The sequence below is a fragment of the Mustelus asterias genome, chromosome 31 (assembly GCF_964213995.1).
Source record: "Mustelus asterias chromosome 31, sMusAst1.hap1.1, whole genome shotgun sequence".
NCBI lineage: Eukaryota > Metazoa > Chordata > Chondrichthyes > Carcharhiniformes > Triakidae > Mustelus > Mustelus asterias.
In genome coordinates, this window is record NC_135831.1 from 6,998,693 (window position 1) to 7,070,781 (window position 72,089).

At 47.5% G+C, this 72,089-nt stretch overlaps 2 protein-coding genes across 4 annotated transcripts in view; one reads left to right on the top strand and one right to left on the bottom strand.

Moving 5' to 3' along the window:
• Positions 1-30,132: 30,132 nt before the first annotated feature.
• Positions 30,133-42,622, bottom strand: LOC144481651 (monocarboxylate transporter 13-like). Its single transcript, XM_078200783.1, has 4 exons — positions 42,418-42,622; positions 38,495-38,638; positions 35,879-36,658; positions 30,133-30,410 (listed from the first exon to the last, which is right to left on the bottom strand). The coding sequence occupies exons 1-4, from the start codon at positions 42,620-42,622 to the stop codon at positions 30,133-30,135; spliced, it is 1,407 nt and encodes a 468-aa protein (XP_078056909.1).
• Positions 42,623-61,378: 18,756 nt separating this feature from the next.
• The window catches only part of LOC144481679 (monocarboxylate transporter 13-like), a 15,439-nt gene continuing 4,728 nt past the window's right edge, over positions 61,379-72,089 (top strand). Inside the window, exons 1-4 of one of the 3 annotated variants that reach the window (XM_078200812.1) lie at positions 61,379-61,779; positions 63,776-63,986; positions 68,036-68,179; positions 69,252-70,025. In XM_078200812.1, coding sequence (XP_078056938.1) covers positions 63,782-63,986; positions 68,036-68,179; positions 69,252-70,025 — 1,123 coding nt within the window. In that variant the 5' untranslated portion in view covers positions 61,379-61,779; positions 63,776-63,781. Of the gene's footprint in view, positions 61,780-61,958; positions 61,998-63,775; positions 63,991-68,035; positions 68,180-69,251; positions 70,026-72,089 lie in introns of those variants that run through there. The other 2 variants (XM_078200813.1, XM_078200814.1) reach the window with 2 other exon arrangements.

Here is a 72,089-nt window from a genome sequence, read left to right on the forward strand (position 1 = left end):
CGTGGGACATGGTCATTGCTGGCTGGCCAGCATTTTCTGCCCATCCCGAGTTGCCCTTGAGACCATAAGACCATAAGACCATAAGACATAGGAGCGGAAGTAAGGCCATTCGGCCCATCGAGTCCACTCCACCATTCAATCATGGTTGATTTCAACTCCATTTACCCGCTCTCTCCCCATAGCCCTTAATTCCTCGAGAAATCAAGAATTTATCAATTTCTGTCTTGAAGACGCTCAACGTCTCGGCCTCCACAGCCCTCTGTGGCAATGAATTCCACAGACCTACCACTCTCTGGCTGAAGAAATTTCTCCTCATCTCTGTTCTAAAGTGACTCCCTTTTATTCTAAGGCTGTGCCCCCGCGTCCTAGTCTCCCCTGCTAATGGAAACAACTTCCCTACGTCCATCCTATCTAAGCCGTTAATTATCTTGTAAGTTTCTATTAGATCTCCCCTCAACCTCCTAAACTCCAATGAATATAATCCCACGATCCTCAGACGTTCACCGTATGTCAGGCCTACCATTCCTGGGATCATCCGTGTGAATCTCCGCTGGACCTGCTCCAGTGCCAGTATGTCCTTCCTGAGGTGTGGGGCCCAAAATTGCTCACAGTACTCCAAATGGGGCCTAACCAGTGCTTTATAAAGCCTCAGGAGTACATCCCTGCTTTTGTATTCCAAGGCTCTTGAGATAAATGACAACATTACATTTGCTTTCTTAATTACGGACTCAACCTGCAAGTTTACCTTTAGAGAATCCTGGACTAGGACTCCCAAGTCCCTTTGCACTTTAGCATTATGAATTTTGTCACCGTTTAGAAAATAGTCCATGCCTCTATTCTTTTTTCCAAAGTGCAAGACCTCGCACTTGCCCACGTTGAATTTCATCAGCCACTTCTTGGACCACTCTCCTAAACTGTCTAAATCTTTCTGCAGCCTCCCCACCTCCTCAATACTACCTGCCCCTCCACCTATCTTTGTATCATCGGCAAACTTGGCCAGAATGCCCCCAGTCCCGTCATCTAGATCGTTAATATATAAAGAGAACAGCTGTGGCCCCAACACTGAACCCTGCGGGACACCACTTGTCACCAGTTGCCATTCTGAGAAAGAACCTTTTATCCCAACTCTCTGCCTTCTGTCTGACAGCCAATCGTCAATCCATGTTAGTACCTTGCCTCGAATACCATGGGCCCTTATTTTACTCAGCAGTCTCCCGTGAGGCACCTTGTCAAAGGCCTTTTAGAAGTCAAGATAGATAACATCCATTGGCTCTCCTTGGTCTAACCTATTTGTTATCTCTTCAAAGAACTCTAACAGGTTTGTCAGGCACGACCTCCCCTTACTAAATCCATGCTGACTTGTCCTAATCCGACCCTGCACTTCCAAGAATTTAGAAATCTCATCCTTAACGATGGATTCTAGAATTTTGCCAACAACTGAGGTTAGGCTAATTGGCCTATACTTTTCCATCTTTTTTCTTGTTCCCTTCTTGAACAGTGGGGTTACAACAGCGATTTTCCAATCCTCTGGGACTTTCCCTGACTCCAGTGACTTTTGAAAGATCGTAACTAACGCCTCCACTATTTCTTCAGACTGTGGTGATGAGCTGCCTTCTTGAATCGCTGCAGTCCATATTCTGTGGGTTGACCCACAATGCTGTGAGGGAGGGAATTCCAGGATTTTGATGCAGCAACTGCGAAGGAAAGGCGATATATTTCCAAGTCAGGATGGTGAGTGGCTTGGAGGGGAACTTGCATCTGGTGGTGTTTTCATTTATCTGCTGGCTTTGTTCGTCTAGATGGAAGTGGTAGTGAGTTTGGAAGGTGCTGTCAAAGGATCTTTGGTGAATTGCTGCAGTGCGTCTTGTAGACAGTACGTACTGCTGCTACTGAGTGTCAGTGTGGAGGGATTGAATGTTTGTAGATGTGGTGCCAATCAAGTGGGTTGCTTTGTCCTGGATGGTGTCAAACTTCTTGAATGTTATTGCAGCTGCACCCATCCAGGCAAGTGGGGAGTATTCCCTCACAAACCCCTGGCTTGTGCCTTGTAGATGGTGGACAGGCTTTGGGGAGTCAGGAGGTGAGTTCCTCACTGCAGTATTCCTCACCTCTGTCCTGCTCTTGTCGCCACTGTGTTTATGTGCTGAGTCCAGTTGAGTTTCTGGGCAAAGATGTTGACAATGGGGAATTCAGTGAACACCATTGAATGTCAAAGGGCGGTGGTTAGAGTGTCTCGTATTGGTGATGGTCATTGCCTGGCATTGGTGATGGTCATTGACTGGCATTTGTGTGGAATGTTACTTGCCACTTGTCAGCCCAAGCCTGGATATTGTCCAGATCTTATTGCATTTGAACATGGACTGCTTCAGTTTCTCAGGAGTGACAAATGATGCTTAGCATTGCGTAATCATCGGCGAACATCCCCACTTCTGACCTTAGGATGGAGGGAAGGTCATTGATGAAGCAGCTGAAGATTGTTGGGCCTAGGACACTACCCTGTGGGACTCCTGCAGAGATGTCCTGGAGTTGAGGTGACTGACCCTGCACAACCACAACAAAGAACAAAGAACAAAGAACAGTACAGCACAGGAAACAGGCCCTTCGGCCCTCTAAGCCTGTGCCGCTCCTTGGTCCAACGAGACCAATCGTTTGTATCCCTCCATTCCCAGGCTGCTCATGTGACTATCCAGGTAAGTCTTAAACGATGTCAGCGTGCCTGCCTCCACCACCCTACTTGGCAGCGCATTCCAGGCCCCCACCACCCTCTGTGTATAAAACGTACCTCTGATGTCTGAGTTATACTTCGCCCCTCTCAGCTTGAGCCCGTGACCCCTCGTGATCGTCACCTCCGACCTGGGAAAAAGCTTCCCACTGTTCACCCTATCTATACCCTTCATAATCTTGTATACCTCTATTAGATCTCCCCTCATTCTCCGTCTTTCCAAGGAGAACAACCCCAGTCTACCCAATCTCTCCTCATAGCTAAGACCCTCCATACCAGGCAACATCCTGGTAAACCTTCTCTGCACTCTCTCCAATGCCTCCACGTCCTTCTGGTAGTGCGGCGACCAGAACTGGATGCAGTACTCCAAATGTGGCCTAACCAGCGTTCTATACAGCTGCATCATCAGACTCCAGCTTTTATACTTTTATAACCATCATCCTATGTACCAGGTATGACTCCAACCAGCGGAGAGGTTGCCCCCTGATTCCCATTCACTCCAGTTTCGCCAAGGTTCCTTGATGCCACACTCAGTGGAATGTGGCCTTGATGTCAAGGGCTGTTATTCTCACCTCACCTCTGCAATTCAGCTCTTTTGTCCATGTTTGAACCAAGGTTGTAATGAGGTCAGGAGCTGAGTGACCCTGGCGAAACCCAAACTGGGCGTCACTGAGCAGGTTATTGCTCAGGTGCTGCTTGATAGCACTGTTGATGATTCCTTCCATCACCTTATTGACCTGCTCAGTAAGGAGAACTCAGGAGATGTAATTAATGGAGGTATTAGAATTCAAAAAGGTACAACAATGAGCATAAGGGCACTTTATCTGAATGCTCGTAGCATTCGAAACAATGTAAACGAATTGACGGCACAAATCATTGTGAACGAGCATGATTTGGTGGCCATTACAGAGACATGGTTGCAGGATGGTCACGACTGGGAGTTAAATATCAAGGGGTGTCAAAATGTTCGGAGCGACCGACAGGAAGGTAAGGGAGGTGGTGTAGCTCTGATATTTAAGGATGACACCAGGGCGGTAGTGAGAGATGATATAGGTTCTACGGAAAAAATGGTTGAATCCATTTGGGTGGAAATTAGAAATAGTAAGGAGAAAATGTCACTGATAGGCGTGGTCTATAGACCACCAAATAATAACACCACGGTGGGGCGAGAAGTAAACAAAGAAATAACTGATGCATGTAAAACTGGTCCAGCAATTATCATGGGGGATTTTAATCTACATGTCAATTGGTCAAACCAGGTCGGTCAAGGTAGCCTTGAGGATGAGTTCATAGAATGTATTTGTGATAGCTTCCTTGAACAATGTGTAATGGAACCTATGAGGGAGCAAGCTATCCTAGATCTGGTCCTGTGCAATGAGACAGGAATAATTAATGATCTTACAGTTAGGGATCCTCTCGGAAGAAGCGATCACAGTATGGTTGAATTTAAAATACAGATGGAGCGTGAGAAGGTAAAATCCAATACCAATGCCTTGTCCTGAAACAAAGGAGACTACAATAGGATGAGGGAGGTGTTGGCTTATGTAGACTGGGGGCAAAAACTTTATGGTGGGACAACTGAGGCACAGTGGAGGACTTTCAAAGCAATTTTTCACAGTGCTCAGCAAAAGTATATACCAGTGATAAGGAAGGACTGCAGAAAAGGAGATAATCAGCCATGGATATCTGAGGAAATTGAGGAGGGTCTCAAAGTGGCAAAGATTAGTGGAAAACTAGAGTATTGGGAATTCTTAAAAGGTCGACAAGAAGTCACGAAAAAAGCTACAAGAAAAGTAAGATGGATTATGAGTAAACTAGCTCAGAATATAAAAACAGATAGCAAAAGTTTCTAGAAATATATAAAACGAAAAAGAGAGGCTAAAGTAAACATTGGTCCTTTGGAAGATGAAATGCAGGATTTAATAACTGGAAATGAGAAAATGGCTGAGGCATTGAACAGGTATTTTGTGTCGGTCTTCACAGTGGAAGACACAAATAACATGCCAAAAATTAATGACAAGAAGGCTATGGCAGGTGATGAGCTAGAAACTATCATTATCACGAAAGAGGTAGTGTTGGGCAAGCTAATGGGGCTAAAGGTAGACAAGTTTCCTGGCCCTGATGGAGTGCATCCCAGGGGACTAAAAGAGCTGGCAGGAGGAATAGCAAATGCACTCGTGGTAATTTACCAAAATTTGCTGGACTCTGGGGTGCTTCCCACAGATTGGAAAACAGCACATGTGATGCCACTGTTTAAAAAAGGAGGTAGACAAAAGGCGGGTAACTATAGGTCGGTTAGCTTAACTTCTGTAACAGGGAATCTGTGGAATTCCCTGCCCAGTGAATCAGTCGAGGCTACCTCATTGATTGTTTTTAAGGCAAGGATAGACAAATTTTTGAACAGTAAAGGAATTGAGGAATTGTACAAAGAACCTGAAGCAGGAATTGTACGAAGAACAAAGAACAGTACAGCACAGGAACAGGCACTTCGGCCCTCCAAGCCTGTGCCAATCACGTTGTCCTATCTAGGCCAACCACCTCTATCCCTCTATGCCCCGCCTGTTCATATGTTTCTCCAGATAAGTTTTAAACATTGCTAACCTGTCTGCCTCATCCACCTCACTTGGCAATGCATTCCAGGCCCCCACTACCCTCTGTGTAAAAACCTTCCCCCGCACATCTCCACTGAACCTTTCCCCCCTTATCTTGATCTTGTGCCCCCTTGTAATTGTCATTGCTGCCCTGCAAAAAAAGCTTCCAACTGTTCACCCTATCAATACCCCTCATAATTTTATAAACATCTATCTGGTCATCACTCAGCCTCTGTCTTTCCAGGGAGAGCAATCCCAGTTTATCCAATCCCTCCTCATGGCTAATACCCTCCATATCAGGCAACATCCTGGTAAACCTTCTCTGCACTCTCTCCAAAGCGTCCACGTCCTTCTGGTAGTGTGGTGACCAGAACTGGACACAGTATTCCAAATGTGGCCAAACAAATGTTTTTTATATCTAACATAATTTGCCAATTTTTATACTTGATGCCCCGTCTGATGAAGACAAGCATGCCATATACTTTCTTCACCACCTTTTCCACCTGTGCTGCCACTTTTAAGGGTCTGTGGACCTGTACGCCCAGATCTCTCTGTGTGTCTGTGCTCCTGATGGTTCTGCCATTTATTTTATAGCTCCCACCTGAATTGGACCGACCAAAATGCATCACCTCACATTTGTCCGGATTAAATTCCATTTGCTATTTCTCCCCCAATTTTCCAGCCTATCTATATCCTGCTGTATTCTCTGACAATCTTCATCACTATCCGCAACTCCAGCAATCTTAGTATCATCCACAAACCTTCTAATCAGACCAGCTACGTTTACTTCCAAGTCATTTATATATATTACAAACAGCAGAGGTCCCAGCAATGATCCCTGCGGAACACCACTAGTTACAGACCTCCATTCAGAAAAGCAACCTTCCACCGCTATCCTCTGGCTTCTATGGCTAAGCCAGTTCTGAGGCCATCCAGCTAGTTCACCCCTGATCCCGTGTGATTTGATCTTTTGCACCAGCCAGCCATGAGGGGACTTGTCAATTGCTTTACTAAAGTCCATGTAGACAACATCCACAGTCCTTCCCTCGTCAATCATTTTTGTCACCTCCTCAAAAAACTTAATTAACTTAATGAGGCCTCGTTCAAAATGCTAATATGCATAGAAAGAGTCAATGGATGGAAGATTGATATGCATCATGGACTGGACTATATCAACAGCCCATTGTAATTTCTTGCGGGCTTGGATAGAGCAGGAGTCATACCAAACTGTGATACATCCAGAAAGGATGCTTTCTGTGGTGCATCTGTAAACATGGCTCATAGTTGTAGTGGACATGCCGAATTTCTGTCGCTTTCTGAGAAAGGAGAGGTGTTAGTGGGTTTTCTTAACTATAACATCGGTATAGAGGACCCAGGACAGATTGTTGGTGATCTGGACACCTGGAAACTGGAAGCTGTCGACAATTTCCACTTCATCCCATTGATGTAGATGGGACATGTCCTCCACTACGCTTCCTGAAGTCAATGGCTATTTCCTTCATTTTACTGACATTAAGGGAGACATTATTGTCATCGCAGCAAGAAACATGGCGAGAATCCTTCAGGTTTCCAATGTTTTCAGCCACCATCCTATGGACTGTAAGGAAGTGACCTCTATAACTTTTAACCTCTAATAATCTCGGTGCAAGTCGATTCTCTGGAAATCATCTTTTCTTATATGTGTCTTCGAGGAGTGAATGTTTGTTGTGATTTACATTTTGGGTTTTGCAGTGAATGAATGTTTATCCTTTTTTCAATACAACTCACAGCACTGGAGGGGTTAAAACACTCCTTCTCCAGAATATGCATTCTTGGAGTCAGGAGAGAAGTGGGAAAAGGAAAACCTATCCCAGAATCCCTCCCCTGCCTATAAGACTCTCATCATCACTGGAATCCGCTCGGTCAACTCTGTGTCCATTCCCTCCTTGCCTTCAGTTGTTGTTATTTAATCTAACCTGCCCTCCATGAGGGGAGGCGATTGGCCTTGTGGTATTGTCACTAGACTATTAATCCAGAAACTCAGCTAACGTTCTGGAGGACACAGGTTCGAATCCCGCCACAGCAGCTGGTGGAATTTGAATTCAATAAAATATGTCTGATGATAAGAATCTACTGATGATTATGAAACCATTGGCAACTATCAGAAAAACCCATCTGGTTCACTGATGCACTTTTGGGAAGGATATTTGCCGTCCTCATCTGGTCGGGTCTACATGTGACTCCAGAACCACAGCAAAGAACAAAGAGATAAAAGGAAATCACAGCACAGGAATAGGCCCTTCGGCCCTCCAAGCATGCACCGATCATGCTGCCTGTCTAAACTAAAATCCCATCCACTTCTGGGGACCATATCCCTCTAGCCCCATTCTATAAATATATTTGTCCAGATCGCCCTGAAAAGTCAGTGATATCTGCTTCCACTACGTAAAAAACTTACCTCGTACATCTCCTTTAAACCTTGCACTTTGTGCCTTAAACCTACGCCCCCTGACTCTTCCACCCTGGGAAAAAGCTTCTGAATATCCACATGGTGGACTCTCAACACTCCAATGGTAACGAGGGATGGCCAGTAAATGGTGGCCAGCCAGCGACGCCCATGTCTCATGATTGAATAATTTTAAAAATTGTTCATAGCCCTTCCCATCAGTTCTTTCAGGTCAATTTGTTTGAATACATCTCTCTACACTGCAACATGTTAGAGATCACAACTGCTTCTCATTCTCAATCAAGGAGTGAGACCTGTATTTTTCTGTCAGTCTGATGCGTCTTTTCATAGTTTAATTTCTATCCTTACAGTGAACCCGGTCACAATCATCATCCTGGCTCACAGACAATGTGGTCTCTCCAAATGTGTCACAACTTACCTGGTGTCCATGGCAACAGCAGACCTACTCGTCATTATCCTCGATCTGATATTGAGACACATTCCAATTGTTTATCAGGAGCGGATTTATTTCCTGCGGTCAATCCCCGTGTGTAATATCCACGCCATCCTGCTTTATGCAGCCACTGACTGTTCCGTCTGGTTCACCGTCACCTTCACTATTGATCGATTTGTGGCCATTTGTAGACCAAAGCTGAAAAGCAAATACTGCACCGAGGAAACCGCACGTGTGGTTCTGGGAACAGTGACTGCACTCAGCTGTTCAAAGAACATGATCTGGTATTTTATATACCGACCTCATTACTGGATGATGAACCAACCTGCATTTTGCATTCTGGACCACTATGTTTTTGAATCAGTGGCCTGGGTATCAATAGAGTTCCTCCATTACATTCTAACCCCATGTGTCCCATTTGTCCTCATTCTGCTGCTCAATGCACTCACGGTCCAACACATTTTAGTGAGCAGCAGAGCACGCAGGCGACTCTGGGCTCATAGCAGTGGGGAGAGTCCCAAAGACCCAGAGATGGAGAGTCGAAAGAAATCCATCATTTTACTGTTTATTATCTCAGCCAATTTCATCCTGTTATGGTCACTGTTAATGCTGTTTTCTATATGGAAACGAATGTATGAGTTGGGGTATGAATCTATATTTCTCGATGATATTGTGCAGGAAATTGCCTTCATGCTGCAGCTCCTGAGCTGCTGCACAAACACTGCTATTTACGCCATTACCCAGACCAAGTTCAGAGAGCAGCTCAAGAAGGTGCTCAAATATCCCTTTACTAGAATTCTTCAATTCATTAAAAGATGAGAAGAGATGAATCACTGAGAGTTTCCACAATTGTCTCATTGAATTGAAAATTTCCAGTGGCGGGAGGGGCTTGTCACTGAGGGAATAGAACTAATTTGACATCTCTCCCCTCTGAATGGCTTGGTCATCTGTCCACCTTCATTGTTCCTCACACTGGAAACCCAGCCTACAATTGCCAGAGTGCACATGTGGTGCAGTCAGAGAGAGTGAGGTCACAGTGCAGGTCGAGTCCCTCAGCACCCGCCCGTTGTTTGGATGCAGGGGTTAAGTAGTTGTGGGGTCAATAGACATCATGCAGAGGGGGGTTTAAAGTGGAGGATCTACTAGTTGTTAACTTTGACCAGATATTGACACACAATTCAATTGTTTATCAGGAGAAGTTTCATGTTGTGGATTACACGCACTGGTTAGCACTGCTGCCTCAAGCATCAGGGACCTGGTTCCTTTCCAGGCTTGGCTTAGGCCATGGTCTGTTCGGTGGCTGCACCTCCCCCCCCCCCACCCCCCTCCGCCATGTCTGCATTGACTTCATCCTGGTGTTCCAGTCTCATCCTTCAGTCCAAAAGACGTGCTGATTAGATGCATTGACCATGCTAAATTCTCCCTCAGTGTGCCCCAACAGGCGCCGGAGTGTAGCAGTTAAAGGATTTTCAGAGTAACGTCGTTTGTTGGCACTTCTGCCTCACAGCACCAGGGATCTGGGTTCGATTCCCAGCTTGGGTCACTGAATTTGCGGAGTCTGCATGTTCTCCCTGTTTCCGTGTGGGTTTCCTCTGGGTGCTCCAGTTTCCTCCCACAGTCTGAAAGACGTGCTGGTGAGGTGCAATTGCCATGCTACATCATCCCTCAGTGTACCTGAACAGGCGGCAGAGTGTGGCCACGAGAGGATTTTCACAGGAACTGCCTGCACAGACAGTGATCGGACCCAGGTCCCTGGCACTGTGAGGCAGCAGTGCTAACTGCTGTGCCACTGTGCTGCCCTATCTCTTTCACTGGACGTCAGGCGAATGAGGTCAAGACAATCAGGACTAGACAGGGTAGAGCAGAACGATGTTCCCAATGGCGATGGAATCCAGAACCGGGGGCCACATTCTGAGGATTCATAATAAACCATTTAGGACTGAGATCAGGAGAAATGTCTTCTCCCAGAGAGTGGTGAGCCTGTGGAATTCGCTACCACAGAAAGCAGTTGAGGCCAAAATGTTTTCAAGAAGGAGTCGGATGTACCTCTTGGAGCTAAACGAATCTCAAAGGATATAGGGGGGAGGTGGGATTAGGCTGTTGAGTTGAATGATCAGCAATGATTACAATGAATGGCGCAGCAAGCTCGAAAGGCAGAATGGCCTCCTCCTGCTGCTGGTTTCTATGTCTCTATGTCTCTTCTCCTTCACCATCTGTAACCTTGTGGTTATCCAAAACTCTGCTGCCTGTGTCCTAACTCACACTTAGTCCTCTCCACCCATCACTCCTGTGCTCACTCACCAACGTTGGGCCCCACCGTGGCAACACCTCAATCTGAAAACTCTCTTCCTCATATTCAGACCCAACTCATTCACTGGTGCCCAATAAAGAAACCTCATCCCCAAAATGCCAAACCTTACTTTGTTTGTTTTTTGATCATTGCTCTTCACATCGACATTGACAGTTGGATTCCTACAATTGGCACCAATTTGTCGGGGGACACAGGGGACGGAATAGAATTCAACTTTGTCTCCAGTACAAAATGTCATCACCTCAATGTTCCCCTCCTCCAAGCCACACGCCATCCAGACTTGGATATATCTCAACATTCCTTCATCATCATGGGGTCAAAATGCTGTAACTGTATTGTCCACCATTTTCTCTTGGTAACTAGGGATGAACAAGGAACGCCAGCCTTCTCAGTGTTATCCACATCCCGAGAGCAAATATGTGTGGAATAGGAATGCAATCCATAGTTTATCATTGATTGATTGAAACCAGGTCCGCTTTGTGATCAGACCAATGCCTAATGCTCCAATAAAGACATTCTTTGTCTCATCAGTGTCCTGTGTTTGCTTTTCCACTCTCGCCTTTAGTAGAGAACAATTAAATCATCCTCTGGGTTGAAAAGCTGCTGAACGTCAATTGTCTACATGAGATACAGATTCAATGGTTTCTGTTATCAGAGACACATAGAATCAGCTAACAGAAAGGAAGACCATTTGGCCAATCGTACGTGCGCTGGCTCTTTGAAGGAGCTTTACAATTAGTCCCTCCCTCCTCTTCCCATTAACTCTGCAAATGCCCCCTGCCGGTATTGCTGCAATTCAGTGTTGAAAGTCACTATTGAATCTGTCCTTGCTCCAGCAAGACCAGAAATTCCCGCTCAACGACAATGGGGATTTCTGTTTTACGCCCCTCGCCCACTTCGATCCCATGATGGGCGAGGCAGTGGAATTCCAGCGCACCAGTCTTTTGGGCAGTGCAGATCCTAACAACTTGTTGTGTAAACAAACTATCTCCTCATCTTCTCTCCAGTTCAATGTCAATCCCATTCAAACTATTTTTATACTGACCTGGATTACAGTGGAGCCTGTAATAACCTTGGTTACTCCATCAAAACCAACCCCAATTTTAACTGTCTCTGTTAAGTCTTCCCTTTACCTGATCTGCTCCAAGGAAAACAATCCCAGCTTCTCCAGTCTCTCCACCTGATTGAAGTCCCTCATCCCTGTTCCCATTCTAATAAATCTCCTCTGTATCTCCTCCAAGGCTCTGACAAGCCCACGGAAATGTGGTGTCCAGAATTAGAGCAAATACCCCAGCTGAGGGCTAACCCCAGTGATTTATCAGATTTTAGTTGGAATTTGTTAAAAAGTTGGTCTTGAGTCTCGCTTCGGACAATCACACCAGTGCGGATTTATTCTGAGAAGGCGTGGACTGATCTATATTCTGCTGTATCCTCTGTTAATCCTCATCGCCATCCGCAAATCCACCAACCTTTGTGTCGTCCGCAAACTTACTCATCAAACCAGTTACATTTTCCTCCAAATCATTTATATATATTACAAACAGCAAAGGTCCCAGCACTGAACCCTGAGGAACACCACTTGTCACAACCCTCCATTCAGAAACACACCCTTCCACTCCTACCCTCTGTCTTCTTTGACTGAGCCAGTTTTGTATCCACCTTGTCAGCTCACCCCTGATCACATGCGACTTCACCTTCTGCACCAGTCTGCCATGATGGATCTTGTCAAAGGCCTTACTGAAGTCCATGTCGACAACATCCACTGCCCTATCATCATCAATCATTTTCATCACTTCCTCGAAAAACTCGATCAACTTTGTGAGACACGACCTCCCCTTCACAAAACCATGTTGCCTCTCACGAATACATGCACTTATTTCCACGTGGGAATAAATCCTGTCTCGAAGAATCCTCTCCAATAATTTCCCTACCACTGATGTAAGGCTCACCGGCCTGTAATTACCTGGATTATTCTTGCCACCCTTCTTAAACAAAGGAACAACATTGGCTATTCTCCAATCCTCTGGGACCTCCCCTGCTCCCCTCCGAAAGCTTATGGTATTTGCTACCAAATAAACCTGTTGGACTTTAACCTGGTGTTGTGAGACTTCTTACTGTGCTTACCCCAGTCCAACGCCGGCATCTCCACATCATGACCTCCCCTGCAGCCAGTGAGGATACAAAGATTTCTCTCAAGGCCCCAGCAATTTCCTCCCTGGCCTCTCTCAGTATTCTGGGGTATATCCCATCAGGCCCTGGGGACTTGTCTACCTTAATGTTTCTCAAGAACCCCAATATCTCCTCCTTTTTGATCTCAACATGACCCAAACTAACTACACATCCTTTCCCAGATTCATCATCCAGCAAGTCCTTCTCTTTGGTGAACACTGATGCAAAGTACTCAATTAATACCTCGCCCATTTCCTCTGGCTCCATGCATAGGTTCCCTCCCTTGTCCTTGAGTGGGCCAAAACTCTCCCTGGCTATCCTCTTGCTCTTTATATTTGCATCAAAGTTCTTGGGATTTTCCTTAATCCTGCTGGCCAATGCTTTTTCGTGACCCCTTTAAGCCCCCCTTACTCCTGTCTCTGGAAGCCACTGTGGAGGAATCCCTGGCTCTGAGGCTGCAGTGCCGACTAACTGGCATTTGTAACTGGCATTGGCCAAATCAAACAATCACAGTAAAATACTTGAAATACATTTAGAATGTTACATAGAAACATAGAACCATAGAAAAACTACAGCACAAAACAGGCCCTTCGGCCCCACAAGTTGTGCCGAACATATCCCTACCTTTTAGGCCTACCTATAACCCTCCATCCTATTAAGTCCCATGTACTCATCCAGGAGTCTCTTAAAAGACCCTATTGAGTTTGCCTCCACCACCACTGATGGCAGCCGATTCCACTCGCCCACCACCCTCTGTGTGAAAAACATCCCCCTAACATCTCCCCTGTACCTACCCCCCAGCACCTTAAACCTGCGTCCTCTCGTCGCAGCCATTTCCACCCTGGGAAAAAGCCTCTGAGAGTCCACCCGATCTATGCCTCTCAACATCTTATACACCTCTATTAGGTCTCCTCTCATCCTTCGTCTCCCCAAGGAGAAAAGACCGAGCTCCCTCAGCCTATCCTCATAAGGCATGCCACTCAATCCAGACAACATCCTTGTAAATCTCCTCTGCACCCTTTCAATCTTTTCCACATCCTTCCTATAGTTAGGCGACCAGAACTGAGCACAGTACTCCAAGTGGGGTCTGATGAGGGTCTTATATAGCTGCATCATTATCCCCGGACCCCTAAACTCAATCCCTTGATTGATAAAGGCCAGCACACCATACCGCTTCTTAACCACCTCCTCCACCTGCGGGGCCGATTTTAGAGTCCTATGGACCCAAACCCCAAGGTCCTTCTGATCCACTACACTACTAAGAGTCTTTCCCTTTATATTGGACTCCTTCATCCCATTTGACCTACCAAAATGGACCATGACGCATTTATCTGGGTTGAAGTCCATCTGCCACTTCTGCGCCCAGTCTTGCATCCTATCTATGTCCCTCTGTAACTTCTGACATCCCTCCAGACTATCCACAACCCCACCAACCTTCGTGTCGTCGGCAAACTTACCAACCCACCCCGCCACTTCCTCATCCAGGTCATTTATGAAAATGACAAACAGCAAGGGTCCCAGAACAGATCCCTGGGGCACACCACTGGTGACCGACCTCCATTTAGAAAAAGACCCATCTATACCCACTCTCTGCCTCCTTTGGGCAAGCCAGTTCTGGATCCACCGGGCAGCAGCCCCTTGGATCCCATGCCCTCTCACTTTTTCCAGAAGCCTTGCATGGGGGACCTTATCGAACGCCTTGCTAAAATCCATATAAACCACATCTACCGCCTTCCCTTCATCAATGTGTTTAGTCACATTTTCGAAGAACTCCACCAGGCTCGTAAGGCACGATCTGCCCTTGACAAAGCCATGCTGAGTATTCTTGAGCATACTAAACCTCTCTAAATTCTCATATATCCTGTCCCTCAGGATCTTCTCCATCAGTTTACCAACCACTGAGGTTAGACTCACCGGTCAGTAATTACCTGGGCTATCCCTATTCCCCTTCTTGAAAATAGGAACCACATCCGCAATCCTCCAATCCTCCGACACCTCTCCCATCTCCATCGACGATGCAAAGATCATCGCCAGAGGCTCTGCAATCTCTTCCCTCGCCTCCCACAGTAACCTGGGGTACATCCCATCCGGACCCAGTGACTTATCTATCTTGATGCCATTCAAAGATTCCAGCACAACCTCTTTCTTAAAGTCCACATACTCAATCCTTTCAGTCCACCACACGCCCGCAGTACATCCACCCAGGTGTTTCTCCTCTGTGAAAACTGAGGCAAAATACTCATTGAGCATCTCTGCCATTTCTACTGGTTCCGTACAGACTTTCCCAGCTTCACCTCCCTCCAGCTCCCTCAGCCTATCCTCATAAGGCATGCCATTCAATCCAGGCAACATCCTTGTAAATCTCCTCTGCACCCTTTCAATCTTTTCCACATCCTTCCTGTAATGAGGCGACCAGAACTGAGCAAAGTACTCCAAGTGTGGTCTGACGAGGGTCTTATATAGCTGCATCATTATCCCCGGACTCCTAAACTCAATCCCTCGATTGATAAAGGCCAGCACACCATACGCCTTCTTAACCACCTCCTCCACCTGCGGGGCCGATTTTAGAGTACTATGGACCCGGACCCCAAGGTCCTTCTGATCCTCTACAGTACTAAGAGTCTTTCCCTTTATATTGTACTCCTTCATCCCATTTGACCTGCCAAAATGGACCACTACGCATTTATCTGGGTTGAAGTTCATCTGCCACTTCTCCGCCCAGTCTTGCATCCTATCTATGTCCCTCTGTAACTTCTGAAATCCCTCCAGACTATCCACAACCCCACCAACCTTCGTGTCGTCGGCAAACTTACCAACCCATCCCTCCACTTCGTCATCCAGGTCATTTATGAAAATGACAAATAGCAAGGGTCCCAGAACAGATCCCTGGGGCACACCACTGGTGACCGACCTCCATTTAGAAATGTTGGCGGATATGTATTAAAATCATAGTTACTTGTTTAATTCTCTTACAGAATCTACATGTGTGCAAGTTATCATTTAACTCTTTACTGTGGGGTGGAGATGCGGTGTTGGACTGGGGTAGGCACAGTAAGATGTCTCACAACACCAGGTTAAAGTCCAACAGGTTTATTTGGAATCACAAGCTTTCTAAGCGCTGCTCCTTCATGAAGCTCGTGATTCCAAATCAAACTGTTGGACTTTAACCTGGTTTTTGTGAACCTTCTTACTGTGCCCACCCCATGTCACTGTGAACACCGACACCTCCACATCATGGCTACCATCGACACTGCAAACCGCCGACACAAAGTGGAGAGGATCTCCAAGAGGATCGTGCATATCGACTCATTTACCTGAGGAAGGAGCAGCGCTCCAAAAGTTCATGATTCCAAATAAACCTGTTGAAATTTAACCTGGTGTTGTGAGGCTTCTTACTCTAACTCTGTGCTGTTAGCCCTGCCACTGCCTGTATGGTGTCTAAAACCTCACACAAATGTAAAATAATCACTTTCACCATCCATTTCCCATAATCCTACAAATTGCCACACTTCAAAGTATTTCTTCAATTGCCTTTTAGAATGCAACTTTTTTCAATCTCTCCTTCTTCCCCTGACAATAGTGATGGTGCAGTGGCAATATCATTGGACTAATAAATCCAATGGGTCCAGGTTAAGCCACTGGAAATATCAGTTCAAATCCTGCCATGGTAGCCGGGAGTGGGACAGGCGACAGGCCTGTGTGGGGGCAACTTGGTGAGGGACAGAATAAATTGAGGCTGAGGCTTCAGGCCCACACCTATCTGAAGGTCAGAGAGGCAAACCAGTAAGGTGCTCCGAACAGTTTTATTGTGTTTCTTTGATGGAATATTTTAGCGGTTGTTTTGTCGGATTTTTCTAATTGTGCGTCTTTTATTTTGCATGTTTAAGTTTCATCTTTTCTTTTAATAACCTTTTTAATTCTTAAAATGTTAACAATTACCAATGGAGGCCTGTGATTGTATGGTCAGTAGCTTTACCTCCTCGCTTCTATGATACAAAGAAAATTGGGTACCAGCAGAGGAGACAGATTTCAATCTGAGATCCAGCACAGTCCAAAAATGTGCTGGTTAGGTGACTGGCCATGCTAAATTCTCCCTCAGTGTCCCCGAACAGGCGCTGGAGTGTGGCGAAGCAGGGATTTTCATTCCAGTGTGAATGTAAGCCTACTTGTGACTGATCAATAAACTTTACTTTTGTTCAGCATTAATGCCATCTGCAGTGGTAACATTGTGATATAAAAAGTGTTGGATTGAAAGGGTAACCGAACCTGTTTGTTTAGTGACTGTAATTAATGTCAGTCTCCACGGATCCTCATTGTGTCACTGGAGGGTTTCCCTCTCCTATTAATAAGGAACTCCTTTCAATGTGTTATCCCATAATGTCAGTGGGAGCGTCACCACCGACATTAACAGGGGTCAGTGGAACTAGAGAGAGGAGGAGGAGAGATCAGAACCTGAGAGCAATGGATTAGAATGTTCCAACAACTGGTCAGTCGATTGGAATGTTACAACAATGGATCAGAATCTCAGAACAATCGATTGGAATGTTACAACAATGGATCAGAATCTCAGAACAATAGATTGGAATGTTACAATGGATAAGAATCTCAGAACAATAGATTGGAATGGTACAACAATGAATCAGAATCTCAGAACGATCGATTGGAGTGTTACAACAGTGGATAGGAATCTCAGAATAATAGACTGGAATGTTACAGCAATGGACAGAAGTATAACCGAGGCAATTTACTGGCTTTATCGAGGTTCCGTAACATTGACGTTTGCTGATCGCATCTATTACACACTTCAAATTATCCAAGGTGTTTACTATCCCCTCCTGGCTCTCGTTGGTGTCCCTAGTAAGTCTCTCCATCCAGCAAATAATCCTAATCACTATGTTTTAACTCTTCTTGTCATTTACATTTCAGGAAGAATGATGCCATTGTGGTCACAAATTCCATTCCCTATCCATCCAACCCATTCCACACCCTGATGACTATCTGAAGCTGAACCGGACTGTTCACACCCACCGTGCTCCCTTTGACCCTGATCTGATTTCCCACTCCACATCCTCTCCATCACCAACCTTGTTTACTGCTCCCTCCATCATATCACACACACACACATCACCACCTCTGCTTCGGCCCTGCTGCAAGATGACCCTCATCTGTGTCTTTGATCAATTCAAACTCGACTATTTCAATTCTCTCTTTGCCTTCTCACCTCACTCTCTTCCCCAGTTGCAAAGAGTCCTACATGAAACATTCACTCTGTTTCCCTCTCTACAGATGCTGCCAGATGTGCTGAGTGGTGTTTGTTATCATTTTGTTTTTATTTTTCAATTTCTCCCAGTTTCAAAACCTTCAGAACCTACAGTCCGACTCTGGTACCCGCGCTCTAACTCCCACTGACTCCCGCTCACTCATTTCCGCTGTGCACACTGACTTCCAGTCATTCTAGGTCTCTCTGCACCTTATCATGGTGATTCTTACTGTTGTGAACGGATCCCTCCAATGCTTCACCCTCCCAATTCATCCCACTCCCCTATCCTGTTCCCAAACCCCGACAAAGTGCATCCCTTCAGCTATTTACTCGATTGCCTTTTTCAACATGACTTTGTTTCATTCTGACTGGGAGATAGTTTATGACGAAAAAACTTTGGAACTGACTAACTATCCCTGGCATGTTTTGAACCGTTCTATAACTTACTGTTTTTGAATTATTGGAAGTCAAGCAAGTGTAGACAAGAAGAGGACCCTGAGGGAAGAATTCCTGGGTCACATTTAATGCAAGAAACCTGATTAGAAGTTATCTCGGGCAGGAAGAGAAGGTCAGACATTTTATCAGCTATTACATTTCTTCATGACAGAAGTTGAAGCAGATTTAGACTCAAACCCAGACATTTTCAACATTCACTTGTCTTCATTCATCTAATTTGTTATTGTCACATATATTGGGATAGGGTGAAAAGTATTGTTTCTTGCACGCTCTATACAAACAAAGCATATCATTCATAGAGTACAAAAGGGAAAAGTAAAGGATAGTGTGCAGAATGTAATGCTGTAGTTACAGGTAAGGTGAAGAGAAAGATTAGCTTACCACATATGGTGGGACCATTCAAAAGTCCAATGAGTGCAGGGAAGAAGCTCTTCTTGAGACGATTGGAGCACGTTTTTAGAATTTCGTGTCTTTTTCACAACGGAGAAAAGTGGAAGAGAGCATGTCTGGGGTGCTTGGGGTCCTCGATTTGATTTAATATTGTCACAAGTAATTGTGTTACAGTGAAAAGTGTTGATTTGTTTTGGCAACTTTTCCCGAGGCAGCAGGAAGTGTAGACAGAATCAACGGATGGGAGGCTGGTTTGCATCATGGACTGGGCTACGTTAATAACTCTTTTTAGTTCCTTATGGTCTTGGGCAGAACAGGAGCCATACCAAGCTGAGATTCATCTGGAAAGGATGATTTCTACAGTGCATCTAAAATATTTGGTGTGAGTCGTGGACAGGCCGAATTTCCTTAGCCTTATAAGAACATCGAGGTGTTAGTGGGCTTCCTTGATTAAAATGTCGGTATAGAGGGACCAGGACAGATTGTTGGTGATCTGAACACCTAGAAACTGGAAGCTCTGGACCACTTCCACTTCATCCCTGTTGATGTAGACAAGGGCATGTCCTCCGCTGTGTTTCCTGAATTCAATGGCAATCTCCTTCATTTTACAGACATAAGGGGAGAGATTATTGCCATCGCATTAAGAAACATGGAGAGAATCCTTCAGGATTCCAATGTTTTCAGCCACCATCCTACGGACTGTAAGGAAGTGACCTCTATAAATTTTACCCTCTAATAATCTAGGTGCAAATCGATTCACTGGAAATCATCTCTTCTTATATGTGTATTCGAGGAGCGAGTGCTTGTTGTGATTTACAATTTGGGTTTTGCGATGAATTAATGTCTATCCTTTCATTTCAATACAACTCACAGCACTGGGGGGGCTAAAAGAGTCCTTCTCCAGAATACGCCTTGTTGCAGTCAGCAGAGTAGTGGGAAAAGGAAAACCTATCTCAGAATCTCTCCCCTGTCTTTCAGACTCTCATCATCTCTGGAATACGCTCGGTCAACTCTGTGTCCATTCCCTCCTTGCCTTCACTTTTTGTTACTTAATCTTACCTGCCCTCCACAAGGGGAGGCGATTGGCCTAGTGGTATTATCGCTAGGCTAGTAATACAGAAACTCAGTGAATGTTCTGGCCATGTAAGATGGTGGAATTTGAATTCAATAAAAGTATCTGGAATTAGGAATTTACTGATGACCATGAAACCATTGTCGATTTTCAGAAAAACCCATCTGTTTCACTAATGTTCTTTTGGGAAGAAACTTTGCCGTCCTCACCTGGCCTGGTTTACATGTGACTCCAGAGCCACAGCAAAGAACAAAGAGATAAAAGAAAATTACAGCACAGGGGCAAGGCCTTCGGCCCTCCAAGCATGCACTGATCATGTTGCCCGTCTAAACTAAAATCCCCTACCCTTCCCGGGACCATATATCCCTCTATTCCCATCCTATACATGTATTTGTCCAGATCACCTTAAACATCACGATCATATCGGCTTCCACTACCTCCCCGGCACCCACCACCCTCTGTGTAAAAGGCTTGCCTCGTACATCTCCTTTAAACCTTGCCCCTCGCACCTTTAAACCTATGCATCCTGGTAATTGACTCTTCCACCCTGGGAAAAATCTTCTGACTATCCAATGTGGTTGATTCTCAATTGTCCTCCAAAGGTAACTAGGGATGACCAATAAATGGTGGCTAGCCAGCGACGCCTATGTCCCATGAAGGAATAATGAAAAAAAATTGTGTCATAGCCCTTCCCATCAGTTCTTTCAGGTCAATTTGTTGAGCATATCTCTCTATATCGTAACATGTTAGAAATCGCAACTGCTTCTCATTCTCAATCAAAGAATGGGATTTTTATCTTTCTGCCAGTCTGATGTGTCTTTTCATAGTTTAATTCCTATCCTTACAGTGAACTTACTCACAATCGTCATCCTGGCTCGCAGACAATGTGGTCTCTCCAAATGTGTCACAGCTTACCTGGTGTCCATGGCAACAGCAGATCTGCTAGTCATTATCCTCGACCTGATATTGAGACATATCCCAATTGTTTACCGAGAACAGTTTAGTTTCCTGTATTCAATCCCCGTGTGTAATATCCACGCCATCCTGCTTTATGCAGCCACTGACTGTTCTGTCTGGTTCACCGTCACCTTCACCTTTGATCGATTTGTGGCCATTTGTGGAGATAAGCTGAAAAGCAGATACTGCACAGAGAAAACTGCGCGTGTGGTTCTGGGAACAGTGACTGCGCTCAGCTGTTTAAAGAACATTGTCTGGTATTTTATCTTCACACCTGGTTACTGGATGATGAACCAACCTGCATTTTGTACTCTAGACTATTTTGCTTCTGTATCACACGACTGGGTATCAATTGAGTTCCTCCATTACATTCTAACCCCATGTGTCCCATTTGTCCTCATTCTGCTGCTCAATGCTTTCACCGTTCATCACATTTTAGTGAGCAGCAGAGCCCGCAGGCGACTCCGGGCTCACAGCAGTGGAGACAGTCCCAGAGACCCAGAGATGGAGAGTCGAAAGAAATCCATCATTTTACTGTTTATTATCTCAGCCAATTTCATCCTGTTATGGTCACTGTTAATGCTGTTTTCTATATGGAGACGAATGTATGATTTGGGGTATGATTCTATATTTCTGGATGATATTGTTCAGGAAATTGCCTTCATGCTGCAACTCCTGAGCTGCTGCACAAACACTGCTATTTATGCCGTTACCCAGACTAAGTTCAGAGAGCAGCTCAAGAAGATGCTCAAATATCCCTTTACTACAATTCTTCAATTCATTAAACGATGAGCAGAGCTGAATCACTGAAGAATTCCCACAATTGTCTCATTGAATTGAACATTCCCGGTGGGGTTAGGGGCTTGTCACTGAGAGAATAGAATTAATTTGACAACTCTCCCCTCTGAATAGCTTGTTCACCTGTCCACCTTCATTGTTCCTCACACTGGAAACCCAGCCTACAATTCCCAGAGTGACAAGTGGTGCAGTCAGAGGCAGGCTGAGGTCACAGTGCAGGCACAAACAGGTAGAGTCCCTCAGCTCCTTCCCATTGTTAGGGTGCAAGGGTTAAGTTTTGAGGGCCAAAGGACATCATGCAGACGGGGGTTTAAAGTGGTGGATCTGCTAGTTGTTAACTTTGACCTGATATTGAAACAGAATTCAATTGTTTATCAGGAGAACTTTCATTTTGTGCATTACATGCAGTGGTTAGCACTGCTGCCTCACAGCGCCAGGTACCTGGGTCCAATTCCAGGCTCGGGCCACTGTCTGTGCGGAGTCTGCACGTTCTCCCCTGTCTCTGTGTGGGTTTCCTCTGGGTGCTCCGGTTTCCTCCCACAGTCCGAAAGACGTGTTGGTTAGTTGCACTGGCCGTGCTACATTCTCCCTCGGTGTACCCAAACAGGTGCCAGAGTGTAGCGGTGAGAGGGTTTTCACAGTACCTTCATTGCTTGGCACTGCTGCCTCACAGCACCAGGGACCTGGGTTCGATTCCCAGCTTGGGTCACTGTCTGTGTGGAGTCTGCTGTTCTCCCCTTTTCTGCATGGGTTTCCTCCGGGTGCTCCAGTTTCCTCCAAACGACGTGCTGATTAGGTGCACTGACCATGCTAAATTCTCCCTCAGTGTACCCAAACAAGCGCTAGAGTGTGGTAACGAGGGGTTTTTCACAGTAACTTCATTGCAGTGTAAATGTAAGCCTACTTGTGTCACTAATAAATACATTTTAAACACATGTTTGTGTGTAATCTCCAGGCCGATCTGCGTTATGCAGCCACTGACCATTGTGTCCAGTTCACAAGTCCTTTGACCAACTTGTGGCCATTTGTTGCCAGAGGCTGAAACGTAAATATTGCAGCGAGAAAACAGTGGCTGTGTTTCTGGGAACAGTGACTGTGCTGAGCTTGTTGAAAGGACATTATCTGGTATGTTATATGCCCGTCATTTTATGACCCCAAGGTTTACTTTCTGATACTCGATGTTTGGCCATCCCCACTAGAACCATAGAACCATAGAAAATTACACCTCAGAAACAGGCCTTTTGGCCTTTCTTGTCTGTGCCGAACCATTTTATGCCTAGTCCCACTGACCTGCACTTGGACCATATCCCTCCACACCCCTCTCATCCATGAACCCGTCCAAGTTTTTCTTAAATGTTAAAAGTGACCCCGCATTTACCACTTTATCCGGCAGCTCATTCCACACTCCCACCACTCTCTGCGTGAAGAAGCCCCCCCTAATATTCCCTTTAAACTTTTCTCCTTTCACCCTTAACTCATGCCCTCTGGTTTTTTTCTCCCCTAGCCTCAGCGGAAAAAGCCTGCTTGCATTCACTCTATCTATACCCATCAAAATCTTATACACCTCTATCAAATCTCCCCTTAATCTTCTACGCTCCAGGGAATAAAGTCCCAACCTATTCAATCTCTCTCTGTAACTCAGCTTCTCAAGTCCCGGCAACATCCTTGTGAACCTTCTCTGCACTCTTTCAATCTTATTTACATCCTTCCTGTAACCAGGTGACCAAAACTGGACACAATACTCCAAATTCGGCCTCACCAATGCCTTATATAACCTTACCATAACACTCCAACTTTTATACTCGATACTCCGATTTATAAAGGCCAATGTACCAAAGGCACTCTTTACGACCCTATCCACCTGTGACGTCACTTTTAGGGAATTCTGTACCTGTATTCCCAGATCCCTCTGGATATCAATCAATCTCCTCCCTCATATGCGGACGCCCTGTGCCCCATTCATCCTGGTTCTGCTGCTCAATATTTTCACCGTCAGTAGGGAGAGACCTAGAGATCGAGAGCCGAGAGAAATGCACAATTTTACTGTTTGGTAATGAATTTCATACTGTTATGGTCAACATTAATGATGTATTCCATATGGAACCAGATGTGTGAGTTGGGGGATAGTTTTTTGACATTGTTCAAGAAAGGTCCTTCATGCTGCAGCTCGTGATTTGCTGCACAAACATTGCTATTTATGCCGTTACCCAGGCTAAGTTCAGAGAGCAAAGGAAGTGGAATACAAGAGTAAAGAAGACTAACTGCAATTATGCAGAGCCATTTGGAGATAACATCAAGAGGTATTGTTTATCAGGATATATTATGTATTGTTTTTGTCACCTTTCAATATAAATGCTTTAGAGGGAGTGTAATGATGATTCACAAGGCTAGGTTCTGAGATGAGGCAACTGATCTCCAAAGATGTGCAGGTTAGGTCATGCTAAATTACAAAGAACAGAGAACAGTACAGCACATGAACAGGCCATTTGGCCCACCAAACCTGTGTTGATCATGTTGTCCTACCTAGACCAACCACCTTTATCCCTCGATACCCTACCTGTTTTGTGCCTTTCTCCATAAGTCTTAAATGTCATTCATGTATCTGCCTCAACCACCTCACTTGGCAGTGCATTCCAGGCCGCCACCACCCTCTGTGTGAAAAACATCTCCCGGACATCTCGACTGAACATTTCCCCCTGTACTTTGAATGTGTGCCCCCTTGTGATTTTCATTTCTTCCCTGGGAAAAAGCTTCCAACTGTTCACCTTATCTATGCCCATCATAATTTTACAAACTTCTATCAGGTCGCCTCCTCAGCCTCCGTCTTTCCAGGGAGAACAATCTCAGTTTATGCCATCTCTCCTCATAGGTAATACCATCCGCACCAGGCAAATTCCTGGTAATTGTCACTTAGTGTCAGGGTGATTAGTAGAGTAAATATGTGGGATTACACGGATAGGGCCTGGGTGAGATTTTTATTGGTGCTGATTCGATGGGATCAATGGCCTCCTTCTGCAGTGTAGGGATTCTATGGTTCCATGATTCTCAAAACTAATTGAGGTATAATTCAGCCTTTTTGTGATTATTGTGCACTGGGCATGGATCACCTGCTTTAGTTTAATTTATTTATTAATGTCACATTAACACTGCAATCAAGTTACTGGGAAACTGCGCTAGCCGCCACACTCTGACGTCTGAACGGGCACACTGAGGGAGAATTTAGCATGGCCAATGCACCTAACCAACACGTATTTGGACTGTGAGAAGAAACTGGAGCACCCAGAGGAAACCCACAGAGACTCAGAGAGAATGTGCAGCCTCCACAAAGACAGTGATCCAAGCCAGGGATTGAACCCAGGTTCCTGGCGCTGTGCTGCCCGACCTCTTTCACTGGACTTCAACGGAACAAGGTCAAGACAAACAGAACTAGACAGGGTAGAGCAGGAATGATGTTCCCATTGGTGATGGAGTCCAGAACCAGGGGCCACACTCTGAGGATTCAGGGTAAATCATTTAGGATTTCTTCTCCCAGACAGTGGTGAGCCACAGAAAGCAGTTGAGGCCAAAATGTTTTCAAGAAAGAGTTGGATATAACTCTTGGAGCTAAACTCATCAAAGGCGATGGGGGTGGGTGGGGGGGGGGGGGGGGGGGGGGGTGGGGGGGGGGGTGGGGGGGTGGGGGGGGGGGGGGTGGGGGGGCGGGGGTGGTGGAAACATGAGATCAGGCTATTGACTTAGATGATCAGCCATGAACATAATGAATGGCGGAGCAGGCTTGAAAGGCCGAATGGCCTCCTCCTGCTGCTAGTTTCCATGTTTCAATGTCTCTGACCCCCCACCATCTGTAACCTTGTGATCATCCAAAGCTCTGCTACCTGTGTCCTAATTCACACTAAGTCCTCTCCACCCATCGCCCCTGTGCTCACTCACCAATGTTGGCTCCCACCATGGCAACACCTCAATCTGAAAACTCTCTTCCTCATATTCAGACCCAACTCATTCACTGGTGCCCAATAAAGAAACCTCATCCCCAAAATGCCAGACCTCAGTTTGTTTGTATTTTTGATAATTGCTCTTCACATCGACAGTTGGTTTCCAACAAGGCGCCAAGTTGTCTAGGGCAGGGGATACAATTCAACTTTGTCTCGAGTACAAAACATCACCACCTCAATGTTCCCCTCCCCTAAGCCACACGCCATCCAGCCTTGAACATATATAGCCATTCCTTCATCATCACGGGGTCAAAATGCTGTAACTGAACTGTCCACCATTTTCTCTTGGTAATTAGGGATGAACCAGTAATAAGAACATAAGACCATAAGAAATAGGAGCAGGAGTAGGCCATCTAGCCCCTCGAGCCTGCCCCGCCATTCAATAAGATCATGGCTGATCTGAAGTGGATCAGTTCCACTTACCCACCTGATCCCTATAACCCCTAATCAAAATAAATGGATCAAATGGCTCATTCATTCTACCACTGATGACAAAGGGTCATCTAGACTCAAACTTTGGCTCTATTCTCTCCCCACTGATGCTGTCAGGCCTGCTGAGATTTTCCAGCATTTTCTGTTTTTGTGTCTGCCATTTATGACATTTATAGCTGCCCTAAGGCTGCACTACAGTTGACTCGGTTGGTAATGGAGCAATGGCGGCTCCTTTTCCCATAATGAGCGGCGGCTGGGAAAGGCCTCTATCAATGACCAGGGCCGCGCTGCACTCTGGGTGGCACATGCGCAGCTTCCGCAACCGCAGCCGCTTTTTATTTACTATTTTTTTACCTCCTCGCCTGTCAGACTCTCTGGTCCCCCTTGATTCTGAAGAGTCGCTTCTTCTTTACGCTTATTGGATTTAAAGTAAACGGGAGACGGTGATGGTGGTGTCGGAGCTCGACAAAGAGCAGTGATTGGGCTGGGGTGGGCAAGAGGCGACTCTCGGAGGATCAGGGACAGAGGGGGACTTGAGAGAAGCAAGACCGGCCCCTAGCGGACAGGAGGGGTAACAGCAGCAGGCACAGTCTCTTCCTAAAAGGTTGTTCAGTTGTCAGAGGCACTGGGAATCTCTTCAAATATAAACCTCAGCTTCTAAATTCACCAACAAAGAGAGCAACTGCAGACATCAGCAGAAACAATGCCGAGAGGGACTGCCTTGGGTGAAATCTGGCACTTGCAAGAATTACACACGAATAAATCAGGGATTCATTCTCCTTAAACACAAGAGGAGTTACTATTTTTTTTTATTCATTCATTCGTGGGACATGGGTGTCGCTGGCTGGCCAGCATTTATTGCCCATCCCTAGTTGCCCTTGTTCAGAGGGCAGTTGAGAGTCAACCACATTGCTGTGGCTCTGGAGTCACATGAGGGCCAGAATGGGTAAGGATGGCAGATTTCCTTCCCTGAAGGACATCAGCTTAGATAACAGTGGGACAGAGAGAAGAGATGGCCTGTAATTATTGGGCGGCACGGTAGCACAGTGGTTCGCACTGCTGCTTCACAGCTCCAGGGACCTGGGTTCGATTCCTGGCTCGGGTCACGGTCTGTGTGGAGTTTGCACATTCTCCTTGTGTCTGCATGGGTTTCCTCCGGGTGCTCCGGTTTCCTCCCACAGTCCAAAGATGTGCGGGTTATGTTGATTGGCTATGCTAAAATTGCCCTTAGTGTCCTGGGATGCGTAGGTTAGAGGGATTAGTGGGTGGATATGGGGGTAGGGCCTGGGTGGGATTGTGGTCGGTGCAGACTCGATGGGCCGAATGGCCTCTTTCTGTGCTGTAGGGATTCTAAAATTATGTTTAATACAATCACACAGACAGCTCAGTTCAGCACTTGAACAACCACTGAGATTGCAACAAGGTTCCGACACAGTAACTGAAAACTCTACAGATGTGGCTGTCTGGAACTCTGTGTACTGTTAGTCCAGTAATGTGCTAATGTGCTCCCGTATCTAGCTATCTGTCTGTTGGAATAAGAAGCCATCTCTTGCTGCAATTCCTCACCTCTCTCCGAGTCACTACTGATTTCTCCACCTTGTTCCATTGACAGTGTGAGATGGGCAGGTCACACAGCCCATGAGCTAATCTTTCTGATTGGTCCAAAGTTAAAGTTTAGTTTATTTATTAGTGTCACAAGTAGGCTTACATTAACACTGCAATGAAGTTACTGTGAAAATCCTTGAGTCGCCACACTCAGACGCCTGTTCGGGTACACGGAGGGAGAATTTAGCATGGCCAATGCACCCTAACCAGCACGTCTTTCAGACTGTGGGAGGAAAGCAGAGCACCCGGAGGAAACCCACGCAGACACGGGGAGAATGTGCAAACTCCACACAGACAGTGACCCAAGCTGGGAATTGAACCCGGATCACTGGAGCTGTGAGGCAGCAGCACTAACCCACTGTGCCACCCCATGTCTTCCATTGACCTGGGGGTCTATTGACCAATGGGCTAGCAGATATTACAAGGGTCCAATCAATGGAGATGGGCAGCAAGGTGACCCAAATCAAAATGAGGAGATCAGGTTGGAAATAAAAGTGGAACAAGGTAGTAATGAGGCCGACATTACTTTAATAGGTCAGCAATACTCGAACAAAATGAATGCAGGAGCAGTAGGTTCTGGGACAATACTGGCAATAATTTTTTTGGTAAACCTAGCAAGGGTGCGTGCACTCAGCTCCAACTTTTGTGGACGGAGAAAGAATGGCTGCAACAAGATGTAACAACAATAATGGCAATGGAGGCTTTAAAATGGCTTTTCTGGCTGAGAGTTAAGCATGCTGGGATTTTTGGTCAACTTATAATTAAAACCAGATAAAGTTGCTCTGGGTAAGGCTCTGGTCTGGGAGCTGTGATCTGAAGCTTCCACTGTTGGCTAAATAAGGGAAGTTGTTTACATTTGATTCAGACAGTGTGGCTTCAATTTATTACCGTTATGTGTGGAGCATGCAGTTTGAACGAAGCGTAATGGCATCATTTGCAAGTAATTTATGAGATGTTCGAGCCATGTGATCAGTTTCTGACAACACAGTTGGCTGGATGACAGAGAATCATTCAGAAGTGAGTGGAGGATTGTGGATGAACAACATGTGCAGCCTTTGTTTGCCAGCGATAACTCGGAAAGAGAATAACCATCGCAAGACATGTACCCTGAAGGATGCTTCAGAGAAGAAGATAGATTCTACATCAAGAATATTTCTAACCAAGGTTTTTCCTAAACTTGGTAGTATCTATTTACAGTTAAATAATTGATGTTCAATTAAAGTTATGTGCAGTTAAGAGTTAAAGTTCACTTAAGAGTTGATGTTCAGTTAGACTTAAAGTTCAGTAAAGCATTAATGAGTTGCAACTGTTTATTTCTGAGTTGGTACAGAAGTATTAAATAAATAAATATTTGCATTGCTGTCCTTGTTTGTCTCAGTAAACTGGAATGCTTGGAAGGTGTTTAAATTAAAAGCCCAAGAACACTTTCCAAAAAACTTTACCAGTAACAACACAAGACTTTCTGGGCTGTGAGAGGAAACCGGAGCACCCAGAAGAAACCCACGCAGACACAGGGAGAATGTATAGACTCCACACAGACAGTCACCCGAGGCCAGAATCAAACCCTGTTCCCTGGCATTGTGAGGCAGCAGTGCTAACCACTGTGCCCACTGTGCCCTCCTGTGGCACTGACGCCAATGATACTTTAACAGGTCAGCGATACTCAAACAAAATGAATGCCAGTGCAATAGGTTCTGGGAGAAAGCTGGCTATAATTTTCTTGGTAAACTTAGCAAGCACTCAGCTCCAACTTTCCAAAAACCGACCTGCCCAGCAATGACACAAGAGACTTTCAGATGGGAAAGGAGAAAGTTCTGAGCTGCGTTGAGCGAAATGATTCTTCCACAAGTCTGCCAATTCCTCTCTTCATGTACAATAATGTTCACGTCTGTTTTTGAAGGGCCCACACGACCCTCGACTGTAACATTTCTCCTCATATGTAATTGTTCAAATCCTGTCGGACCTGACAAACCTTCCAACTTCCTTTTCAAATTCCTTTTGGTCGCTCCTGCTACCTTTGCTTTTCTTTCAGACTCTCCCACTCCTCAGGGTCACGCAGTTTCTCTGCTGTTGTACCCGACCACGGATTTAAATAATGAGATCGTTTGCAAGCGACAGAATTATTCAGAGGACACAAAGTTCAGGCCCTTGGGGAAGAATGCGAGGCGGCAGGGGAAAACATATGTACTTTTTTGAAGCATCAAATTGTTTGCGAGCGGGAAGGCGTCACCAGAGAGGCTGACGGGGAACAGATTGAATTGTAACTTTCCGAAAGGAATTGGAGAAATACTTGAGGGGGAAAGAAATTGACAGGAGTGTGACGAATTGGATAACTCTACCAAAGGGCCAGCACTGGGTAATGGGCCGAATGGTCGGCTGCGCTGTGTTTTATGGTCCGATGAGCAGGTGAAGGGTATCCCAGTCAGTACTGTCGCCATTCGGGATGCACCGAGTGTGGATGACATCTCAGCTCAGGGACATCGAGAGGAGTCGCCATTCTAAAAGTTGGTCTCCAAATTCTCGGGCAGGGGGAAGGACAGACTCTTCCATGCAAGGCCAGGGGACATTGGCTCCTCTTTCCTGGGAGCTGGGCGCTCCTCATTCAGGTCGATCCTGCTGCTGCTGGGAGGACTGGCGATGTCCTCATCATCAGGTAGGACCTTGGAGCTGCCAAAAAATCCCGGAGTAAATAGGAGGACGAGACATGCAGCAAAGACAAAGCCAGCCGCAGTCATGAAGGAAATTGTGAAATTTCCCATCCGGTCTCGCAGAAACCCTGGGTGGAGAGAGAGAGGGAGAGAGAGAGAGATGAAGCGGCTGTTTCCACACAACTTATTTCACTCCTATTTTAATAAATGTCTTGTGAAAATGATTACCGCAAATACTGAGGGCCACTCCTGAAAATGAACACTTTACATTTAAGTCTCTGTGTCCTCAGCAAACACTCCCAGGACAGGAACAGCACGGGGTTAGATACAGAGTGATGCTCCCTCTATGCTGTTCCCATCAAACACTCCCAGGACAGGTACAGCACGGGGTTAGATACAGAGTAAAGCTCCCTCTACACTGTTCCCCATCAAACACTCCCAGGACAGGTACAGCACGGGGTTAGATACAGAGTAAAGCTCCCTCTATGCTGTTCCCATCAAACAATCTCAGGCCAGGGAAGGGGCTTCATCATTGATTCCTGTTGTAGTTTAGGCTTCTGTATTGTCAGTGGCCACCACTCCTGGTGGCGCTGAAGGGTCGCTGAAAGGACCAGCAACTCCCAGAAGGAGGACATCACCCCCACCACAATTGCCAGTGGGAAAAGCCACGTCACAGGGTCCGTAGAGCTTGGCACGAATGGAGTAGGGGCCGAATTGGGACTTAATCTCCTTTGGCCTTCCAGAAATAACTGCCGTGGATTTGCCACTCATTTTCCAGCAACCTTTCTGCTGTGACCACTAAGTTCTGCCCATGGTTGCAAAGTGACAAGAGGAAAAAGTGATTGATGGGAGATGTATTCACGTGGGGCGGCGCGGTGGCACAGTGGTTAGCACTGCTGCCTCACAGCGCCAGGGACCCGGGTTCGATTCCCCGCACGGTGGCACAGTGGTTAGCACTGCTGCCTCACAGCGCCAGGGACCCGGGTTCGATTCCCCGCACGGTGGCACAGTGGTTAGCACTGCTGCCTCACAGCACCAGGGACCCGGGTTCGATTCCCGGCTTGGGTCACTGTCTGTGCGGAGTTTGCACGTTCTCCCTGCATCTGCGTGGGTTTCCTCCAGGTGTTCCGGTTTCCACCCACAGTTCGAAAGACGTGCTGGATAGGTGCATTGGCCGTGCTAAATTCTCCCTCAGTGTAACCTAACAGGCGCCAGAGTGTGACGACTAGGGGATTTTCACAGTAACTTCATTGCAGTGTAAGCCTACTTGTGACACTAATAAATAAACTTATAAAAACTTATTTCAGGCCTCCTAACAGTAGCTACAGGAGAGTTTAATTGAAGAAATAATGGGGGTTTGAGAGACAGGAGCTGCAATAGTTATGGGATATTTCATTTTTCATCTGATTAGACAGATCAAATTGGCACATACACCCTTCAGGATGAGTTCATAGAGTATCTTTGGGACAATCTCTTAATCATGATGTGGAGGTGCCGGCGTTGGACTGGGGTAAACACATCTTTAAGACCTGGTTGGTTGTAGGGATTCGCATTCTAATCAGTATTCTGTAACTTGATTTTGTGTCTCTGTGCACTGTTTGAGAGCACATTTCCACTCCATCTGACGATGGAGCAGCGCTCCGAAAGCTAATGGTATTTGCTACCAAATAAACCTGTTGGACGTTAACCTGGTGTTGTTAAAACTCTTACTACAATTTCTTAGAACAGTATATCTGGAAAATAATTATTCCTGTCCATTACAACTCTTAAAATAGAGTTGTAATGGACACGAATAACAATTTTTTTCACTGTAATGGATTCTCTAGGCAAGAGTGATCATAACGTGCTAGAATTTCACAATCTGTTTGAGGGAGAGAATCTTCGGCCTGAATTAGCTGTCTCAGCCTCAAATAAAGCAAATTGCAAAGGTTTGAAGACAGAGTTGGCTGGAGTAGAGTGGGACAATTAGTTAAATGGTAGAACAGTCTTCATCACACCTTATATTTGAAGGTGTAACAAGCAATGGCAATAAAGGGGAACCAGTAGATGTAATGGATTTCCGAAAGGCATTTGACAAGGTGTCACATAAAACCTTACTGTAGAAGATAAAAGCTGATCATGTTGGAGATAATGTATTGTAGATGGATAGTGAATTGGCTGAGAAACACCAAACAGAGAGTGGGGAAAAAAGGATCAAAATGTAACTACTGGCACACCACAAGAATCAGTGCTGGGTCCTCAAATATCTACAATCTGTTTTAGTGACTCGGATGAAAGGTCCGACTGTATTGTAGCCACGTTTTCTGTCAATACATATGTAGGTAGTGGGAGGATGAGTGTTCAATATTTTAAGAGAATATTCTGTAAAGAAGGTTATGCGTGTGTGCAAATGATTTAATTAAATTGAGGAAAGGTTAATGGAGACAACTTGTCAGGGAGAGTTGAGAGATTAAGGGGTAAAGTTGCTCAGTGCATACATTTGGAATGGCCCACGGCAAGGTGGGTTTATAGTCAATGAGTTGGGTTAAGAATTTCATCAGCAGAGTTTCATAAGTAAAGCGGGGAAGGTTATTAAATTCTATTTAACCCCAAAAGGGGAGGCAATCAGAAAACAAAGGCAGCACAGAGGTTAGCACTGCTGCCTCACAGCACCAGCGACCCAGGGCGACACGGTGGCACAGTGGTTCGCACTGCTGCCTCACAGCACCAGGAACCCAGGCTCAATTCCCAGCTCGGGTCACTGTCTGTGTGGAGTCTGCACGTTCTCCCCATGTCTGTGTGGATTTCCTTTGGATGCTCCAGTTTCCTCCCACACTCCAAAGATGTGTAGGTTAGGTGGATTGGCCATGCTAAATTGCGCCTTCGTGTCTAAAGATGTGCAGGTTAGGTGGATTGGCCGTGCTAAATTGCCCCTTAGTGTCCAAAGATGTTCAGGTTAGGTGGATTGGGCCATGCTAAATTGCCGCTTCCTACGATGTGTAGGTTAGGGGCATTAGTGGGATAAATTTGTGGAGTTAAGGGGATAGGGTTGAAGTGATGGTGCAGTGGTATTGTCACTGGACTAGTAATCCAGAGACTCAGAGTAATCCTCTGGGGACATGGATTCGAATCCTGCCACGGCAGTTGGCAAAATTTGAATTCACTAAAAATCTGGAATTAAAAGTCTAACGATGACCATGAAGCCATTGTCAATTGTTGAAAAAACCCATCTGGTTCACTGATGCCCCTTGTGGGGAAGGAAATCTGCCGTCCTTATCTGGTCTGGTCTCTATGTGAGTCCAGAGCCTCAGCAATGTGGTTGACTCTTAATTGCCCTCCGAAATGGCCCGAGCGAGACACTCAGATCAAGGGGCAATTAGGGATGGGTAATGAATGCTGGGCCCAGCCCAGCAATGCTCACATACCGTGAATGAATAAAAAATAAGATACTCTTTCGGAGACTCGGTGCAGAGGCAAAGGACAAAGAAAAGTACAGCATCGGAACAGGCCTTTTGGCCCTCTGAGCCTGTGCCGATCATGCTGTCCGACTGAACTAAAACCAGATGCACTTAGAGTCCGTATCCACTTACGTATCCTTCCATTCTCATCCTATTCATATATTCGTCCAGATGCCCCTTAAATGCTGCTAACATATCTCCTCCCACCACCTCCCTGGGCAGCGCATTCTAGACACTCACCACCCTCTGTGTAAAAATACTTGCCTCACACATCTCCTCTAAACTATTCCCCACGCATCTTAAATCTATGTCCCCTTACCCGCCCGTTCACCTCGTATTTGATTTTTCCACCCTAGGAAAGAGCATCTGACTATCCACTCTGTCCATGCCTCTCATAATCTTGTAAACCTCTATCAGGTCACCCCCTCAACCTCTGTCATTCCAGTGAGAACAAACCGAGTTTCTCCAAACTCTCCTCATAGTTAATACCCTCCAGACTAGGCAACATCCCGGCAAATCTCTTCTGTACTCTCACGATGGGCTGAATGGCCTCCTTCTGCACTTAGGGATTCGATGATCCTTTCATTCCGTAGGTTCACCCATTGGTTGCTCTCGCTCATCTCACCCATTCGCAATTTCTCATGCCTTAAGGTTTAAAGTTTATTTATTAGTGTCACAAGTAAGGCTTACATTAACACCGTAATGAAGTTACTGTGAAAATCCCCCAGTCGCCACACTCCGGCGCCTGTTCGGGTAACACTGAGGGAGAATTTAGCACGGCCAATGCACCCTAACCAGCACGTCTTTCGGACTGTGGGAGGAAACCGGAGCACCCGGAGGAAACCCACGCAGACACGGGGAGAATGTGCAGACTCCACACAGACAGTGACCGAAGCCAGGAATCAAACCCAGCTGTGAGGCAGCTTTGCTAACTACTGTGCTACCATGCCGTCAATCAAAATAAGAACATAAGAACTAGGAGCAGGAGTAGGCCATCTGGTCCCTCTAACCTGCTCCGCCATTCAATAAGATCATGGCTGATCTTTTCGTGGACTCAGCTCCACTTACCCGCCCGCTCACCATAACCCTTCATTCCTTTACTGTTCAAAAATTTACCTATCCTTGCCTTAAAAACATTCAATGAGGTAGCCTCACTGGGCAGGGAATTCCACAGATTCACAACCCTTTGTGTGAAAAAGTTCCTCCTCAACTCAGTCCTAAATCTGCTCCCCCTTATTTTGAGGCTATGCCCCCTAGTTCTAGTTTCACCCGCCAGTGGAAACAACTTCCCTGCCTCTATCTTATCTATTCCCTTCACAATCTTATATGTTTCTATAAGATCTCCCCTCATTCTTCTGAATTCCAATGAGTATAGCCCCAGTCTACTCAGTCTCTCCTCATAAGCCAACCCTCTCAACTCCGGAATCAACCTAGTGAATCTCCTCTGCACCCCCTCCAGTGCCAGTATATCCTTTCTCAAGTAAGGAGACCAAAACTGTACACACTACTCCAGATGTGGCCTCACCAGTACCTTTTACAGCTGCAACATAACCTCGCTGTTTTTAAACTCCATCCCTCTAGCAATAAAGGACAAAATTCCATTTGCCTTCTTAATTACCTGCTACACCTGCAAACCAACTCCTGCACAAGGACACCCAGGTCCCTCTGCACAGCAGCTTGCTGCAATTTTTTACCACTTAAATAATAGTCCATTTTGCTGTTATTCCTACCAAAATGGATGACCTCACATTTACCAACATTGTACTCCATCTGCCAGACCCTCGCCCACTCACTTAGATTATTTATATCCCTTTGCAGACTTTCAGCGTCCTCTGCACACTTTGCTCTGCCACTCATTTTAGTGTCATCTGTGAATTTTGACACACTGCACTTGGTCCCCAACTCCAAATCCTCTGTGTAAATCGTAAACAATTGCGGTCTCAACACTGATCCCTGAGGCACACCACTAGTCACTGATCGCCAACCAGAAAAACACCCATTTACCCCCACTCTTTGCTCTCTGTTAGTTAGAAAGCAACTAACGTATAATTCTACCATCCACTGCCACAATTTACCACACTGTTCCGATCGCAGTTTCTGCAATACTTTACCCACTGCAATCATATTGAACCCAGAGAGTGTGCGTGAGCCCACATTACCTGACAGGGGAAGGCCAAGTAGACTTCCAAAACTCATTAGCATCAAGAAATGTCCTGTGGCGTGCAGATTCCGCTCAATTCCTACGATGTCCGAGATCGTGGAGAAGAGGAGCACGGGGAGACCGCCTGCACAGAACCCGTAGAAGGTGCAGAGTCCCATTACGCTGGTGTACGTGCGGCCGGCGGGGATGAGCAGGATACTGAGGCCGGTGAAGAAATTCCATAGGAAAAGCAGGTGGATTTTCCGAATCAGCCGGCGGTCCGCCACCCAGCCAGAAAACAGGCGCGCCACGGCGTCTGAGATGGCGGTGACGGAGATCAGGAAGGCTGCCTCGTAATCGCTCAATCCAAGGTCCTTCCCGTGGGCCATTAGATGGATGTAAGGGACAAAGAAGCCCATTGCGAGCACAGCAGCGCTGAAGCTGTACACCATGAAACCACGGAGCAGGAAGAGAGTCAAGTCAAAGGCTGAGGCCACTTTTCCCCAACACTTTGTCTTTTTCTTCCCGTCTCCAGCCGAGGCGACGGGCAGGTCCTCGATGAGCCTGATTGGTCTGAGCAGGGCGGCACAGACGCAGAGGTTCAGCATTATGGCAGACACAACCTGGAGGGCCCCCCGCCAACCGTAGCCATCGATCAGGAACTGGAAGAGCGGGGGGAAGAAGAAAGAGGCAATTCCCACTCCGGTAAAGGCCAAACCCGTCGCCAGGGTTCTCCGCCTCCTGAAGTACCTGGCGATGGTGGCGATGGTAGGGGTGAAGACCAAAGCCCAACCGAAACCTGGAGGGAGCAAAACAGGAGACAGTGAGGGCCAGCTTCTCCAAACGTTGTGGCTTTTATAGCTGGTGGGTGGGACTGTGTCATCAATACCCCTATAGTGCAAAAGGAGGCCATTTGGCCCATCGAGTCTGCTCTGACCACAATCCCACCCAGCCCCTATCCCCACAACCCCATATATTTACCTTCTAATCTTCCTGACACTAAGGAGCAATTTACCATGGCCAATCAACCTAACCCACACTTCTTTGGACTGTGGGAGGAAACTGGAACACCCAGAGGAAACCCACGCAGACACGAGGAGAATGTGCAAACTCCACAAAGGCAGTCACCCGAGGCCGGAATTGAACCCAGGTCTCTGGCTCTGTGGGGTAGCAGTGCTAACCCACTGTGCCACCGTGCCGCACCGTGTCGGTGCTGTTGTCTAGCTTAAGGCACATGTTTATCGAAGATGACACAATCTAACTGCCCCTGATCTGCTGGGTGTTGGGAGGGTTGGGGACAGCGGGGGCGGAGAGGGGAAGGGGGAGCTTTCCTGATTTACATCAGAACAAAGCATGTAAAATCTACAAGAAAAGAACAGATGGTCTATCCAGCTGGTCCGCACTTCATAAAGATGAAAACATCAGGATTAAACCCTCTCCACCCTGCCCTCTAACCCCTTCCTCAGTCATATCACCATCTGGGAATTATGATAAAATCCCCTGGGCCAATAATTCCCTCTCTGAACAACCCCCCCCCCCCCCCCCCCCCCCCCCCCCACCCACCCCCCACCCACCCCCACCCCCACCCCAAGAGGTGAATTAAACTGGACAAGGAGGTCACATGGAGCCAGGGTTCATTATGAAGCCAGTTCACTCCCATGTGTTCACAGCCCCAGTTAAACCCAGTCCAGCTCCCTCTTGAAGACAGTGCAGAATGTCAGCACCCAGTGTCCCAGCTACCACCCATTCCAGCTCCTCCTCTGCGCTGAGAGGGCGGAGGGGGCTCCGGGAAGGCCATTGTCTAATCCCTGGAAGGACCAACGCAATGGGCGCCATTGAATGATCTCTCAAATCCCCCTGACGCCAATCTTCTTATGGGGAAGGGAGCAGAGGATGGGACACAACACAGGGGATGGGAGAACAGAAGTAAAGCCTCTCTCAGGAACTTCTTGCCTCTCCCCAACCTGTTGATACGGAGAAGCCTTTTGGCAGACGCCTCGGGGCCAACCTTCCCTCGAGTGTGAAGAAGCTTTGACGGTGAGTCTTTTTGCAAGCAGGCAGGTAGATTGATCAGAAGCAGGGCCCGGGGGTGGCGGGGGGGGGGGGGGGGGGGGGGGGGGGGGGTGGGGGGGGGGGGGTGGAGGGGGAGGGAATGAACCAGGGTTCTGCTGAAGAATGAATTGTGACCCTCAAACCGTTGACATTGCGGAGATCGGCCAAGTCCAGTCTGGTGCGGGGGATCCGTCCCGGAACTTTGTGCTATCTTTCTCTCAGTGACTCCCTGGGTGAACTCACTGGATTCCAGTTCAGCAGCACGGAGAGGTACAAGTTTGACAAAGAGCTCGTTACTGTCGGTGGATCTTGGAACATGGAGCTGGGTGCCCAAAGAATCAGATGGTGGGGGGGAGGGGTGGTGGGGGGGAGGGGTGGTGGGGGGGAGGGGGGGAGGGGGGGAGGGGGGGAGGGGGGGAGGGGGGGAATGAGTGTCCTTCCTCATCACTATCTCACACTTTCAGTTCCACCTCTTGTTATCTAACGGTGAGTTAAACATTGACCCCCCTCCCCCCACCACCCTCCTGAGACATCGACCCACTTTGTAACGAAGGGAACCTTACTATCAACACATTGGGCTGACCTGTCAGGAGTCCAATGGAGAGGTACAAATGCAGGAGGCTCTGTCCGAACGAGGCTGTGAGCAACCCCAAGCAGGCTAAAACCCCACCCACCATCACCACAGGCCGGGCTCCAAACTGTGTCCCAAATAAACTCCCGAACGGACCTGTAAAAACACAAAATAAGCGGATCGGTGAGATTCCCGATGGCTCAGCGTGGGAATGAGGAGAGGATTGGCTGTGTCCCAACCTCCAGTTAACCGGAGCATATCCAGGCCTGTATCCCAGGCCTCAGCAAAGCCTTTCCTTGCTGAGCAAGAGTGGCTCCAATCTTTCCTCATCCTTGTATCCCAATCCGTCACTCCTGTTAGGAATGAGTTAACAGGCCCTCCAATTCAGCCCTAATTTGATGTCAATTATCCAATAGAACTCACTGATATATGAAGGGGATTCAGGTGGCACAGAGTGTTGGGGAGAATTGTATGCAGAGTTGATTCAAAGAAATAAAGGTAGTTTTAAAGAAACCAAACTCGTGTCTCCTTTACTGAACTGCATGAAGTCTCACAACTCCAGGTTAAAGCCCAACAGGTTTATTTGGTAGCACGAGCTTTCGGAGTGCTGCTCCTTCATCAGGTGAGTGCTCTGAATGCTTGTGATACCAAATAAACCTGTTGGACTTTAACCTGGTGTTGTGAGACTTCTTACTGTACCCACCCCAGTCCAACACCGACATCTCCACATCATTACTGAACTGCAACCGAGAGGCTCAGACACTCAATGAACATCAAACAGCCCCCTTTAAACTTCCTGATCCTTGCACTGCGGCTACTTAATCATCCCCTCCTTCTCCACCACTCCATTAATGTTCAGCTCTTTCGGTAGATAGGATTCACGAATCCCCGACAACCTGCCCTCTCCAACTTCCAAAGAACATCCTTTTTTACCAGGCTTTCTCTCTCCTCCATTAATATCTCTCCCTTTGCCTCCACCAGCCATCTTCACCATTCCTCTTTAAACTTTGTTTTCACATTGGAGGGTGCTTTGCAACCACATTTTGCTGTTTCTGTCCCAGCTCCAATACCCGGTTGGTGTTGAATCATTTGATTCCAACTGGGGCAGCAGTAAATTTGCCCTGGATCCGACATTTGCCATAGACCCCTCTGATGAACTAGGGATCATCTTTGTCACGTCTTTCATGAGGTATTTGTGATGCCATGCTGAGGGGTTGGGATATGACCATTGCATATAAATCATAGAACAGAATCATAAAATCCCTACAGTACAGAAGGAGGCCATTCGGCCCATCAAGTCTGTACTGACCATATCCCGGTCAGGACTGGGATATGGTCAACCCTGGGACACTTAGATAACAAGGACACCTATGTCAGACTCCTATTTATTGACTACAGCTCAGCCTTCAACACCATTATTCCCATGAAACCCATCTCCACACTCCGCGGCCTGGACCTTGGCTCCTCCCTCTGCGACTGAATCCTGAATTTCCTAACTCACAGACCACAATCAGTAAGAATAGGCAACAACACCTCCTCCATGATCATCCTCAACACTGGTGCCCCACAAGGTTGTGTTCTCAGCCCCCTACTATACTCTTTATGCACCTATGACTGTGTGGCCAAATTCCCCTCCAATTCGATTTTCAAGTTTGCTGATGACACCACCGTAGTGGGTCGGATCTCAAACAATGATGAGACAGAGTACAGGAATGAGATAGAGAATCTGGTGAACTGGTGCGGCAACAATAATCTCTCCCTCAATGTCAACAAAATGAAGGAGTTTGTCATTGACTTCAGGAAGCTTAAAGGAGAACATGCCCCTTTCTACATCAACGGGGACGAAGTAGAAAGGGCCGAGAGCTTCAAGTTTTTAGGTGTCCAGGTCACCAACAACTTGTCCTGGTCCCTCATGCCAACACTATAGTTAAGAAAGCCCCACCAACGCCTCTACTTTCTCAGAAGACTAAGGAAATTTGGCATGTCAGCTACGACTCTCACCAACTTTTACAGATGCACCAAAGAAAGCATTCTTTTTGGTTGTATCGCAGCTTAGTATGGCTCCTGCTCTGCCCAAGATCACAAGAAACTACAAAGGGTTGTGAACGTAGCCCAGTCCATCACGCAAACCAGCCTCCCATTCACTGACTCTGTCTACACTTCCCGCTGCCTTGGCAAAGCAGCCAGCATAATTAAGGACCCCACGCACCCCGGACATTCTCTCTTCCACCTTATTCCGTCGGAATAAAGATACAAAAGTCTGAGGTCACGTACCAACCTACTCAAGAACAGCTTCTTCCCTGCTGCCGTCAGACTTTTGAATGGACCTACCTCACACTAAGTTGATCTTTCTCTACATCTTAGCTATGACTGTAACACTACATTCTGCACTCTCCTGTTTCCTTCTTGATGAACGGTATGCTTTGTCTGTATAGCGCACAAGAAACAATACTTTTCACTGTATGCTAATACATGTGATAATAATAAATCAAATCAAATCTTTTCACAGGAATTATTGGGCAGTGATCAAGCTCCTGGAGCCCTGAATGATTTTCCTCTGCAGAGGTACTGAGGCCTATTGTAATAGTGCCCACCCTAAGCTGGGCAGAGGTCAAGCAATTTGCCAATCTGTGTATCTCAGGGTCAGACCTGTTGCAAAGCTGAGTTTGTGAAGTTGGAATTCGATGTTGGTAAAGATGGGGAAAAAAATGTAAAAACGCTGGATGGAAAAAACATTGTGTGGTGCCTTTAAAAGCTGGTGTTTTGTTTCAGTACTTGGATGTTTAAAATGCAAAATACATCCAGATTCCAAGCTGAAACATTCATATCGAAAAGTCAAGCACTGGTCTTGACAAGACAACCTGTTTTTATTTCAATTTAGCCAATCAAATTTAAAGCAGACACTCAGCTACCAAGAACCTATAAAATTTGAATTTGACGCAATTGGCAACATCAGACCAATCCTATTGTGGGATTGGGCGACACAGTGGTTAGCACTGCTGCTTCACAGCGCCAGGGATCCGGGTTCAATTCCCGGCTTGGGTCACCTGTCTGTGTGGAGTCTGCACGTTCTCCCCGTGTCTGCATGGGTTTCCTCGGAGCACTCCATTTTCCTCCCACATTCTGAAAGACATGCTGCTTAGGTGCATTGACCCGAACAGGCGCCGGGCTGTGGCGACTCGGAGAATTTCACAGTAACTTCATTGCAGCGTTAATGTAAGCCTTACTTGTGACTAATAAATAAACTTTAAATTTGTAGGAAAATTGATATGTCATCGCAGGTATAAAAACGAGTGCGGGGGGAAAAACAAGGAGAGCAACAGAAGAACTGCCACGTCCCAAACCTCAAGAGGTAGAGAGCAGCTGTCAACTCTGCCAGCTTCAGATATATCTTAAGAGAGTGCACCATCTAACTAGCGAAAGATACCAAATCAGAAAGAACTTACAGAGGAATCAACAGAAAAACTCCAAAGGTTTCCGAAAGCCACAAAACCTGGTTGTATTTTTTGAGAGCGACTGAATTCTATTGGTGTTTTTTTTTGTTAATCAATGGATATAGCATTTATTTGAACAACATTCCAGTAGAAACTTATTTTGTTCAGTTTGTTACTTGTATAATTAAAGTTCCCGGTTAGTTAAATGAATAAATTGTTAGGTGTTCATATCAAAGTGAATGTCGGGTATTTTGGTTAGTTAACCACTAAACATTACTGAAGGACACTTCACACCTTCTCACACACTTTTAACAGATTACGAGGTGAGGTATTCCACTTTGGGGAATTTGGCATTACATCTAAAAAGGGGAAGAACCTCCACATCGTAACATAACCCACAGAGCAGTGACCCGATGAGGTAACCCCACAATGGGAGATTTCTTGGAACAGAGGTCAGCTTAAGAACGAGGTCTCAAAAGGAAGGGGCAAAGAGAGGCTTACTCGCAAACTGCTGCGTGGCCAGCAAGAGGGAACCGATCCAGGAGACACGGCCGGATGACCCCTCAAAGTGGACAGTGAACTGGACGAAGAACACGCCAAAGGAACGGATGAGTCCAAACATCAGACAGTTTTTCAGGAATCCCGCCAGGACCACCATCCATCCCCAGCCCCCGTCCGGTGGCTCCTTGTGGACGATCTTCGCCATTCCAGATCAGAGTGGGATCTGTGACGGGAAACAAGGCGAGAGAGTTGACATGGAGACACACAGGAAGAAAGACTTTCCCCCCACCCTCAGGATGTCCCAAAGTGCTTCACACCCAATAACATTGGCTCGTAAGAAACACGGCAGCCAATGCGTGCACAGCCAAGCTCCCACAGGCAATAATAAAAACAAGATCATCAGTGAGAGTGATGGTGATTGAGGGATAAATAGCACGGCTGGGGCAACTACTCCTCTCCAAAATAGTGCCATTGGACCTTTAACATTTACCTGAGAGAATGGGTGAGGCCTCAGTTTCACCTCTCCATAGAATCCTACAATGCAGAAAGAGGCCATCCGGCCCATCGGGTCTGCACCAACTCTCCGAACGTGCATCCCACCCAGCTCATCTGCAACCCCGTGCATCTACCATATACACCCCTGTACACCAAGGGGCAATTTAGCATGGCCAATCCATTCAACCTGCACACCTTTAATCATGGAGGGGCAATTTAACCTGACCAATCCACCTAACATTCACATCTTTGAACACTAAGGGGCAATTTAGCATGGCCAATGCACCTAACCTGCACATCTTTGGACACTGAGGGGCAATTTAGCATGGCCAATCCACCTAACCTGCTCATCTTTGGACACTAAAGGGACAATTTTGCATGGCCAATCCATCCTTGAGCCCAGCTTGTTTGACAGCATGGCATCACAAGTAGCTCACAAAAGACAGGATAAAGATGATCCCTGATTTGGATCTGAAGGGACACTCATGGGCAACCCTAAATTACATCTGTAGAAATGATTTTGGTACCTGGTGCAAACAAGGAACATTAACAACTCTCTCGTGTGTACAGCTGTAAACATCTGGAGCAGTCTGTGGACCCTATAATGTCTAGTTGTCTGATTCACAAATATAGAAGAGGCATCTTCTATATTGCAAGGTAGTATAGTGGTTAGCACTGCTGCTTCACAGTGCCAGGCACCCGGGTTCGATTCCCAGCTTGGGTCACTGTCTGTGCGGATCCTGCACATTCCCCCCGTGTCTGCCTGGGTTTCCTCCGGTTTCCTCCCACATTCTGAAACACGTGCTGATTAGGTGCATGGGCCATACTAAATTCTGCCTCAGTGTAACCAAACAGGCGCTGGACTGTGGCGACTAGGGGAATTTCACAGTACACTCAATTACGGTATTAATGTAAGCCTTACTTGTGACTAATAATTTAACTTTTCACTTTACCCCTGATGTAGTTACCTGGCGTAACCAGCTGAATGTCAAACTAAGAGAGATGAGAAGTAGATGGGGTATGTCAGCATTTCAGATTCTCCTTCTAGGCTCTCAGATATGTCTCGGTTGACTTTGGCCTGTTGCCCCGACACCATTGTGGATGTAAATCTGTGCATTTCACTGGTGAATTAATAACTGCAGGTTAACTGCAAGAAGATTTTGATTTCTGGGCGAAGTAACCCTTTGTGAACTCGCTCCCTCCTTATCCCCATAACACTTCCAACTTTCTGTGATCTCCTTGGGCCCCAAGCTCTTTAAGGATGCTCCAGTCCCTTTGCCCCACTGTTGCTAGCTGCCTCGGCCCTGAGCTCAGGGGGCTTGACAGGATAGATGCTGAGAGGTTGTTTCCTCTTGTGTGAGAGTTGAGGACCAGAGGGCACAATCTCAGAGTAAGGAGTTCACTCATTTAAGACAGAGATGAAGAGGAATTTCTTCTCTCTGAGGGTAGTAAATCTGTGGAATTCTTTACCACAGAGGGCTGTAGAAGCTGGGTCATTAAGTATGTTCAAGGCTTAGATAGACAGATTTTTAATCAGTAAGGGAATCGAGGGTTATGGAGAAGTGGAAAATAAAGAAGCACTAGGTACCCACTAGGTACCAGAGAATGCCATTCATCAGTGCCTTGGGTATTCCTGGCTGGTCCAGCAGTGGGAAACTTTCTAGTGCTCTGTGCTGGGAATATTCTATTATTGCTGTATGGTCTAGCAGTATCTCAGCACACACTTGGGTGCCCCAATTTATTTTTATTCATTCTTGGAGGCCAGACTAGATACAGATGGCAAATTTCCTTCTCTAAAGGACATTAGTGAACCAGATAGGATTTTACGACAATTGACAATGTTTTATGGTCATTATTAGACTTTTAATTCCAGATTTTTATTGAATTCAAGTCTACTGTTTTCGAATTTCAATCCTGGGGCCCATCTCCCTGGGCATCTGGATTAATAGCTCAGTGACAATAGCATCATGCCATCACCTCATCTCAATTCTATCAATATGTTTAAGGATGAGATAGATAGATTTTTAATCAGTAAGGGAATAGAGGGTTATGGGGATAAGGCAGGAAAGTGGATTTGAGGGTTATCATAACAGATCAGTAATGATCTCAATGAATGGCGGAGCAGACCGGATGGGCCAAATGGGCTGATTCTGACTTATTGGGTGGATTTTACAGCTTTGCTTGGGCAAGACCAGAAACTCCCACCCAAGGTCAATGGAGATTTCTGTTGTTGGACCCTCGCCCGCTCCGATTGCCTGGCAGGCGAGGTGGTAGAGTTCCAACCATGCTATTTTATTTATATTCTGTTAATCATAGAATCCCTAAAGTACAGAAGGAGGCCATTCAGCCCATTGAGTTTGTACTGCCCACAATCCCACCCAGGCCCTATTCCCATAACCTTTATTTACCCTGCTAATCCCCCTGACACCAAGGTCAATTTAGCATGGCCAATCAACCTAATTTGTACATCATTGGACTGTGGGAGGCTATAACTGGACAAAGAGAATTTAAATGGTGATGAGATGATGAGTCAACATGGGGTCACAGACTCAGAATAAGGGGTCAGCCATTTAGGGCTGAGCCGAGGGGATATTTCTTCTCTGGAAGGACAGTGAATCATTAACATTTCCTGCTATGTCAGAGAATGCATACAAAACCCAGATGGGTTGATTGGAGGGAATCAGTGATTATGGATACAGCTCAAATACGGCACAGTGGTTAGCACTGCTACCTCACAGTGCCAGGGTCCCGGGTTCGAATTCCGGCTTGGGTCACTGTCTGTGTGGGAGTCGGCATGTCCTCCCAGTGTCTGCGTGGGTTTCCTCCGGGTGCTCCGGTTTCCTCCCACAGTCCGAAAGACGTGCTGGTAGGTGCATTGGCCATGTTAAATTCTCCCTCAGTGTTACCCGAACAGGCACCGGACTGTGGCGAATGTGGGATTTTCACAGTAACTTCATTGCAGTGTTAATGCAAGCCTACTTGTGACACGAATAAATAAACTTTAACTAAAGTGGAGTTGAGGTAGAAGAACAAGCAGGGTATTTTGAGTGGCAGACAAGCTCGAAGGGCCAACTGGGGTATTGATGCTCCCATTTGAGTCATTAATTCCTTCCACTGCAGGCTGAGATGGTGCTGGAGCAATGGCGGCCGCTACTCCCACAGTGCCCGGCGGCTGGGAAAGGCCTCTATCGGGGCAGCGGGGCCGCGCTGCACTCTGGGAGGGCAGTTGGCCTCCTCCCGGTCGCTTGACCCGCGGCAGCTTCACCACCGCTTTGATCGCTATTCACCTCCTCGCCGGCTCAGACTCTGAGCTCCCCCTCTGTTCTGAAGGGTCGGTCCTTCCTTTCGCCATTCGGTTTGAAATAAAGACTCTCAACGCCCTACCCAAGCAAGATGGCGGGTCTGCGCCTGCGCGCTGACCGGGAGCGTGCGCGGAACGCCCGTGACGTCTTCGCAGCTGTGCGCGTGCGCAGAATGTTTTTATCTCAGAGGAGTTTGAGAATTTATAGAATTTTAGAAATTCTATAAATTCACTCTTTGATTTATTATTGTCGCATGTACTGGGATACAGTGAAAAGTATTGTTTCTTGCGCACTATACAGATAAAGCATACTGTTCATAGAGTACATAGATTTGATTTATTATTGTCGCATGTACTGGGATACAGTGAAAAGTATTGTTTCTTGCGCGCTATACAGATAAAGCATACTGTTCATAGAGTACATAGATTTGATTTATTATTGTCACATGTACTGGGATACAGTGAAAAGTATTGTTTCTTGCGCGCTATACAGATAAAGCATACTGTTCATAGAGTACATAGATTTGATTTATTATTGTCACATGTACTGGGATACAGTGAAAAGTATTGTTTCTTGCACGCTATACAGACAAAACATACCGTTCATAGAGAAGGAAAGGAGAGAGTGCAGAATGTAGTGTTACAGTCATAGCTAGGGTGTCGAGAAAGATCAACTTAATGCAGGGTAGGTCCATTCAAAAGTCTGATGGCAGCAGGGAAGAAGCTGTTCTTGAGTCGATTTGTACATGTTCTCAGACTTTTATATATTTTTTCCGATGGAAGAAGGTGGAGGAGAGAATGTCCGGGGTGCGTGGGGTCCATAATTATGCTGGCTGCTTTTCCGAGGCAGTGGGAAGTGTAGACGGAGTCAATGAGTGGGTGGCTGGTTTGCGTGATGGACTGGGCTTCATTCACAACCCTTTGCAGTTTCTTGATGTGTTGGTCAGAGCAGGAGCCATACCAAGCTATGGGACTGGATAAGATACTCTTTCTATTCATATTGTCAGTTACAAACCTCAAAACAAGTTCAAACAAAATTGTCAAGGAAAGTTTCCCTATTGTAATTTGGTGTTGATTCTCATGTAAACAGGTGACCTTTCCCCAGTACACAATAAACACAATGAGGCTGAATTAATTACACCTCAATTAGCTTTGACAATGTTAACATCCAGAGTAGCGTACAGGCTGATCTGTTCCAGAGGAGAAAAGTGTTGCTGCTTCATAATCTCAATCATACTCCAATCACCCAGGGAGCACATTAGAAAAATAACACAGGCAAAAGTGAAACTGTTTTATTCTGAAATTAGAAAGTGTAAGCATAGCAAGGATTGGAGTGCAATTGATGGTTTAACTGCTTTCTCAGGCCCCCTAAGCAGATATTAAATTTGACATATTATGAGGTTTAACTTTAATGTGTAAAGTATCTCATACCACAGTTAGAACAAAGAAAATTACAGCACAGAAACAGGCCTTTCGGCCATCCAGGTCTGCACAGACCATGCTGCCCAACTGAACTAAAACCCCTTACTCTTCCAGGGTCCATATCCCTCTATTCACATCCTATTCATGTATTTGTCAAGTCGCCCCTTAAATGTCACTATCATATCTGCTTCCACTATCTCCTCCGGCAGCGAGTTCCAGGCACCCACCACCCTCTGTGTAAAAAATCTGCCTCGTACATCTCCTTTAAACCTTGCCCCTCGCACCTTAAACCTGTGCCCCCTAGTAATTGACTCTTCCACCCTGGGAAAAAGCTTCTGACTATCCACTCTGTCCATGCTCCTCATAATCTTGTAGACTTCTATCAGGTCGTCCCTCAACCTCTGTCGTTCCAATGAGAACAAACCAAGTTTCTCCAACCTCTCCTCATAGCTAATGCCCTCCAGACCAGGCAACATCCTGGTAAATGTGAAAAAGGTGGAATAGAGACTGGGAATGAGGGTGAAACAGCTCTGCAGGGTGAATGGTTCTTTTAAAAGCAAATTACTGCGGATGCTGGAATCTGAAACCGAAAGAGAAAATGCTGGAAAATCTCAGCAGGTCTGGCAGCATCTGTAAGGAGAGAAAAGAACTGACATTTCGAGTCCAGATGACCCTTTGTCAAAGCTAAAAGGCATAGAAAGTGGGAGATATTTTTACTGTCGGGTGAGGGAATGGAAGAAGAGCCATAGCCACAAAAACAAGGGGAAGGGCTGCTAATGGCAGCCCACAGAGAGAATAGAAGGTGTGAATGCCCAAATGGCAGAGGAGCTGAAATCAGAGGGTAAGCTGTGACAAATGAGGATGTGGGGGGATGAGTGGGAGAGAGGTCAAATTGAGGAAAAGGGGAAGCAAAGGAGAAGAAAATGTATGGAAAGGGGGTATAAAATAGGGGGAAAGAGTGGGGAGGAAAAAAAATAAAGACAATAAAGAAATAAAAGGTAGAGAACAGTTAAAAATTAAATGAAATGAAAATAAAGGGATCGAGGTGGGGTAGAACTAATCATCTGAAGTTGACATCTCCTGTACATCGCAGAGACCAAACGTAGACTGGGTAATCGCTTTGCTTCGGTCTGTGTGCAATTAGGACCCTGACCTCCCCGTTGTTTGCCATTTTAACACACAATCCTGCTCCCATGCCCACATGTCTGTCCTTGGCTTGCTGCCAATGTTCCAGTGAAGCTCAACGCAAACTGGAGTAACAGCATCGCATCTTCCGGCTTAGACACTTTACAGCCTTCCGGTCTCAACATTGAATTCAACCATTTCAGATGATTCGCTCTGCCCCACCTCCACCCCTTTGTTTTAATTTTTTTTTTACTGTTCTCTACCTTTTATTTCTTTATTCCCTCTCTTTATTTTTCTTCCCCCCTATTTTATAACCCCTTTCCTTACCTTTATTCCCCCTTTCATAGAAATCATAGAAATCATTGAAACCCTACAGTGCCGAAGGAGGCCATTCGGCCCATCGAGTCTGCACCGACCGCAATCCCACCCAGGCCCTACCCCCACATATTTACCTGCTAATCCCTCTAACCTACGCATCTCAGGATTCTAAGGGGCAATTTTTTTTTTAACCTGGCCAATCAACCTAACCCGCACATCTTTGGACTTCCCCTTTTTCTCAATTTTACCTCTCTCCAACCCACCCCCAACATCTTCGTCTGTCACAGCTTACCCTCTGATTTCAGCTTCTCTGCCATTTGGCCATTCACATCTTCTATTCTCTCTATGGACTGTCATTAGCACCTCTTAGTCTTTCCCCTTGTTTTTGTGGGATCTTTAATTCCCTCACTCTACAGTTTAAATATCTCCCCACTTTCCGTGCCTTTTAGCTTTGCCAAAGGGTCATCTGGACTCGAAACGTCAGCTCTTTTCTCTCCTTACAGATACTGCCAGACCTGCTGAGATTTTCCAGCATTTTCTCTTTTGGTGAATGGTTGTTATTGTTGGTGAATTTAGAAACTGAGGTTTATATTTGAAAAGGTTCCCAATGTCACTAACAATTGAACAACCCTTTGGGAAGGGAGACCATGCCGGCTGCTGTTTCCTCTCATGTCCGTTAGGGCACACTCCAACTCTCCTCAGGCCCTCCTCTTCACTCTGGTCCTCCGAGGGTCGCTTCTTGCCGGCCGCTGCTCTTTGTCGAGCTCAGAAGGGCCGCCATGTTGGCTTGACAACCCGACAACCACTTCCTGTTTATTTTAAATCCAATAAGCTAAAAGAAACAGCGACTCTTCAGAATCGAGGGTGAACAGAGGGTCTGACAGGGGAGGAGGTTAAAAAATAATAAAAAGTAGCTGCGGTGTGGAAGCTGCGCATGTGCAGCGAATTCTGCCTCCCAGAATGCAGCGCGGCCCAGCTCACTGATAGAGGCCTTTCCCAGCCGCCATGTACTGTGGGAAAAGGAGCCGCCATTGTTCCGTTACCAACCCTGTCAACTGGATTGCAGCCTTTGAGGGAGGAGTAAATGTCATAAATAGTTAAAGCTTATTTATTAGTGTCACAAGTAAGCTTACATTAACACTGCAATGAAGTTACTGTGAAAATCCCCTAGTAGCCACACTTCAGCACTTGTTTGAGTACACTAAGGGGGCACGGCCAATGCACCTAACCAGCACGTCTTTCAGACTATAGAAGGAATCCGGAGCACCCAGGGGAAACCCATGCAGGGGGCGGGGGGGGGGGCGGAGGAACATGCAGACTCCGCACAGACAGTGACCCAAGCCTGGAATCGAACTGAGTCCCTGGTGCTGTGAGGCAGCAGTGCTAACCATTGTGCCACATGAGTGGGACATTTGGCCTTGGAGCTTGTCCACCATTCAATAAGATCATGACTGATCGACCTCAAATCCACTTTCATGAGCTGTATCCCTGATCTCTGATTCCCTTTGTTTCCAAAATTCAATGAATCATGGTTTTTTGTGTATTCAGTAACTGAAGAGCCACAGCGGGGAATTTCAAACATTCACCATCCTGTGAAGTAGTGATGTTCTGTTGACATGACTGGGCACCTGCAAAATTGTGTGGAAGTTTGAATGCACCTGGCAGCCCAAGACAGAGGAATATAAAAAGGAGAGATTGAAATCCTGGAAGTGGATTCTTGGTGAAAGCATCCAAGAGGAAGTGTTGTTTGGGAGTAGATTCCAAATTGTGCTATCCAAGAGTGAAGTTTGGAAACACTCGGGTGGAAGTCAGATTCCAGTTATACCAGTTGGCTCAGTGTGAGAAGCATCGGGGGGGGGGGGGGGGGAGGTGGAATTGACGAGAAATCCACAGATGTATTGGGTGGCATCTGTCACTTGGTTTCAGAGTGTGGTGTATCTGACCACAGTTAGCCTGTTGGTTTTCAGGGACTGTGTACTTACTGAGAACATTATACTGTAACTTGTGTAATCCTTATAAATCTGTATATATCTGTGAAAGTGCAATGGCAGTGAATGTATTATAGTTCATCTTTCACTGGTTAATAAATATTTTATCCTGTTATTTAAAGTTAATTGGCACTCTTGTGACTCTGTTCATCACATCTCTAAACAACAAGTAAAAGTTGCAATCTATTGAGGCGGGGTTCCATTCTGGGACCTGTCTGTTCAGTAGTAACATTATCTGCGATCGTATCAAAAGGTTTCAAATAGATCCATACTCAAACTGTAAGGAAAATCAGCCCATTCTGCTCAATCCCTCACCATAGAATAATCCCCTTATCCCTGGAATCTGTATAATGAACCTTTGTTACACTCTCTCTTAGGTTGCTAGAGAAACATAGAAACTAGAAGCAGGAATAGGCCATTCGGCCCATCATGCCTGCTCCGCCATTCATTTTCATCATGGGTGATCGTCAAATTCAATATCCTGATCCCACCTACCCACCCCCCCCAACCCACCCCCCTCCCCATATCTCTTGATCCTTTTAGCTCCAAGAGCTATACCTAATTTCTTCTTGAAATCACAAAGTTTTGGCCTCAACTACTTTCTGTTGGAGTGAATTTCACACGTTCATCATCCTCTGGGTGAAGAAATTTCTCCTCACCTCAGTCTGGACTCCCTCACCATCGGGAACATTCTTTCTGAATCTACCCTGTCTAACCCTGTTAGAATTTTATAAGTTTCTATGAGATCCCCCCTCTCACTCTTCGAAACTCCAATGAATATAATCCTCACCAATTTAGTCTCTCCTCATATGACAGTCCTGCCATCCCAGGAATCAGCCTGGTAAACCTTCGCTGCACTCCCTCTATAGCAAGAACATCCTTCCTCAGATAAGGACACCAAAACTGCACACACTACTCCAGGTGTGGCCTCACCAACGCCCTGTACAATTGCAGTAAAACATCCCTATTCCTATGCTCTTCCCTAGGTAAGGAGGAGGCCAAAGCTATGCATCATAAGACCATAAGATATAGGAGCAGAATTAGGCCATTTGGCCCATCAAGTCTGCTCCACCATTCAATCATGGCTAATAAGTTTCTCAGCTCGATTCTCCTGCCTTTTCCCTATAACTTTTGATCCCCTTACCAATCAAGAACCTATCTATCTCTGTCTTAAATATACTCAATGACCTGGCCTCCACAGCCTTCTGTGGCAATGAATTCCCACAGATTCTCCATCCTCTGCCTGAAGAAATTTATATATTTATTAATCACAAGTAGGCTTGTGATTAACACTGCAATGAAGTTACTGTGAAAATCCCACTTCATCTCATTCTAAAGGGTTGTCCCTTTACTCTGAGGCTGTGCCTGGGATCCTAATCTCTCTAACTAATGAAAAGTACCCTGAATGTCTGAACATGGCCCTACTTAATTGCAGTAAGACTTCTTTACTCTGGTATTCTAACCTCTTTGTAATGGAGGCCAATGCACCAACAACAAGATAGTGATCGTTTTAATTTCCAACCTCCCCACTGCCCTTTATTTTCTTTACTAGTTTTGGGATTCCTTTTCTGTATTCTACAGTAAAGACAACATAACATGCTTCTTCAAAGTCTCAGTCATTTCCTTATTTCCCGTTATTCATTCCCCAATCACATCCTCGAAGGGTCCAAAGCCAACTTTAGCTTGACCTGTCCATTTTGTATATCAGCAGAGCCTCTGGCAGACCAGGCCAGTTTGTACAGGTTGGTGGCATGGTGGCACAATGGTTAGCACTGCTGCCTCACAGCACCAGGGACCCGGGTTTGAGTCCCAGCTTGGGTCACTGTCTGTGCGGAGTCTGCACGTTCTCCCTGTGTCTGCGTGGGTTTACTCTGGTTTCAGCCTTCCTTACAGTTCAGAAGGAGGCCATTCAGCCTATTGAGTCTGTACCGACCACAATCCCACCCAGGCCCTATTCCCGCAACCCCACACATTTACCCTGCTCATCTCCCTGACACTACGGTCAATTTAGCATGGCCAATCCACCTAACCCGCACATCTTTGGACTGTGGGAGGAAACCCACGCAGACATGACTTTAGACTTTTCACTCCCAAAGAAAAATCCACTCATGAAATGAGAATGTGCAGACTCCACAGAGACAGTGACCCAAGGCTGGAATTGAACCCAGGACCCTGGCACTGTGAGGCAGCAGTGTAAGTCACTGCACCACCGTGCCGCCCCTTCCTCCCGCAGTCTGAAAGACATGCTGGTTAGGTGCATTGGCCATGCTAAATTCTCCCTCAGTGTACCCAAACAGAGTGTGATGACTAAGGGATTTTCACAGTAACTTCATTGCGGTGTTAATGTAAACCGACTTGTGACACTCATAAATAAATGTAAAAAAAATTCCCTCATTGCCCTCCTTGAAAAAGATGCTTTTGCCCCTGAGTGAACCCGGCCAGCCTGTACAAAGAAGCAACACACTGGAGGAGCAGCTGTGGAAATGCTTGTAGAGGCTCAGCAGCAACTTTGGACAGGGAGTTCCGACTGCATATTACAGGTCATTGAGCTGGGAAAATTCTTACAGGAAGGGGAGATCATTACATGAGTGGATTTGTCATTGGGAGTGGAAAGTCTAAAGTCATGTCAGAACCAGCAGGCTGCTACAATGGGTGATCTCTGGGTGAATGAATGACTGAGAGCAAGGGTCAAAAATATTCTCCACCTGAAACCCGTTTCACCATCTTGTGATTAAACCCCACCCTCTGCTGGCGGATCACAGCTACTGCAGATAGAAACATAGAAGATAGGAGCAGGAGGAGGCCATTCGGCCCTTCGAGCCTGCCCCGCCATTCATTACTATCATAGCTGATCATCCAACTCAATAGCCTCATCCTGCTTTCTCCCCATAACCTTTGATCCCATTCCCCCCAAGTGCTATATCCAGCCGCCTATTGAATACTTAGAATCTTAGAAACCCTACAGTACAGAAAGAGGCCATTCGGCCCATCGAGTCTGCACCGACCACAATCCCACCCAGGCCCTACTCCCATATCCCTACATATTTACCCACTAATCCCTCTAACCTACGCATCCCCTGACACTAAGGGCAATTTTAGCACGGCCAATCAACCTAACCCGCACATCTTTGGACTGTGGGAGGAAACCGGAGCACCCGGAGGAAACCCACGCAGACACGAGGAGAATGTGCAAACTCCACACAGACAGTGACCCAAGCCGGGAATCGAACCCAGGTCCCTGGAGCTGTGAAGCAGCAGTGCTAACCACTGTGCTACCGTGCCGCCCTCATTCAATGTTTTGGCATCAACTACTTCCTGTGGGAATGAATTCCACAGGCTCACCGGGTGAAGAAATGTCTCCTCACCTCCGTCCTAAATGGTCTACCCCGAATTCTCAGCCTGTGACCCCTGGTTCCGGACTCCCTCCCACCATCGGGAACATCCTCCCTGCATCTACCCTGTCTAGTCCTGTTAGAATTTTATAAGTCTCTATGAGATCCCCCCTCATTTGTCTGAACTCCAGCGAAAACAATCCTAACCTGGTCAATCTCTCCTCATACATCAGTCCCACTATCCCCGGAATCAGCCTGGTAAACCTTCGCTGCGCTCCCTCAAGAGCAAGAACATTCTTCCTCAGAAAAGGAGATCAAAACTGCACACAATACTCTAGGTGTGGCCTCCCCAAGGCCCTGTATAATTGCAACAACACATCCGTGCTCCTGTACTCGAAAACTCTCGCAATGAAGGTGCTGGTCTTTGAGTCTCAGGGAAGTTCAGGCACTAGGTGGCTACACTTGGAGACAATGTGAATGTCAAACAATATGGTAAGGGATTGGAGTTTGCAGTGGGGTCTCAGGTGGTTTTAACAGCAGACATTGCACTCTGTTAATCATTCCCCATTGCAGATATGGTCTGGAGATTGGTGTCACGGTGGTTAGCACTGCTGCCTCACAACGCCAAGGTCCCGGGTTCAATTCCGGCCTCGGGTCACTGTCTGTGTGGAGTTTGCACATTCTCCCCATCTCTGTGTGGGTTTCCTCCGGGTGCTCTGGTTTTAAAAAATCCTAGAATCCCTGCAATGCAGAAGGAGGCCATTCGGCCCATCAAGTCTGCACCAACCACAATCCCACCCAGGCCCCATAACCCCTCATATTTACTCCCCCTTACACGAAGGGGCAACCTAACCTGCACATCTTTGGACTGTGGGAGGAAACCGGAGCCCCCGGAGGAAACCCACGCAGACACGGGGGAGAATGTGCAGACTCCGCACAGGCAGTGACCCAAGGCTGGAATTGAACTCGGGTCCCTGGCACTCTAAGGCAGCAGTGCTAACCAGTGTGCTACTGTGCCACCCATTTCCCCTGAAGATGTGCAGGTTAGGGGGATTGGCTATGCTGAATTGCCCTTTAGGCTCCAAAGGTGAGTAGTGTTCAAATCGTGTTGGATACTTCAAGGTGTTCTGTGAAGCTCGCCTGACCTGTAACGTTTTATGGTGAATTTGGCTGGGAGGAGTATGAGATGTTTCACTTCAGGTGCGATTCAACTGAGCCACGAGGAACTTGTATCAAAAACAAAGTTTAATTAAGAATATTATTGACATGTACAGTAAGACAATCAGTAAGAACTTTCAACAATTACAAACGAGAAACACAACAACCACGATAATGTATAACTCTTAAGGAATATCTCTAACGTGTCCCAACCAAATCCAACATCCAATACACAAAACCCTCAAAATAAGCACAGTACAGCATAGGTTAATGTGCATTTGTTACAGGAATCCAGCCTCCTGGGTTGAGTGCTGAAAATCCCTTGTGAAGAAACTCAGAAGAGGTTGTAGTCAAATTAAGGCAGGATGGCAATAAGCCTCTCCTTCAGCGAACTGATAATAGTTTCAGAACCAAACAAAGAGAAGAACAGGAAGAGAGAGAGAGAGAGACTGCTTCTTAGCTTGCTGCTAAACTTCTTCCAACACACTCCCCAAAACAAAACTGAAAACCCAAAGGAAAAAAACCCTATCACCTGACTGCCACAGCTTAGCTCCACCACCCAATGACATCGCTGAAGCTGTAAACTGCATGATTTTTTAAAAAACCTTTCTTAAAGGTACACTCACATGAGATTAGATTAGGTGGATTGGCCATGCTAAATTGCCCCTTAGTGTCCAAAGATGTGCAGGTTAGGGGGATTGGCCGTGCTAAATTGCCTCTTTGTGTCCAAAGATGTGCAGGTTAGGTGGATTGGCCATGCTAAATTGCCTCTTTGTGTCCAAAGATGTGCGGGTTAGGTGGATTGGCGTTGCTAAATTAGATACATTCAAAAGTCTGATGGCAGCAAGGAAGAAGCTGTTCTTGAGTCAGTTGAGTCGGTTTCCTACCATGGTCCGAAAGACGTGCTGGTTAGGTGGATTGGCCATGTTAAATTCTCCCTCAGTGTACCTGAACAGGCTCCGGAGTGTGGCGACTAGGGGATTTTCACTGTAACTTCATTGCAGTGTTAATGTAAGCCTACTTGTGACACTAATAGATGAACAATGAAAAGTATTGTTTTTTGCGTGCTACACAGACAAAGCATACCATTCATAGAGTACATAGGGGAGAAGGAAAGGAGAGAGTGCAGAATGAAGTGATACAGTCATAGGAACAAAGAAAATTACAGCACAGGAACAGGCCCTTTGGCCCTCCAAACCTGCACCAACCATGCTGCTCGACTGAACTAAAACCCCCTACCCTTCCAGGGACCATCTCCCTCTATTCCCATCCTATTCATGTATTTGTCCAGACGCCCCTTAAAAGTCACTACCGTATCCACTTCCACTACCTCCCCCGGCAGCGAGTTCCAGGCACCCACCACCCTCTATGTAAAAAATCTGCCTCGTACATCTCCTTTAAACCTTGCCCCTCACACCTTAAACCTGTGCCCCCTAATAATTGACTCTTCCACCCTGGGAAAAAGCTTCTGACTATCCACTCTGTCCATGCCTCTCATAATCTTGTAGACTTCTATCAGGTCGCCCCTCAACCTCCGTCGTTCCAGTGAGAACAAACCAAGTTTCTCCAACCTCTCCTCAGAGCTAATGCCCTCCATACCAGGCGACATCCTGGTAAATCTTTTCTGTACTCTCTCCAAAGCCTCCACATCCTTCTGGTAGTGTGGCGACCAGAATTGAACACTATATTCCAAGTGCGGCCTAACTAAGGTTCTATAAAGCTGCAACATGACTTGCCAATTTTTAAACTCAATGCCCCGGCCGATGAAGGCAAGCATGCCGTATGCCTTCTTGACCACCTTCTCCACCTGCGTTGCCACTTTCAGTAACCTGTGTACCTGTACACCCAGATCCCTCTGCCTATCAATACTCTTAAGGATTCTGCCATTTACTGTATATTTCCTATTTGTATTTAGCTAGGGTGTAACGAAAGATCAGCTTAATATAAGGTAGGTCCATTCAAAAGTCTTTTGGCTGCAGGGAAGAAGCTGTTTTTGAGTCTGTTGGTACGTGACCTCAGACTTTTGTATCTTTTTCCCAACGGAAGAAGGTGGAAGAGAGAATGTCCGGGGTGCGTGGGGGTCCTTAATTATGCTGGCTGCTTTTCCCGAGGCAGCGGGAAGTGTAGACAGAGTCAATGGATGGGAGGCTGGTTTGCGTGATGGACTGGGCTACATCAATAGTGGAATTATGTTGATATTGTTGTATTATCTGTGAATATCTGTAAATAGTGAGGAATATTGTGTGTTCCAGGGGACACCTTTCACACTGCACTGGAGACGACACCAGACAACATGGCAAAGCTAAACATAGACTTTCTGATCTTTACAGATTTGATGTATGATTACCAGCAATAACCAAAAGACACCAAGAACTCCTCAGGCTATATCGAGCGGGTAGTAAGAGATGCTGATTTGGTGGATAAGGGAGTGAATGGCCAAGGGTTCAGCAGCCTCCTGGGGTGAGGAGAGAGCAGCTTCGATGTTCCACACTCGCTGTCAGAGATTCCCGGGACTATTCTGGGCTGACTGGTGGTTGTCAGGTTATCTTTAACTCCTCCTGCAGCTGAAAGTGCACCAACCGATAGAAGCAGGCCTGCCCTCTGCCCCTGACCAGAGTGTACCCATCCTGACAATCAGTAAACCAGCTGATGTGGACCTGACCCAACCTGAACCACGTGTGTCATAAATCAGCAAATCCACCAGGCAGAACTCACACAGACACACACACACACACAGACTAAGACACACACACACACACAGACTGAGACACACACACACACACAGACTGAGACACACACATACATACAGAGACACACACACACACAGACTAAGACACACACACACACACAGACTGAGACACACACATACATACAGACACACACACACACACAGACTAAGACACACACACACACACAGACTGAGACACACACATACATACAGAGACACACACACACAGACCAAGACACAAACACACACACACACACTGAGACACACACATACATACAGAGACACACACACACAGACTAAGACACACAGACACACACACAGACTAAGACACACACACACACAGACACACACACACAAAGACACACACACACACACAGACTAAGACACACACACAGACTGAGACACACACATACATACAGAGACACGCAGATAGACACACACACAAACACCAACACACATACACACAGACACACACTCTCACACACACAGACTGAGACACACACATACATACAGAGACACGCAGATAGACACACACACACAAACACCAACACACATACACACAGACACACACACAGAGGCGCACACACACACACACACACACACACTTACCTGACCTCCAATACAGCTGATGAAGGGCCATCCAGACTCGAAACATTGGCTGTATTCTCTCTCCACAGATGCTGTCAGGCTTGCTGAGATTTTCCAGCAATTCCTGTTTTGGCCCCAATACCTCACCCACCCTCCATTCACCCACCCTCTGATACACCTCACCCACCCTCTATTCACCCACCCTCTGATACACCTCACCCACCCTCTATTCACCCACCCTCCATTCACCCACCCTCCGATACACCTCACCCACCCTCTATTCACCCACCCTCTGATACACCTCACCCACCCTCTATTCACCCACCCTCTGATACACCTCACCCACCCTCTGATACACCTCACCCACCCTCTGATACACCTCACCCACCCTCTGATATACCTCACCCAACCTCTGATACACCTCACCCACCCTCTGATACACCTCACCCACCCTCTGATATACCTCACCCACCCTCTGATACACCTCACCCACCCTCTGATACACCTCACCCACCCTCTGATATACCTCACCCACCCTCTGATACACCTCACCCACCCTCTGATACACCTCACCCACCCTCTGATATACCTCACCCACCCTCTGATATACCTCACCCACCCTCTGATACACCTCACCCACCCTCTGATAGACCTCACCCACCCTCTGATATACCTCACCCACCCTCTGATACACCTCACCCACCCTCTGATACACCTCACCCACCCTCTGATACACCTCACCCACCCTCTGATACACCTCACCCACCCTCTGATACACCTCACCCACCCTCTGATACACCTCACCCACCCTCTGATACACCTCACCCACCCTCTGATATACCTCACCCACCCTCTGATATACCTCACCCACCCTCTGATACACCTCACCCACCCTCTGATAGACCTCACCCACCCTCTGATATACCTCACCCACCCTCTGATATACCTCACCCACCCTCTGATACACCTCACCCACCCTCTGATACACCTCACCCACCCTCTGATACACCTCACCCACCCTCTGATACACCTCACCCACCCTCCGATACACCTCACCCACCCTCTGATATACCTCACCCACTGTCTGATACACCTCACCCACCCTCTGATACACCTCACCCACCCTCTGATACACCTCACCCACCCTCTGATACACCTCACCCACCCTCTGATACACCTCACCCACCCTCTGATACACCTCACCCACCCTCTGATACACCTCACCCACCCTCTGATACACATCACCCACCCTCATTCACCCACCCTCTGATACACCTGACCCACTGTCTGATACACCTCACCCACCCTCTGATACACCTCACCCACCCTCTGATATACCTCACCCTCCCTCTGATACACCTCACCCACCCTCTGATACACCTCACTCACCCTCCGTTCACCCACCCTCTGATACACCTCACCCACCCTCTGATACACCTCACCCACCCTCTGATACACCTCACCCACCCTCTGATATACCTCACCACCCTCTGATACACCTCACCCACCCTCCGATACACCTCACCTACCCTCCAATCTGTCACCCACCCTCCGATATACCTCACCCACCCTCTGATATACCTCACCCACCCTCTGATATACCTCACCCACCCGTCAATACACCTCACCAACCCTCCAATCTCTCACCATCTCCAATGACTTACCCAAATGCTGAATCCTCATGTACAGTGTTGCCTTGTAGTCAGTAACAGGTCCACCTTTCCCAGACTTCTCCCTCCAACCCTGCCTACTACTGTCTTGTAGCACAAACTGGGGAACACCATCACCTGGAGGTTCCCCTCCGAGCCACACACCATCCCGACTGGGAAATATATCGGCCGTTCCTTCAATATCGCTGGGTCAAAATCCTGGAATTTCCTTCCTAACAGCGCTGTGGGTGTACCTACTCCAATGTGGACTGTAGCGGGTTCAAGATTAACATTATTGTGTGAGTCTCTGCCTGTGTGGGTGTGTGTGTGTGTGTGTCTGTCTCTGCCTGTCTGTGAGTGTGTTTGTCTATCTGTGTATGGGTGTGTGTGTTTGTGTCTCTGCCTGTGTGTGTGTTTGTGTCTGTGTGTCTATCTGTGTGTGTGTGTCTGTCTCATATGGGCAGCACGGTGGCACAGTGGTTAGCACTGCAGCCTCACAGCACCAGCAACCCGGGTTCGATTCCCGGCTTGGGTCACTGTCTGTGCGGAGTCTGCACGTTCTCCCCGTGTCTGCGTGGGATTCCTCTGGGTGCTCTGGTTTCCTCCCACAGTCTGAAAGACATGCTGGTTAGGTGCTAAATTCTCCCTCAGTATTACCCGAACAGACGTTGGGAGTGTGGTGACTAGGGGATTTTCACAGTAACTTCATTGCAGTGTTAATGTAAGCCTACTTGTGACAATAATAAATAAAGAAAGGGGAGAGCTCACCACCACCTTCTCAAGGGGCAATTAGGGAGGAGGGTGTAAACGGTAAGGATTGCTGTTGCGTGAAGGTGTGGTGGTGGGGAGGGAGCTGATCTATCTCACTCTGACTCTCAACATTTCCCATTTCTTCATTTCAATTTCAGAGGAGGTGATTTGGAGACGATCCCTAACTCTAAGTCAGACTCTGGTTATACTTTAACCAGCCGAACCATTTGTTATTCAACTCGCTGTGCTCTTCCTGAGGGACAGTATCTCCCTGACCACAGCTCCTGTGTTAACGGTATCTGTCAGTCCAGTGACCCTCACCCAGAACTGCCCCCTCCCCGCCACCCCCACCCTTGCTTCCTACTTTCCGGTCAAACCAGATTCACTTTGTAGTCTTTTCCTTTGTAACTGCCTTGCGGAGAATCCGGAAACTGGGAGCGGAGGTACAACAGTTTAATCCGAGGGTGGGAGTGGAGAGTTTCCGCTCGCAGTCCTGACATCATTCCAGGTAACATCGAGGGCTTAACTTTATCTCGTCACGACTAACCGCCTCAGTGCTCAACTTTCTGAGCAGAATTGTCACGTGTACTGGGATACAGTGAAAAGTATTGTTTCTTGCGCGCTATACAGACAAAGCATACCGTTCATTGGGAAGGAAAGGAGAGGGTGCAGAATGTAGTGTTACACTCACAGCTCGGGTGCAGAGAGAGATCAACTTAATATAAGGTAGGTCCATTCAAAAGTCTGACAGCAGCAACAGGGAAGAAGCTGTTCTTGAGTCAGTTGGTACCTGACCTCAGACTTTTGTATCTTTTTCCCGACGGAAGAAAGTGGAAGAGAGAATGTCCGGGGTGCGTGGGGTCCTTGATTATGCTGGCTGCTTTTCCCGAGGCAGCGGGAAGTGTAGACAGAGTCAATGGATGGGAGGCTGGTTTGCGTGATGTCAGAGGGTCAGTGCTGAGGGAGTGCGGCACTGTCAGAGGGTCAGTGCTGAGGGAGTGCGGCACTGTCAGAGGGTCAGTGCTGAGGGAGTGCCGCACTGTCAGAGGGTCAGTGCTGAGGGAGTGCCGCACTGTCAGAGGGTCAGTACTGAGGGAGTGCTGCACTGTCTGAGGGTCAGTACTGTGGGAGTGCCGCACTGTCAGAGGGTCAGTGCTGAGGGAGCGCCGCACTGTCAGAGGGTCAGTACTGAGTGAGTGCCGCACTGTCAGAGGGTCAGTGCTGAGGGAGTGCCGCACTGTCAGAGGGTCAGTGCTGAGGCTGTGCCGCACTGTCAGAGGGTCAATGCTGAGGGAGTGCTGCACTGTCAGAGGGTCAGTGCTGAGGGAGTGCCGCACTGTCAGAGGGTCAGTACTGAGGGAGTGCCGCACTGTCAGAGGGTCAGTGCTGAGGGAGCGCCACACTGTCAGAGGGTCAGTGCTGAGGGATAGCCGCACTGTCAGAGGGTCAGTACTGAGGGAGTGCCGCACTGTCAGAGGGTCAGTACTGAGGGAGTGCCGCTCTGTCAGAGGGTCAGTACTGAGGGAGTGCCGCTCTGTCAGAGGGTCAGTACTGAGGGAGTGCCGCACTGTCAGAGGGTCAGTGCTGAGGGAGTGCTGCACTGTCAGAGGGTCAGTGCTGAGGGAGCGCCACACTGTCAGAGGGTCAGTGCTGAGGGATAGCCGCACTGTCAGAGGGTCAGTACTGAGGGAGTGCCGCACTGTCAGAGGGTCAGTACTGAGGGAGTGCCGCTCTGTCAGAGGGTCAGTACTGAGGGAGTGCCGCTCTGTCAGAGGGTCAGTACTGAGGGAGTGCCGCACTGTCAGAGGGTCAGTGCTGAGGGAGTGCCGCTCTGTCAGAGGGTCAGTACTGAGGGAGTGCCGCACTGTCAGAGGGTCAGTGCTGAGGGAGTGCCGCACTGTCAGAGGGTCAGTGCTGAGGGAGCGCCACACTGTCAGAGGGTCAGTGCTGAGGGATAGCCGCACTGTCAGAGGGTCAGTACTGAGGGAGTGCCGCACTGTCAGAGGGTCAGTACTGAGGGAGTGCCGCTCTGTCAGAGGGTCAGTACTGAGGGAGTGCCGCTCTGTCAGAGGGTCAGTACTGAGGGAGTGCCGCACTGTCAGAGGGTCAGTGCTGAGGGAGTGCCGCACTGTCAGAGGGTCAGTGCTGAGGGAGTGCCGCACTGTCAGAGGGTCAGTGCTGAGGGAGTGCCGCACTGTCAGAGGGTCAGTGCTGAGGGAGTGCCGCACTGTCAGAGGGTCAGTGCTGAGGGAGTGCCGCACTGTCAGAGGGTCAGTGCTGAGGGAGTGCCGCACTCTCGTAGGGTCTCACACCTACGAACATATAAATTAGCAGCAGGATTAGGCCACTCAGCCCCTCAAGCCTGTTCCGCCATTCAACCTGACCATGGCTGGTCCGACATGTTGTTTCCCATTAACCCTTTCAGCGCTGGGTTGTTTCCCATTAACCCTTTCCGTGCTGTGCTGTTTCCCCTTAACCCTTTCATTGCTCGGTTGTCTCCCCAGGTTCCGATGTCCCGGCCTGTCCTCAGAGAGCCCCCGGATGGAGGTTGGGGCTGGATGGTTGTCCTGGCCGGGTTCCTGAATAACTGCCTCCTGAACGGCATCACGAGATCCTTTGGCGTTTTCTTCATCCAGTTCACTCAGCATTTCCGGCAGTCATCCAGCCGCATCTCTTGGATAACCTCCATCGCCTTGGCAACGCACCAGTTTGCAAGTTAGTCCCGCCCCCCTCGCCCCGAACCTAACATTTATTTTTTAAGAAAAAAACACCTCCTCAGGGCTCCGTTGAGCAAGAGGTCCAATCTCTCGAGGGAGAGGAGTGAACGGCAGAAGGCCATTCAGCCCCTCGGGCCTGCTCCATGCCGTTCGGTCAAATTATGGCTGATCTAACTCCTTTTAGCCACCTGATTCAAACCGCCTCTCTGCTCTGGAGTCGATGGGAATCAGGGGGCAAACTCTCTGCTGGTTGGAGTCATACCTGGCACAGAGGAAGATGGTTCTGGTTGTGGAAGGTCAGTCACAGAATAGAATCATAGAATCTCTACAGTGTGGAAGGAGGCCATTCGGCCCATCGAGTCTGCACCGACCACAATCCCACCCAGGCCCTATTCCCGTAAATCATATACATACCCTCCTAATCCCCTGACAGCAATGGCCAACCAACCTAACCCGCACATCTTTGGACTGTGGGAGGAAAGTATTCGGAGCAAACCCACGCAGACACGGGGAGAATGTGCAAACTCCACACAGGCAGTGACCCAAGCCGGGAATCGAACCCGGGTCCCTGGCGCTGTGAGGCAGCAATGCTCACCACTGTGCCACCGTGCCGCCCACTGGTGTCATCTCAGCTCCAGGACATCACTGCAGGAGACCCTCAGGGTGAGTGTCCTCGGCCCAACCATCTTCAGCTGCTTCATCAATGACCTTCCCTCCATCATGAGGTCAGAAGTGGGGATGTTCGTTGATGACTGCACAATGTTCAGCACCATTCGCAACTCCTCAGATACTGAAGCAGTCCATGCTCAAATGCAGCAACATCTGGATAATATCCAGACTTGGGCTGACAAGTGGCAAGTACCATTCATGCCACACAAATGCCAGGCAATGACCATCACTAATAAGAGACACTCTAACAACCGCTCCTTGACATTCAATGGTGTTACCATCACTGAATCCCCCACTGTCAACATCCTTGGGGTTACCACTGACCAGAAACTCAACTCGACTCGCCATATCATACAACAGAATCATCGAATCCCCACAGGAGGCCATTCAGCCCATCAAGCCTGCACCGACAATATATCCCCATAACCCTACGTATTTACCCCAGCTAATCCCCCTGATACTAAGGGTCAATTTAGCATGGCCAAACCACCCGACCTGCACATCTTTGGACTGTGGGAGGAAGCCAGAGCACCCGGAGGAAGCCCACACAGACACAGGGAGAATGTGCAAACTCCACACAGACAGAGACCCGAGGCCAGAATTGAACCCAGGCCCCTAGCACTGTGAGTAACTCACTTCCTGACTCCCCAAAGCCTATCCAAAGTCAGGAGTGTGATGGAATACTCCCCACTTGCCTGGATGGGTGCAGCTCCAACAACACTCAAGAACTCGACATCATCCAGGACAAAGCAGCCCAGTAGCAGAGCTGTAGTGATAGGGGACTCAATTGTAAGGAGAATAGATAGGCATTTCTGCAGATGCAAACACGACTCCAGGATGGTGTGGTACCTCCCTTGTGCAAGGATCAACGATGTCTCAGAGCGGCTGCAGGAGGGGGAGGGTGAACAGCCAGCTGTTGTGGTGCATATAGGCACCAATGATGAAATTAGGGAGTTAGAGCTAAACTAAAAAGTAGGACCTCAAAGGTCGTAATTTCAGGATTGCTCCCAGTGCCACGTGCTAGTCGAAGTCGGGATGTCAGGATAGCTGAGATGAATATGTGGCTTGAGGGATGGTGGGACATTGGAACCAGTTCTGGGGGAGGTGGGACCAGTACAAATCGGACAGTCTGCACCTGGGCAGGACTGGAACCAATGTCCGAGGGGGAGTGTTACCGCGGGCTGTTGGGGAGGGTTTAAACTAATGTGGCAGGGAACCGATACAGGGAGTCAGAGGGAAGTAAAGTGGGGACAGAAACAAGAGGCAATAAGGGGAAAAGTGAAAGGCTAGGAAACCAAAGACAAAAGTCAAAAAGGGGCCACAGTGCAGAGTACAGAGACTGTGGAGAACTCAGTGGATGGTTCCAAGAAGGCTAAGAGAAATAAAACACAGGGAGAGTGTACAGGACCAGACAGATAGTCTGAGAAAGCAGGGCAGAGTGCAAGGGAAGCCTAAATTAAACTGCATTTATTTCAATGCAAGAGGCCTGACGGACAAGGCAGATGAACTCATCACCACTCGCTTAAGGGATCCGGCAACTAGGGATGGGCAGTAAATGCAAGGCCTAGCCAGCGACGCCCATGTCCCATGGATGAATAAAAAGAAAATGCTATTACCCTGTAGAAAATCCGCTTTGATCTTTCAACCATCTTGGATATGGAGAAGGTGGGGAGAAGGGCGGGGGAGCTAGCATTCTTTATGTGAGGAAGTGCTTCCTCACCTTCGTGACAAAGATGTGCAGGTTAGGTGGATTGGCCATGCTAAATTGCCCCTTAGTGTCCAAAGATGTGCAGGTTAAGTGGATTGGCCATGCTAAATTGCCCCTTAGTGTCCAAAGATAGAGTCATAGAGGTTTACAGAATGGAAACAGGCCCTTCGGCCCAACTTGTCCATGCCGCCCTTTTTTTAAAACCCCTAAGCTAATCCCAATTGCCCGCATTTGGCCCATATCCCTCTATACCCATCGTACCCATGTAACTATCTAAATGCTTTTTAAAAGATAAAATTGTACCCGCCTCTACTACTACCTCTGACAGCTTGTTCCAGACACTCACCACCCTCTGTGTGAAAAAATTGCCCCTCTGGACACTTTTGTATCTCTCCCCTCTCACCTTAAACCTATGCCCTCTAGTTTTAGACTCCCCTGCCTTTGGGAAAAGATATTGACTATCTAGCTGATCAGTGCCCCTCATTATTTTATAGACCTCTATAAGATCACCCCTCAGCCTCCTACGCTCCAGAGAAAAAAGTCCCAGTCTATTCAGCCTCTCCTTATAACTCAATCCATCAAGTCCCGGTAGCATCCTAGTAAATCTTTTCTGCGCTCTTTCTAGTTTAATAATATCCTTTCTATAACAGGGTGACCAGAATTGCACACAGTATTCCAAGTGTGGCCTTAACAATGTCTTGTACAACTTCAACAAGACGTCCCAACTCCTGTATTCAATGTTCTGACCAATGAAACCAAGCATATTCTCATCCAAATCATTAATATAAATGACAAATAATAGTGGGCCCAGCACTGATCCCTGAGGCACACCGCTGGTCACAGGCCTCTGGTTTGAAAAACAACTCTCTACAACCACTCTCTGGCTTCTGTTAAGAAGCCAATTTTGTATCCATTAAGATACCTCACGCTGGATGTGCGGGTTAGGTGCATTGGCCATGCTAAATTGCCCCTTAGTGTCCAAAGATGTGTAGGTTAGGTGGATTGGCCATGCTAAATTTCCCCTTGGTGTCCAAAGATGTGCAGGTTAGGTGGATTGGCCTTGCTAAATTGCCCCTTAGTGTCCAAGGATGTGCAGGTTTGGGGGTTTGGCTGTGCTAAATTGCCCCTTAGTGACCAAAGATGTGCAGGTTAGGTGGATTGGCCATGCTAAATTGCCCCTTAGTGTCCAAAGATGTGCAGGTTAGGTGGATTGGCCATGCTAAATTGCCCCTTAGTGTCCAAAGATGTGCAGGTTAGGTGGATTGGCCATGCTAAATTGCCCCTTAGTGTCCAAAGATGTGCAGGTTAGGTGGATTGGCCATGCTAAATTGCCCCTTAGTGTCAGGGAGATTAGCAGGGTAAAATGTGTGCATTTACGGGGATAGGGTCTGGGTGGGATAGTTCTCGGTGCAGGCTCGATGGGCCGAATGGCCTCTTTCTGTACTGCAGGGATTCTATTCTGTGTATTTTTGTATTTGTACCTGTCCACTGGTTTTTAGAGAAATGTGGCTGAGATCGAGAGATTTTTAATCCGGGAGGAAATCGGGGGTTACGGGGACGAGGCGGGTTGGATTACCTGCCCAATGATCTCATTGAGTGGCAGCGATAGACTCGACGGGCCGAATGGTTTGCTTCTGCTTCCTAACGTCCTGTTCTGTTTCCCCGGGCAGGTCCGGTGGGGAGTGTATTTGGGATGCAGTATGGAGCTCGCACCGTGGTAATGGTCGGTGGGGTTTTGGCTTCACTGGGGATGCTCGCAGGCTCTTTCGGACAGACCCTGCTGCACATGTACCTTTCCGTTGGACTCCTGACAGGTCAGCCCATCAGGATTCGCGTGGGTGCTCTTTCACATCTCGGAGTTTGAATTCATTCCCTCTCTCCCACTCTGAGAGGCTCTGCGACTGATCGCGAGGACTCACCACCGTCAAGTCGATAACCTGACTTTTCCTTCATGGCCTTTTCTCATAGCCGTACAGTGCAGAAGGAGGCCATTCAGCCCATCGAGTCTGCATTAAGCACAATCCCACCCCGGCCCTATCCCCATAACCACAGGGATATACCTTAGCTAGTCCCCCCTGGCACTAAGAGATAATTTAGCACGGCCAATTCACCTAACCCGCACATCTTTCGGACTGTGGGAGGAAACCGGAGCACCCGGAGGAAACCCACGCAGACACGGGGGAGAAGGTGCAGACTCCGCACAGGCAGTGACCCAAGCCGGGAATCGAACCGGGGTCCCTGGCACTGTGAGGCAGCAGTGCTAACCGCTGTGCCACCGTGCTGCCCATGGAGGGATATGGGTCAAACGCTGGCAAATGGGGTCAGTTCAGTTTAGGATACCTGGTCAGCATGGACAAATCATCTCCTCCCGTTTTCCCCACATTTTGTTTCCAGTTTCTGATCCAATTTGCTTTTGAAAGCTTTGGTTGAATCTGCCTCTAGCGTATTCCAGATCCTAACAACTCAGGGGTAAAAAAGAACCTTTTCCTCATGTAACGTGGCTTCTTTTACCAGGATGTTGCCTGGTACAGAGGGCATTAGCTATGAGGAGAGGTTGGAGAAACTTGGTTTGTTCTCACTGGAGCAATAGAGGTTGAGGGGCGACCTGATAGAAGTCTACAAGATTATGAGGGGCATGGACAGAGTGGATAGTCGGAAGCTTTTTCCCAGGGTGGAAGAGTCAATTACTTTTAAGGGGCGTCTTGACAAATATATAAATAGGATGGGAATAGAGGGATATGGTCCCCGGAAGGGTAGGGGTTTTAGTTCAGTCAGGCAGCATGGTTGGCATGGGCTTGGAGGGCCAAAGGGCCTGATCCTGTGCTGTAATTTTCTTTGTTCTTTGTAGAGACCTTGCTTCAGTGTCCTGCATTTTGCTCCCTCCAGGTTTCGGTTGGGCTTTGGTCTTCACCCCTACCATCGCCACCATCGCCAGGTACTTCAGGAGGCGGAGAGCCCTGGCGACGGGTTTGGCCTTTACCGGAGTGGGAATTGCCTCTTTCTTCTTCCCCCCGCTCTTCCAGCTCCTGATCGATGGCTACGGTTGGCGGGGGGCCCTCCAGGTCGTGTCCGCCATGATGCTGAACCTCTGCGTCTGTGCCGCCCTGCTCAGACCAATCAGGCTCATCGAGGACCTGCCCGTCGCCTCGGCTGGAAGTGCAGGTGACGGATGTTGGGGAAAAGTGGCCTCAGCCTTTGACTTGACTCTCTTCCTGCACCGTGGCTTCATGGTGTACAGTTGCGCCTTGCTTTTGGTGACCGTGGGCTATTTTGTCCCTTACGTCCATCTGGTGGCCCACGGGAAGAGCCTCGGACTGAGCGATTACGAGGCGGCCTTCCTGATGTCCGTGACCGCCATCTCGGAGACGGTGGCGCGCCTGTTTTCCGGCTGGGTGGCGGACCTCCGGCTGATTGGGAAAGTCCACCTGTTGTTCCTCTGGAGTGTTCTGACTGGGGTCAGCTTCCTGCTCATCCCCGCCGCCCACTCTTACTCCAGCCTCATGGGACTTAGCACATTTTATGGCTTCTGTGCCGGCGGTCTTGCGCCGCTCTTCTTCTCCACCCTCCCGGAGATCGTGGGAGTGGGACGGATTCTCAGCGCGACTGGTCTCTTCCTGATGCTCCTGAGTATTGGCGGGCTCCTTGGGCCTCCCTTGTCAGGTAATAAATACGCGCATTAGGACTCTCCGTCCACTCCTGTCCTTACTTCCAACCGCTGAGGGTACATTGACTATAATTCCAAGGCGAATCGTTCAACCTCATCCAAGTATGTGCAGGTTAGGTGGAATTTGCCATGCTAAATTGCCCCTTAGTGTCCAAAGATGTGCGGATTAGGCAGATTGGCCATGCTAAATTGCCCCTTAATGTCCAAAGATGTGCCGATTAGGCGGATTGGCCATGCTAAATTTCCCCTTAGTGTCCAAAGATGTGCGGATTAGGTGGATTGGCCATGCTAAATTTCCCCTTAGTGTCCAAAGATGTGCGGATTAGGTGGATTGGCCATGCTAAATTCCCCCTTCGTGTCCAAAGACATGCAGGTTGGGTGGATTGGCCATGCAAAATTGCCCCTGAGTGTCCAAAGATGTGCAGCTTCAGTGGATTGGCCATGCCAAATTACCCCTTAGGAGGGTTTCCCTCCAGGGGGAGTTTAAGGAAAATCTCTCTTGGAAGGTGCAGTCGGTTCCTTCGGCAACCCCCCAGCCCCTCCCCCCTTTCCCTGAACCCCCCGTGGGGATCTATGAGCTAGGGATCTCCCCCGTCACATTGAAACATAGAAACTAGAAGCAGGAGTAGGCCATTCAGCCCTTCAAACCTGCTCCGCCATTCATTATGGTCATCTCTGATCATCAAATTCATCCCCCCTTCCCCCCATATCTCGCGATCTCAAGAGCTATATCTAATTCCTTCTTGAAATCACACAACGTTTTGGCCTCAACTACTTTCTGTGGGAGTGAATTCCACACATTCACCACCCTCTGGGTGAAGAAATTTCTCCTCACCTCAGTCCTAAAATGTTTACCCCTCACCCTCAAACTATGACCCCTAGTTCTGGACTCCCCCCACCATCGGGAACATTCTTTCTGAATCGACCCTGTCTAACCCTGTTGGAATTTTATAAGTTTCTATGAGATCCCCTCTCACTCTTCTCAATTCCAGTGAATATAATCCTAACCGACTTAGTCTCTCCTCATCTGACAGACCTGCCATCCCAGGAATCAGCCTGGTAAACCTTCTCTGCATTCTTTAAGTTTACATTTATTTATTAATGTCACAAGTAGGCTTACATTAATACTGCAATGAAGTTACTGTGAAAATCCCCTAGTCGCCACACTCCAGCGCCTGTTCGGGTAACACTGAGGAAGAATTTAGCATGGTCAATGCACCCTAACCAGCACGTCTTTCGGACTGTGGGAAGAAACTGGAGTACCTGAAGGAAACCCATGCAGACATGGGGAGAACGTGCAGACTCCGCACAGACAGTGACCCAAGTCAGGAATCGAATCCGGGTCCCTGGCGCTGTGAGGCAGCAGTGCTAACCACTGTGCCACTGTGCCACCGTATCCTCTATAGCAAGGACATCCTCCCTCAGATAAGGACACCAAAACTGCACACAATACCCCAGGTGTGGCCTCACCAACGCCCTGTACAATTCATAAGATATAGGAGCAGAATCGGGCAATTAGGCCCATCGAGTCCACTCCGCCATTCGATCATGGCTGATATGCTCCTCATCCCCATTTTGCTGCCTTCTCCCCATAACACTTCAACCCCCATTACCAATTAAAAATCTGTCTAACTCCTCCTTAAATGTACTCACTGTCCCAGCATCCACCGCACTTTGGGGGAGCGAATTCCACAGATTCACAACCCTTTGGGAGAAGTTGTTTCTCCTCAACTCTGTTTTAAATTTGCGACCCCTTATCCTCAGACTGTGACCTCTCGTCCTAGAATGTCCCACAAGAGGAAGCATCCGCTCCACGTCTACCCTTTATCATCTTGTAAACCTCAATTTGATCTCCCCTCATTCTTCTAAATTGCAGAGAGTATCGGCCTAAACTGTTCAATCTCTCTTCATACGACAAACACCTCATCTCTGGAATCAGTCTAGTGATTGTAGGAAAACATCCCAATCGCTCTACTCAAATCTTCTTGCTATAAAGGCCAACATGGAAGGAGTACTAAGAGATAGGATCTACAAATATTTGGATAGACAGGGACTTATTA

Bases quoted from the DNA above. Each gene is read 5' to 3' on its own strand.
- LOC144481651 (XM_078200783.1), bottom strand. From the start codon at position 42,622: ATGGCGAAGATCGTCCACAAGGAGCCACCGGACGGGGGCTGGGGATGG. The intron at 36,659-38,494 runs GTCAGCCCAATG...TGCTCCCTCCAG, and splicing joins CTCCATTGGACTCCTGACAG to GTTTCGGTTGGGCTTTGGTC. The intron at 30,411-35,878 runs GTAATGTGGGCT...CTCTCCACCCAG, and splicing joins ACTTGGCCTTCCCCTGTCAG to GGTTTCTGCGAGACCGGATG.